Below are 70,937 nucleotides of genomic sequence, written 5' to 3'. Positions count from 1 at the left end.
CCAATTCGCACGTGAGCCCTATTTTCCAATTGAATATTACAGATGTCCTCCTAGATCAGACTATAAAAATGTTAATAGAATAAATGTATATTCCCACCTCCCTAAAAACATCAAACTATGCAGAATCGTTTTTTAAAAAATGTTGAAAAACTGTGCCAGGGTCAGGAGGAGTGGAGGGGTAGGTTAGTGATGTAATGGGTTTTGTACCACTGTGCACAGCCAGCTTCTGTTAGTGCTGCACAGAGCACCTTTCCTCTGAGCTTAGCCCATGCTAGAAAACGTAATGTCTGAATGAAATCTAGTAAGTGCTTCCATATCTGGTTCAGTGCTCAAATTGTGTATATCTGTAAAGTCCTAATTTTTTTGTCTGCTTCCAGCCTAATATGTATAGTGATTATTACCAATTTGATCCACTAAGTGAAAGTGCACGCACATTTGTTGGCTCTGTTACACAGACTGCAGAGAAGAATCAGTTTGGGGAGAGGCCGCTGTTCTGTTTGCAGACAAGACTTCCAGGTTATATTTAACATTTTGGCCGCCTCTGATTAGAGTTACAGTTACTCACAGGAGGCCATGCAGAAATCCACCGCAATGATATCATTACAATATTTGGCAGCATCCTATCTTCCTGTCCCACAAAAGTGAAGACAAGTTTATACTCTTTTAAACTCAGACCATCTTGCATAAAGGAATTTTTGAAAGTCCGCTCCCCCCTTTTTAAAGTTTTTAGAACATTAAAAATTTCTCTGCAACACTTTAATTTGAAATAACAGAAACAATCTCTTTGCAACTGGTCACTCAAGAGGGAAACCACCCTCCTTCCCTCATTCAAACAACTTGTGTCACGCTTTGGCTGCGAACACACAAGTCGCCAGAGCAAAGCGTTTCCATTGGCCACACTTGGAGGTGGAACGGGTTGATTCGCCAGTCAGTTGCAAAATCTCTGTGAAGCTGATTTTTTTTTTTAAAAAAGCACTCAAGCTGCTTCTATCAGGTATTACAATAAAAATGTAATTTCAGTGGGTCTGTTGCAAGGATGACTAACACCAAATACAACCCCATCTGTTCTGCAACCAACCAAGTCCCTTCTCCTCTCCCAGCTCCTAAAGTGCAGCATCCATACATGATACAAAGGCAAAAATGAGAAGAGAAATCGGATCCCTTTTGTGCTACCATAGTACAGCATGGCCTGTTCATTAAATCCATCTTTCTTCCAGAGCCAGTGGGCTTATGTTGCCTGGAGGATCCGCTCTTCCTCCAGTATCTGAATGAGAGCCCGGATGCCTTTCGTGACTTTGAAGTGCCACTGGAGGAGGTTGGTTATGGCATCCAGATATGTTCTCCTTGGAGAATGTTGGCGTTCAAGGCCACCAGTCCGTCCATGCAGCTGCATGATTTGAGAGCAGCATTTCAGTCTGTACGAGAAAAATATCTACTGCACTGTGAAACCCGGACAGATGTGCTAGAAGCCCTGCTTGAGCAGCAGACCCTTGTGACGAAGTTCAGATCCATCAGGATCTATATCCATGACCGAATGTGGTTTGTGGGCCTGTTTGATGAGATGGCCTCTTTCTTACAGTGCCTTCTCCAAGTGGCTTCTCAGAGGCAAGTAGTGAGTTGGGAGTTTTCAGCTGAACCGCTGGCCATATGCACTATTGCTAGAGACTCCGTGCTTCAAGAGATGCTCCCCTCCAACCCTCTCATAAGCATTGAAATCCTTACTAAAGCTCCAGCAACTATCAGATTTTGGGGCCGTCAGCAGAGAGTGGAGGAAGCGGAGAGGCGCTTCAAAGAGCTCCTCAATGGCTTCCAGGTGCTGCCAGTACCCCTGTCAAATCTACAGTCTCAGTTTATCAAGGTCCAGTGGGGTAAGTTCTTCCACAATGGTTTCTTCTTAGAGAAAAGCATCCCTGCCGTGCTAGAGATCTCTGAAGTTGTTCAGGTTGTTGGCCTAGACTCGGGTAAAATGAAGGAAGCAGAAGAGATCATTGTGAAGGAGGTGTGTGAGAGGACAGTGGAGATAGCAGAGGAACTGAAGTGGGCCACTGAGTGTGCAGAGTGGAAGGAGCTGCTGCACAGTTTGGGCTCCAATAAGGAAGTAGCCCTTCACCATATTGCACCTAGTCAGGTGACTTTAGTTGGCCTCTGTCCCCATATCACTCAAGCAGAGGGACTGATTAAGAAGTATCTGAGAGGCAATTCTGCCATGGAGGAAAGGATGAAGCTGGATACACCAGAGTTAGCATTAGCTGGAAATGATCTCCTTTGTATAATGGACTGGAAGCATCTCAAAGTGAAGGTCAGACTCCAGCGAAACCATCAGATTTTATTCCTGCAGGTGAGCGGTCTCCAAAAATATGTGACGAAAGCCATGCCAGCCATCAAGATGGACTTAGACTCTCTAGTGCTTGGTACAATGCCTTTGAGGAAGAAGGCTCTTGGAGAATACTTCTCCGGGGTTGGAGCAGGAGCGCTAAAGAAAATGGCCCAACAGATGTTCTGCATTGCTAAAATCAAGAATCGAGAAATCACCAATAGTGATGGCAGCTGGGAGCAGGTAAGTGTGATGTATGAGAAACGTATTGCTGGGCTATTGTTTGCTTTCGTTTTGTTTTTAAAGGCTTGTAATGAAATAGCTCATGGCTACAATTAAAACCCAGGGGTAAGAGCTATGGCTCCAGAAATGTGTCAGAGCCTGGTGTCCTGATGTTTGTCTTCTACTTGTGGAGGGGAGGAGATGGGAAGGAGATGGTCCAATAGATCTGAACAAGGCTAGGGGAGGCAAGGATGTGCATAAGAGTCAGTACTTGATGGTTCTCTTTTTACTGGGCCAGGGATCAGACAATTTGCTGATACAGTATTTTGCACTTTGCAGTCTGACAGTGGAACCTCAGTGTCCTCTGTGACATTAGAATAAATCCTGGGATGCATCTCTTGAATTGACCTCTGCTTCATTGGTGGCTTTGAAATATTACTGCCTCAGGCAATCGTTTGGTTGGCTGGTGCAGTTATGCTTGCCCTGTATTTTCCAACTATTTTGTACCAGTGGTGGTGATGTTTCACACATGGAGCTTCCTCGGTGATGGCTCTAAGTAGGTCAAATCAAGATGGGCCCAAGATAGCTTGATTAGAGACTTAGAGGTCAGGCAGAAAGAAAGATGTTTGCATCTTCCAGAGTTCTCACACCGATACGCATGACTAGAGTCTCCCTCATCAATCAGTATTGAAATTAGCAATACAAACTACAACTATTTGGTCTTGAATGCCTAAGCATTTGCTTTGCACATTTTCCCAGGCAAAATGGAGAGTCGAGGTGCTACAGGTGTACTTATTGTGCCACTCTGGCCTCCTTTGGGAGGAAGCATGGGGTGGAAATTTAATAAATAACATGACAGTAATGGTCTGGCCCTTTGATCCTCATATCCTAAGCCAATACTTGATTATCAGCCTGTCGCTAACCATATCTGCTTCTGAGTTTTGTCTGCCTGTGCTGAAAGCCTGTCCTGAACTCACTGAGCCTTAACACCAATGGGACTGTAGGATCCTGCTGAAAGATCCATCCTGGTAGAAACAATTATATGACATAATGTTTCCATGTGCACAAGGTCATGAGACCACATTAAAAAAAGAGTCCTCTGGACTGTGCCCTGTGTTTAGTAGCACTCAAGACAGTTAACTGTATGCTTAAATCCTGATGTAAGATCTAAGCATTCCTAACTCTTACTGGATTCACCCTTTATGGTGGAAGAGATCCTCAGTATTTCCGTCTGTAAGATAAGGGTCAAAATATGTACTGCATTAGGAAAATAACCTACACGGATGAATTGTGCTTTCTCCGTTAGATTTGTTGTGGAGTGATGAGCTACATGGAAGGTTATCAACAGAGGTTTTAGGGTTGTTTTTCCCCCGTTCTGAGGTGGCAATTGTATTTCAGATTCAACTTGGAATGTGGAATTCTTGCTGACATTATTACTTGCACTGTAGACCTGCTCTGTCCATGGCACACTGCAGACTGTGGCCGACTTTCTGCCACTCACTCGCTCACCTGGAACAAGCCCTTGGGCCAGTCCACTTCATCCCCTGCCCCAAACTGCAAATCAGAGTTCTGCCACAAGGGCATTTTCCTCAGGACCTAGTCCACCCAGGTTGGCAGAAAGGAGGCTTCCTCTCAGTTCACCCTCCCCATCTCCAGTGTGAACCATGGGCCCAAAGGGAAGCAGGTAACTCTCCCAGTGCCTGTTACCCTGGGTGACCCTATGCTGCTGGAGCTTGCTTAAGGGCTGTACCCACTATAAGGACCAGATCCCACCCTGTAAGGCCATCTCAGGGCACCCAACGGGCAAAGTCACTCAGGGATTTTATTTCGCCCATTTCTCCAGGCGCTGGCAGCTCCTCTCATGCATGCACAGAAGGCTCCAGCTTCTCCTTCTGCACTTTTTCATTCACAGCCCTTTCTCCAGGCGCGGGCAGGCCCTCTTGCTCATGTGCACTCACCTCCAACTTCTCCTTCTGCGCTTTTCCTTGCACAGCCATTTCTCCAGGCACTGGTGGCTCCTCTCTCTCATACACGCACAGCTCCACCACCTTCTCCTCCTGCACTTTTTCTTCCACAGCTGGCACACTTGGAGTGAAGAAATCTGCCAGCAGCAGCTCATCTCCAGCCTGTAGTTCACTCTTCTCTGAGGCACTTTCTTCCTCCTCCTCCAGCCTGCCCTCCAGTTCTTGGGGCTTAACTTCATCTTCCCTGTGACTTCCCCGCTGCCTGGCGCCTGGACAGTCAAAGCCTCCTCTTCCTCCTTCTCCACCACCACCACCTGCAACACTTTACAATCCAAGCCCTTCAGCTGCCCATCCACTTCCTGATCTCTTTAGCCACCCTAGTCTGGGTGCTCTGCAGCGGGCTTCTGGGTTCATTCGCAACCCCCTATAGTGGTTGATCAGGCAGGGCTCTCACTCTCTCGCATGGGTCTGCTTTTTCTCTTCAAGGCTGCTCTCAGGCTGCTTGTACATTTGCTGCTGGTCCTGCTGACACTCCCATTGCTTTAGCTGCTGGTCCTCCTGACGCTAGTATTGCCTTTGCTGCTAGTTCTCCTGGTTCTCTTTCTTAAGCTGTTATGCTTGCTGCTAGAACATCAATTTCATTTGTTCCAGAAGTGTTGCTATGTCTCTCTCCAAGCACACCTTGCTCCCAGTTCTTCCTCCAGGAAACTTGATCCCACTGCTAACACCAGGTTTGTCTGCAGCCCAATCTCCAAGCTGTAAGAGACTTCAAGGGTTTCTTCCCTTACCCAGGGCTTGTTTTCCTTGGAATGAAGGTCAGCAGAGACTGTGATGTCTTTAGGATACATGGTTTACATATACATATATGCAAACTAAGCGTAAGATGGAGAGGCTCTCAGCATTAACAGTCCAACAGATCTTGCTTCCCCCTTAGGTTTCTAGGAGACTCCCCAAAGCCATGGCTTGGGGTTCAGCACACAGAGCAGGGCAAGCTTCTGTGTTTCTCCAGTTTCCAGCTTCAGTTCAGACTAACTCACACACACAAAAAGACTTCCTTTGTGGATCGCTCTCCTGTAAGAGTTCCTATAGCACCTGGACTTCTGTGGACCAAATCTTTAGAGGTATAGATTAGGTCCATCAACAGAACAAAGAAACTGGCTTGACCAGAACAATTAAGTTATGAAAGGAAGTGGTTTGACCAGTTCAGCAGATCTCTCCAATACAAACTGCATCTCTGCATATTCAAAATCACAGGCTGGAAGGGGACCCAAAGACATCATCCAGACTAACTACTCAATCCTATAACAGTATGTCTCTAATTTCAGATATTGGCATTTTGTTGTTTCTCCAGAGATTTCATAAAAAACACCCGGGTGAAATCTATGCAGTCGGAAGACAGAATCACATAGTCTCTTTGAAGCAAGCTATGGCTGGTTTCATTATCAACTTCCAAGCAAAATCGATTTGCAATGAAGCAATAGCAACTTTCAGCGATAAGATTCTCAATGAACTCTGCCAGAACACCCTGTATCAGTTTCCCATAGGCCTCCGTCACTTGTGTGGTGGTGAGCTACAGATCTGTGGCTCCCGAGAAGATGTGGGGAACGTTCTTGAGGCCATTGATACAAAGATAGTAGAATACCAGGGTGAGTGGATAGAAGTCAATGCTCAATACAAGGCAGTCCCATGCATCATCGTAAAAGAATGTTTGGTTCAGGAGATACTCCCAGGCAACCATCTAGTAAGTACTGAAATTGTGGTTGAAAATCCAGCAACTGTCATATTCAGGGGTCCCCGACAGAAGGTGGTAGAACTGGAGAGGTGCTTTGAGGAGGTGCTCAGTGGCTTCCAGATTTTGCCAGCCCCTCTGTCAGATCTCCAGTCTCAGTTTGTCAAGGCACAGTGGGGCAAGCTCTTCCACAAGAACTTCTTTTTGGAGCAGGGCATTCTTGCTGTGCTTGAGATCTCTGAAGTTGTTCAAGTCGCTGGCCTAGACTTGGATAAAATGAAGGCAGCAGAAGAGATCCTTGTGAGGCATGTGTGTGAGAGGACAGTGGAGGTAGCTGAGGAACTGAAATGGGCCACTGAATGTGAAGAATGGGAAGAATTGCTGGACAGGCTGGGATCCCATAAAGAAGTAGCCCTTCATCACATTGGACCCAGTCGGGTGACTGTGGTTGGCATCTGTCCGTATATCATTCAGGTGGAGGAATCTATTAAGGAGTATCTGGAGAAAAATTCTTCAGTGGAGGAAAAAGTGAACATCAGCAGACCAGAACTAGCATTCGCTGGGGAAGGTCTCCTTTCTGTAATGGACTGGGATCATCTCAAAGTAGGCATACAGGTTCAGCCAAACAGTCAGCTTTTATCCTTGCAAGTAAGTGGTCTCCGAAAATTTGTGCACGAAGCCATCCAGGTTATCGAGGAAGACTTGGATTATCTTGTGCTTGGTACAATACCTTTGGAAAAGAAGTCACTAGGTGAATACTTCTCTGGGGCTGGAGCAGGTCTGCTGCAGGAAATGGCCCAAGAACAGAACTGTATTGCAAAGATGCAAATCCAGAACTCTGGTCCTTGTGATGGAGTCATCAGTAGCAATGGAAATAGAGGGCAGGTAAGCATGATGGTGATTGAAGTGACAGTTTGGTAGCTTCCCTGCTCTTTCTTTTTCCTCAAATGTATGCTTCGTCCCTGGCTTCTGTTAAAATCCAGGTCTCTGGCTATTGTCAAAGCCCAGAGTTAAGAGCGATCACTCCCAGATGGGTTTATTTGATTAAATATAAAGGGTCTTTCAGACCTGGGATTTTGTCCATCAGATTTGTTTTGGAGTAATGGGCTAGATGGAAAATGAAATCTGTTTTGATATGATGTAAACTGAAACGTAGAATAAAGCAAAAAACCCAAATTATAGGACCCTCATGACTGCTTGTGGCTAACCAATGCGATGTGTCTTTTTTTTAAAAAAAATGCATGTTTATTTTTCCTAGGAATTAGCTAAGGACCATTCCACAGTGATCCAAGCTGTGGGCAGAAAGAGTGATGTGGCCTCATTCAAGCAAGATTTGGAGGATTTCATTTCAAAATTCCATGAAGAAACCATATGTAATGCGGAGATATCCACATTCAGTGATGAGGTCCTCAAACAACTCTGTGAGAACACATCACAACAATTTCCGGTTACCCTCCACCGCCTGAGAGAAAAAGTTGTTTGGGTTTGTGGATCCCACAAAGATGTTGAAAAGGTTCTGGGGGCCATTTACACAAAGATAGAGGAAGCAGCCCTTGCAAAGATCCAGGAAGTCCAAGCTGGGTGGATAGAGTCCAAGCTTCTGTACGAGACTGTCCGGTGGCATCATATGACTGATGCTGGTTGGTCCTCATTTGACATGGACACCAACCGCCATCTGGAGATTGCATACAGCAAGAAGGGAATGGGGACACAGGTGCTGTGGGATGGACAGAAGATGGAGATCAACCTGCTCAAGGGTCAAGCATTCATGCCACGCAACAGGAGGATGTTCAGGATAAGAAGGGAGATCTGCTTATGGGGTAAGGACTCCCCTCTGTCCTCAAAGGCTGCATACATACCATATATTTAAAGCACATCTCTCCTCACAAACCCTGGGAACTGTGCTGAGAATTGTAGTTCTGTGAAGGTAACTACAATTCCCAGGATTTGGGGGGCTGGGGAAATTGCTTTAAATATATGGTGTGTACATAACCTGTGTTCAAAATCTCCTCTTTTTCATTTCCACTTCCTGTAGCAATTTCCATGGGGAGGAATTTATGCTTTGTTCTTTTACTAATCGCATCTATGTTCCTTGTATCACACTGTTCTTTAGGTAGTTGCTCCCTCGGTGCTTTTTAGTTGCTGCATCACAGGCAGAAATCAACAGCACTGCCAGGAAAAGCTTTGCACGAATTCCTATTTGTCAGGTAGCTATTAAAGGCTTGGAGTCTCTGTTCACAAATGGGAAATGGAAACTCTCCCTGTAGTTGTAATTGATTTCCCTCTAGGGGGAAAAATAGGACTCTGAACACACTAGTCGCCTACAGCAAAGCATTTCCATCAGCCACACCTGGAGTGGAAATGGGTTAATCTGCCGATCAGTTGCGAAATCTCTTTAAAACTTTATTTATTTATTTTTTAAAAAGAGCACTCAAGCTGATCCCACCAGGTTTTACAGTAAGGAGAGGTGGGGGTTGACTAGCATCGTGTGCCCCCGTTTTCAGAAGAGAGGGGTGGAGATGCACTGGAACCAGCAGAGCAGTGAATGTTTCTACCCCGATGTAGTACTTTAGCAGCCAGTGCTTAACAGCTTGAATTACCAGTTCTGGTTCTTATTCCTCATATACCTCAGGTGGGATGTTTGTTTTATCACCACCCCAATATTTTACAGTGGTGCTTATGCCTTTATATGTGTGTGTGTTCATCCATTAGCCTGCCAAACCAAAAATGACAGACATTCTTAAAATAGTTGTAAAACTAACGTTGGAGTTTTAGGGCAAAGGTATTTATTATTATTATTATTTATACCCCACCTTTCGGCCAAAGGTTGTCAAGGCGGCTTACAGAAAACACAAATATAAAAATACAATATAAGATACATCAGTAAAACAATACAATTTACAATCTTGAAGTAATAAATCCTGTCCCACGTGCATTTCTATCCTTCCTTTTCAATACTATGCTGTAGATTTCCAGCATCATGCTGCGTCAATGATGGTGCTACAATCAATGTAGAAAATCCACAGTATCGCCTCAGAGGTCTTCCTGTGTCATCCTTTTCTATGTGAAATTGCCACAGATATGTCTCCATGCTGGCTTCAGGGGCAGAGGTGGGAGGCTCATTCTGGGCTGCATCTGAGCTTGTGGTGACATTAACTTCCCAGCTCCTTTTCATAGCTCTGAAGGGGTCCATCAGAAGCCTGGATTTTATGTTCAGGCATTTTCAGGTTGACGAAGCATGACCATGTCAGCATCACTGAGGAAAGCACTGTCCTGTGAGGTATGGGTGATGCTATGAATATTCACCCACAAGACCACCCACTCCAGTCAGCTTTCTTTACATGCTAGAAACATGCATTACCATTTGTTTTTTTAAAAAAAGAACAGGGCATTTAAAATGTATGTGTTTTTATTAGGGCCGTGGAGGCACTTTCAAATCGCATTCGGTGGCAGGCATGCTCAAGATTATGCTACCCTTAGATGGATATAAATGGAATCCAAGGCTGGCCATTGCAGTCAGCGATATTTTCTCATTGCAGACAAGAATATTGCTCCGCATTGGGAAGCCATGGATGGGTGCTTGGTTAAGAAAGTGGAACTACAGACCAGTTCGGAGGAGTATCAGGACATTGTAAAGAATTTCAAGAGGACAACTGATGGCTGCACAGTACTCAGGGTGAGTTGTTATTAGCAAAGCAAAAAAGGCAAAGCGGAGCAATTGCTTAGGAAGCTGTGTTATGCCGAGTCAGACCATAGGTCCATACAGCTCAGTATTGTCTACACTGACAGGCAGCGGCTCTTTGGGATTCCGGGCAAGAGATTGGACTTGGGACCTTCTGTGTGCTCCATCATTGAGCTATGGTTCATCCCCAGAATATTTAAGCAAGGCAACTGAGCCATATGTTACAGGGACGCCCCCACTATTTTTGTAAGTTTATCTCCCCCCGCCCAGGTGCTTTTAAGTATGAGATGAACACTTTGGGCTCTGTCCAGATCTGCTTCAAGACAAAACAGGGAAAACAGCTGTCTTTGCTTAGTTACACTTATGGAAGTTTAACACTCTTTTAATTTTAATTTCCTGAGTTTAATGCTTCTCGCAGGGAAACAAAGAGCCTACTGTCATAAAAATAACAGGACTTTGGGTTGCTTCCTACTGTACTTCTTGCCAAACTGCATCTTCAGGTGTGCAATAAATCAACCTGTGAATCAGCTGACCTCCATTGGAATTCTCAAAATAAACATTTGGCAAACTGGCTTCTGCAGATTTGCCAGCTGCAATGCTGGGAGGATAAACTTAGGCAACAACCAGTTCCAGAGCTGCCTTTTTTTTTTTTAGTGTAACTTTGGGGACAAAGAAGGTGATGTGGAAAACTGTACTCAGGATTATTATGAGGCAAACCCTATTATGGTCATAAACACACATAGCTCTCTAAAATTACATGGCCCCTTCATCCCACACAGGTGGAGAGGATCCAGAATCGATACCTGTGGGTTTCATATTGCTGGAAACGGAGCTGGATGGAGAAGAAGAACCCAGAAGGGACACAGAACGAGCGCATCCTCTATCATGGGACATGGACCGAGAATTGGTATTCCATCCATGAGATTGGCTTCAAGAGTGCCTGCAGGAGTGGTAAGTGTCCAGTGATGGTACCAACATCCAAGAGCTATCTAATCCTACCTGTAGTCTGGAAAGAGTCTAAGATTGCAATACACACCATGCATTTAAAGTGTGTTTAAAGTGCATGTCTTTCCCACAAATAATCCTGGGAACTGTAGTTTACCCCTCACAGAACTACAGTTCCCAGCACCCTTAACAAACTATAGTACCCAGGATTCTTTGGGGGGGGGCGTGCTTTAAATATATGGTGTCTACGTAGCCTAAGACAGCCCTGCAAATGATTGGAGGAAACTGAGGTAAAAAGTAGGGATGGGATCTGTTGGCTGGTGCCAGTTCGAAAGCCTTCCATTGACCTAACAGGCTGGCATCGATTTGACTTTATTTGGTATCCTCTAGAAGCTGCTTTTACTGATCCGTGGTTTTTTTGCTCAGAAAAATATTGATAATAATAATGATATTTTTAAAGGAAATATTGATATTTTGAAGGAAATACTGATGTTTTAAAAGGAAATATTGATAAATTATCATTCTTACAATCGATGCTTTAGAGGCAATTTTTTAAAAAAAGGCCATTTTCAAAAACAGCCACGGAAATTTGCTACATTTAAAATCTGATCCTTGGCTATTGAAAATAAGTGAATTAATGGAAAATTCAGTACCAAATCTGAATTGGGCGGAATTCTAGCACATCCCTAATGAGAAGGGAGAAAACTAGTTATGTGTGCCTTTGTTTCTGCTACCTTAGCGTTCAAGGGTTACTAGATGAGGGGATGCTAAAGGGAAGAAGAATACCTTGTGTGGTGGGACTGGGATGGGGCAAATGGAGAGACGGGATAGGAGCAGTCTCAGAAGGGGAAAAGGGACAAAGACTCACAGGAAAAAGGCCTTGAGTTGTGTGTAGGGCTCTACAAACCTTTTTGTTTCTGAGCCTTTATCAAAAGCAGGATAGCCCACTTAAAGCACTTGCTTATTTAAAGTACAGAAAAGCAAATAGCTTGGGCTATAGTTTTGCAAGTTACTTTTCTATATTTTAAATAACAAAGTGCTTTAAGTGGGCTGTGAAATTGTTGGCATAATGCAGGGGGTGGGGTGGGGAGAGGTGTCACATGATCCTGATAACTCACTCTGGTCAACTTATAGCTGTTGCATTTTGGACCAGTGAAGGTTACAAACATTCTTCAGAATCAGTCCCATGTAAAGCACATTGCAAAAGTCAAATCTTGATGCAAGTAAGGCATGTTCTAGAAGAGAGAGAGAGAGATTGAGGCTGCTTCCAGACTGTTGCTGGTGGGATTCAATCTCATACTGGCAAATTCAGGTTCTGCAATTAAAATGGATTTTGGAACAAACGCACTTCCATATAAATAAATAAAATTGAACTTTTTGCAGTAAGGAAAGTGACACTGGGAAGTGAAGGCAACAATTGCTTGATACGACATTGTATAAGTTCCACTCAGACAAATGGGAATGAATGCTCAATAAACAGCAAACACCATATAGCCTTCCTGCAAACTTTGTAGAAATAAATTAAGGTGAATGTTCAGTAAATAAGTTACCTGAAAGTGACTTGATTGTGTAGGGAAATCTAGAACCCATAGTTTGACAGAGAGAGAAAGAAGTGTGCACACCTGTTTAAAGAGCTACCAAGTCCCAGAGTTCCTTAGTCCTTCATGGCATTTCCTATGCAGACGGAGAAGCCAAGAGTATGTGGCAGCAGCCTGGCAGCAGGAGAGAAAGGCAACTATAATAAATGGGAAAACTGAAATCCCAGGGACAGTGGAAGCCAGTTTTTATTCCTGATAGGATTTGCAGACCCCAGAACATATGTGTTCAATTAATTAGGCCTCTGGCCTCCAGAGCAGAGCTTGGAAAAGTTTCTTTTTTGAACTACAACTCCCATCAGCCCTAGGCAACATGGCCACTGGATTAGGCTGATGGGAGCTGTAGTTCAAAAAAGTAACTTTTCCAAGCTCTGCTCCAGAGTGCATTAAAAACTGTCTTCAGATCCCATGGACAAGGAGGAGTACCTAAAAGACATACACCACTTCTGTCTAATTATATAATTTACATGGTATACTGCCATGTCTGCTACAAATACAAATCAAAAAGCTTAAACAAAGTAACCCAAGAAAGCTAAATGATGCCAATAATTCCTCTGGTTTTTCATCAGATGGAGAGAAGGAGGCCATGACAACTAGTTCACTAGTGTGGTCATATATTGTGTTGTTGTTTCTTTACAGTGGGCATCTATGGACAAGGCATTTATTTTGCAGTGGAAGCTGGCCGTGCTGCCTTCTATGCCAAACCAGATCCCCAAGGGCACCGTTATATGTTTCAGGCTCGGGTTCTGACTGGGGAATTTGACCATGGGAATGACAAGATGGTGTTGCCACCTATAAAGCAAGGGGGGAAAGACCGGTATGACAGTCTGGTGGACGTTCTCATTAAGCCGACTATCTTTGTGACGTTTTTTGATGATCATGCTTACCCTGAATACCTGATCACCTTCTCTGGGCCAGCATCTTGATGGCAGCTCTAAAGGAGCAGAAGGGTACTGAACTAGGGGATTTGAAAAAGTGTGTGGACTCCAGGTGGGAGGGGGAGAGGTTCCTTTTGTGTTTTGTCCCAAAGGGAAAAATGAAACATACAATTTAATAATTTCATTTCCTGAATGGTTAGAACCAAAATACCCCTACTTATTTTCCATTAAACATGTGCATTTTTGTTTTGCAACTGGAAAAAAACCAAACATTCAATTTCTGTATTTGCCGTAGAAAGCAAAAATTGAAATAAACTAATTCTTCCATTAGTAGCTGTGGATAAGGATCTTTTCTTTCTTTCAGGTTTCAAACCAGGTTGATGGCTTGCAGGGGTTCTTTGAGGTCTTTATCAAGTTGCTTCAGGATGAGCTCCTTATTGACCATTCACTTTGAATTGTTTGCAGGGAGGCTAGATGACATTGTATCAAAGCAAGTGTTGTCCCAAGCTTTCTACTACATTTCCCCATCACGTTGGTTATTGCAAGAAAAGTCTCATTTTGGGGGGAAGCAGCCTTGTTGCACCAGACCTCCAACTCAGCTTTAATTGCACCAGCTGAATTTGCTGGTCTGTGATTGAATCCCACGTGAAAATAGTGACAACCTGGAAGCACCCTCTGCTTTGTTCCTTAAGATCATTTAATATGATTAGCTGAGGATTGAAGTTGGAAATGTAGGCTGTGTACACACTGTGTTTTCAGGTGCATTTAGTGCAGTAGCAGGTGGATTTTTGAGGTGCTGTACACACATCTCCGTGTTGTTCCTGTCCCATGCGGCTAATTGACCTAAAACACTTTTTTGGTGACATGTCATCCGTTTTGTTCCAAGAATGCACTTCTCAAGTGCTTGGTGTCGGAACACAGAGAGACCTTCCTCAGGCGACCTCCTACTAGGCAGGACCTTCTGACGTTTCCCGGTTCACCATTTTCCTTCCTTTTCTAGTAAAGGTGAGGGTTGTTGCTTTGCGATGGAGGACAATGGCATATTGGTAAATGGGAAGAGGCATTCATGGAAAACACAAGAAATTATTGATATTTATGGGAAGGAAAAGATTCAATAACAGCTTAGAAGCAGCCACTGCAATTATGGTGTGTTCAAGCATATCGGGGGGGGGGACATAGAAAAGCAGGGGGAAAACTCTATATCAGTGCACCAGTTTCCAGCCCCTCTCTTTCCATATTCTGTATTTATGAGATATATTTTTTTTAAAAGTTAATAGAACTGCACAAGCACAGCACCAGCAGGGCATTACCTCTTTTCTGGCAGCATTCGGGGCATGGAAATGCTACCTGACGCAGTAGAGAAGACCAATGCACTCTAGTTGGTAAACAGCCCACCAGGGTGTACAGAACACACAGGTAATAGCTGCCACTTTAACAATCATTATGGCAGGAAGTATGTACATTTATAAAGTGCTATGTACAAATGCATTCTAGAGAAAAACAACTCGCATGCATTTCAAAGGCCACATGTGCACACGCCCTTATACATGTAAAACGTACGCTCTACTACTAAGTCTGCTCCTCTCCGTAAGGTTAAGGAAAGCAGGTTTTCTCTCGGGGAAAGAGTGAAAATCTATGGCTTTCTTCCATGTTTATGAGATCATTAGTGCCTGCCAAAGATACTCTCTGAGCACTCGTGTAAAAGAAGAGGCACAGAACACAAGATTTCGGAATGGAAGATTAGTTTCCAAACTTCTTCCCCCTCCCCCATCCATTGACAAATATCCCCATTTTGCCTATCTTCCATTTCTACTTCAGGTTTCCCAACTTTTAAAGTGGTTCCTGATCGTGTGCCTTTAATACCAAACATAAGCTAAAAACAATTTGCTGATGACACTTAGCCATTCTGTGAAAAGCTGAACCTATGAAAAGCTGTACCTGTGGATCAAATAGTAAATGCACAGTGGGAAGGGCCATAGCTCTGTGCTAGAGCATGCAGAAGGCCCCAGGTTCAATCCCCGGCATCTCCAAGTAGGGCTGGGAGAGACTCTTGCCTGAAACCCTGGAGAGTTGCTGCCAGTCAGTGTAGACAATGCTGAGCTTGATGGACCCCTGGTCTGATCCAGGATAAGGCAGCTTCTTGTGTTCCTAAAGTGAAAGTATGCCAGGATTTGAAAAATGACAACTGCAGTGTTTGTACCTCTTTGGCTGCTCTACCTTAATATTGGTCTTGTTTTCAGTCCTTTGGGCAGAAGAATTTCAGTTTACCGACACAATAGTCTGTTATCGAAGTATTGCACCCCCGATGACTCCCAAATAAAGGCTTCATAATCATGCCCTGGGATCAGAGGTGTGGTTAGGGTAGAATTAGAATCGTACATGCATAAGGTGTGGGATTCAGCCCTTGAATGGTTATAGTTTACTCTTGTGTGTGTGTAACTTGTTGAAATTGTTTTGTAGAGGGTGGAGGGTTGCTCTGAAAATAGTTTAGGCACTGGTGGCCTCACAATGCAAAGGACTCTTGTCTCCAAGACCAATGGAATGAAACCATTTACCTGGAAGTATACAGGGTGGTATAGCAGTGGGGAGGAGAGCCTGGCTGGGAGTCCAGAGTCTGTGGCTTCAAATCTCCGCTCGTGTCCCCTGGGTGTAAAGGGCCAGCTAAATATCATCCCCACAGTGAGTGGCTCAGCTGTGGGCAAGCTGCATAGTCCCAAGGAGCCCAGTTGCCCCCCAGCTAGCAGTTGTGGACAAGGAAGGGGCTGGCTTGTGCAGCTGTGGCAAGCTGAGCAGGCCCTAGCCATCTGGGGAGGACTAGCCTCAGAGGGAGGCAATGGTAAACCCCCTCTGAATACCGCTTACCATGAAATCCCTATTCATAGTGTTGCCGTAAGTCGAGAGTGACTTGAAGGCAGTCCATTTCCATTTTCATACAGGTACAGTAGTGATGTGACATGTCCCTTGGAGAATAAAAGCCCAATATCCCCTTCCATCTTGCTTTAAAACATTCTACTTTGCTTGTATGCCTGGTGAATTGTGATAAGAGAAAAGGGAAATTGTTTCCAGTACCTCTAGGCCATGGTTGGTTCATCTTTTTTGGCCTAAGGGCACCATTCATCCCTAGACAACCATCTAGGGGCAGCTTGCTAGTGATGCGTGTGTTGACAATGGCCACCCACATTCTCGCACGTGCACACAAGTCACACAGAGGAGACATGCACAAACTTCTCTGCCTATCCCAGCATTGTGTCTAATGTTTTTTCTTTTTGCTACTGTTGCAAAATTGGTTGGAATGAGGGCGGGGTCTGGATCAGGTTACCCACCACTGCTGTAGGCCAACTGTCAAACCTGGCTTATGAATGAATGAGTGAATGATGTAGAAAAAGTGAGGGTCTCTGTACACCAGCATGAATTTATGCACTGAGCTCCCCACTCTTAAATATTCTCCAGACAAGTATTGTTGGGGAAGAAGAAGGTATTTGTGTCCTGAAAATGCAAAAGTAATGTCTGTGTTCTAAAAGAAAAAAGTGTATCATAAGTATAAAATGTAGATCAGCCCACTTAACTGATTAAATTTTATTTTTATACGAATGACAGATTCAGGAGTTCAGTAGCTATAGAGCAAACTAAAGACAGGGCTTTGTAAAAAAAGATGCATGGGCAATAGGAAATGACAGTTTAGCTAGACGGCATGCAAGGAATTCAGTTGGACCACCTGCACAGTACATAACTTTGAACAGGTATACTTCCATTGATGTAGCCTAGTGTAGCAAGCTGGATATTGTGTGTACAAACAGTAGAGTATATAACAATCCCAACAATCGTTAATCTCACTTTGTGTTGATCTTGGGCTTTTCTATACCCCTCAGCTAAATCCCCCCTAAGCCTGTGAAAGTTCTACAGATTCTAATTGTCTTTTTAACCCCAATGATATAAAATATCATAAAACACAGAAGAAGCCCTGGGGCATGCCTGTTGAGTGACCTCACATTTTTCATTGCTTATTAGAAGGGGGCAAAGGATTATCTGTAGGTGGAGTAGAATTATTGGTAAACTTCATGTCACGGCAGAACAAGACAGATTCATTGCCTAAGCCCAGTTGGTAGTGCCATATGTACATCTTCTCACCAGGCTGCAGGGTCACACTAATGGATTCTTCAACCTCTGTGGCTTCACTCCAGTCTTCCTGCTCAGTGCTGACACTCTTCCCACCATATTCGGCAGTGAGGGAGAATTGGTACTTGGCAATGGCTTCAGTTAGGGCTCCTGACTGATAGGAGGCACTCAGGCTTATCTTCCAGTTGTGCTCCACACTGCTCATCTTCTGCTTGGTGTATCCCACTTTCTTTGTGATCTTCTTGTCCCATACAATGGAAGTGTTGGAATCATTGGAGATGGTCTTGAGAGCCTCCCACTTACCAAAGGATGAGCCATGGGTAACAGCCAATCCTCCAGGAAGGATGTTCACTACATCACCATGGAAAGAATATGTAACAGCATCCAGATTTTCATGAAAGTTGGTGCACCTATAGTACTGGACGCCCCATTCATCATGAGGTTTCACAAAGTAGTAATAATCCTTGATGCCCCAGTAATACAGACCATCCCTGCAGGCTGGGTGAAGGGTATATTCAATTGCATCTTCATCTGTATTCATATTGGTGACCCGACGGTAAACACCTCTGCCCTGGAAAATGATATAGAAGTTTCCAAAGGCTGAGAGGTAATGGTCTCCCTCACGGCAGTTGGGATGGAGAGTGTATACTACAGCACCCTGGTCCTTATTCATGTTGGTGACACGGCGATAGTGGTCTCCTTTGATGATGTAGAACAGGTCATTCTCGTGGGCTATGTAGTGATCTCCTCCCCGGCAAGAATCATGCAGGGTAAACACCTCAAGGTCACTGCCCTCATTGAAATTGGTTGACCTCATGTAGCAGCCCAGGTCTGAGCGGACAATGTAATAATATTTATCTACTCCGCAGAAATCAATCCCTGGGGCTTTGTTCTTGGGGACTATTTGTGCCATGGTGCTTGATTCTAGGAAAAAAACCAAAATGTGTCTAATTAGATCAGAATATTTCATAAATTGACAAAATGAAAGGAAATGAATCTTTATTGCTCAGAGCCATGGGCTACCACAATTCATCACATGTAAAAGGAAAATACAATGTAAATATTAAAATACAAGTCATATTTCAGCAAACACAGTTCAACAACATACAGTAAAAGAACAACAGAAATAAATTTCAAATAAAATTTCCTCTCCTGAGTGAAAGATACGCTGACCCACCTCATCACTTAATGTGTACATACTACAGCCATAATAGCTCTGGGGCACTATGCCTTTATTTCTTTAATTTATCTTATGTATAGTAAATAAGAAATTAACTGAACTTGCTGACTTGTTGGAAAAGAATCTCAACGTTTTAAGAAAATAAATCTGTTTGTTCCTAATATAGTGCCAAATGTAAATGATTAATATTGGATTGTAAGGTGCTTGATAAAACAAACCTAAAGTGCTTTCTCAGAAGTATCTTCCTCTCTTTCCCTTTGATAGGAGCCCCCCCTCCCCCAAGCTATACAGAACAGTACTTGACACACCCATCAGTTTCAAAAGCAGTTTGCCCTGTGACTTTGGGGAATTGCTGTTTGAGAAACAAAAGCTCACAATACTGCTGGAACTAGATGTTTTCTTTCTGTGGATTCTGTACAATGCCTGTCCTATCTGAAGGCTTGGGGTGCGGGGGGGGGGGAGGTAGGTAGGTAAAGGAAGGACCAAAGAATCCCATTATAGCTGGCTAGAATTCAGACAGATAAAAACTACATTTTAAAATTCTGCTCTTCTGCTGGCATGACCCTAACCTCCATAGTAGACCTGGATTAATCACATCTTCCAGCACTTCTGAGGCTCAAAATCTGATTATTCTCCTAGGGGCATGAAAAAGGAGATGAAAAACTTGCCCCGTCAAGGATATGCTTGCTGTCTATGGATCTGTATTTAATATCAGACTGTAATTTTGAATGTAAGCTTGAGCTATTGCTGGTGTGAATTGAGGACAAGCTAGAGGTGGTATGTGGGAGATTGGGGAATAGGCTTTTCTGTAGTTATAAAAAATACTAAGCATCTAGGGAGGAGAGGCATTCCGATGGGAAAGGACATTTAAATATTTTCTCCAGAGCTATTATTCTGTCTGACCTCCTCCCGCCAAGCTATTTGCCCCATAGGACAAAAATATAGGTTCCCATCTGTATGTATGTTCTAAGACCCTCTGTGGCAAAGAGTAGTAAGTGGCGGTAATGCAGCCGAAGCTCTGCTCACGGCCGGAGTTTGATTCCAACGGAAGGAGGAAGTCGAATCTCTGGTAAAAGGGGTCGAGGTCCACTCAGCCTTCCATCCAATATGCTGGGGGGTAAAGAAAGGCCGGGGAAGGAACTGGCAATCCCACCCCATATATACGGTCTGCTTAGTAAACGTTGCAAGATGTCACCCTAAGAGTAGGAAACGACTCGCACTATGAGTGTATGTTCTGCATTATAGGACAAACAGCAGCTTTTACGGTGGGAGTTCAGTTGGGAATATGTGGGGAAATGGGTTAACTAGCCAGCTTGCTTCAGGAAAAGGGAAAAGACACTTTTTTGAATTACCCACATTCTGAAAAACTCCATCCCTGCCCTCTCTGCTATATAGAAATGAAGTGCTCATGTTTCAGGTTGGAAGCCTTTAGCCTTTCTCCATAGAGGACCAGGAGGAAGGATTCAGGAGTTTCATAAAGGGAAAAAAGTCATTTTTTTTCTTTTCCTCTTTCTGAAGCACACCATGTCTGGGCATCCAGAGAAGTGCTACAAGACTCCGGATGCTTTGCCTCTCTGGATTACACTGGAGCGTTTTGTTGTGGATCCCTCTACTTGTTCCTTCCAAAACTGAACATGGGTGGCCCAGGGCCTGTCAGTTTGACAGCAAAATGTGGCCACCCAAAAAGAAGGTAGTAGTTTCTGCATACCCTGGAGGCTCTGTGCCTATGCAAAACATTCCTACATTTAATTGGATGCCACCTTCCCATTTGTTCTGAACCCTGGTGAACTCATACCGGCGAAAAGGGTGGTGTAAGTTACTCTGTTTTACTGGCTTCTTTCCTTCTGCCAGGCTTGGGCCAGCTCAGTGACTCAGGTTTGTTCTCTTCAGGAGCAATCCTTACTATGGTAAACCAGTGTATCAACCCCTATTTAGGAGTGAGGCTGGCCCAAGCCTGACAGAGGGAAAACCAGCTTGTATAATAGAGTTTGCCTTGCACTACTCTTTTTGCTGGTGTAAGTTCAGCTGGGTCACGTCTTTGAGCTGAACAGAATTAGGATCCATCGTAAATTTAGTCTGCCCTCCCCCACCACTCCCCCAGAGTACCCATTTTGGGGGCTCATGCCAGCATAAATTATTCCAGTCTTGGCTCAGCAAGTTAAGCTGGCAGATCTCTGACTGAGAGTGTTACGGCAGCATAGCCCAGCTGAACCAGGAAGCAGACAGTTGAGCTGGAGATTTGTCCGATCCTACCTCAATCATTCCAGTGGTTATTGTGTTTGGATTGTTCCCCTTAGAGAGGAAGAGAAGGGGTATCCCCAAGAAAAGAGAATTTTGCTTCTTGGTCACACCATATTCTCTTCTTGCAAGGTGTTTTAAGAGATCCAGAGGGGAGTGAAGGAATTCTGGTTGCTGGAGGGACCAGACGTAGACCACGTCCACACTGTACTTTTAACACACTCTTAGTACGCTAAGAGTGGGTGGGGTATGACCTTAGTCTATAGATCCCCAGTGTCCAACCCCTAAAACTTTTGGGCAGGCCCCATGTCACTTCTGTATTGCACAGAGAATATAAATGTCACTAAATAATTATGAAGCAGTAACAGATTACAGGTCCAAAGAAATGCCCCAAATCCTAAACTACTCCCTCCCTTCTCCTGCCCAGTATCCCTCTAAGACTTACCAGTAGTCATGTAGACAGCTTTAGAAGAGATGGCAGCAAGTTCTGTCGGTGTAGAATCAGGAGAAGCAGTGCTTGGTTAAATAGTCCTCTCAGGTTAATGATAAGACAGAAAGGGCCCCTCCTACACTTAAAGGACCCTGTTCATTTCATGAGGCAGTACTCGTGATGATCTGATTCCACCACGAACATTTATTTTAACACAATTGTTACACACACCAAAATAATAAAGAAAATATACATAAACTGAGAATGGAATTGACCAGTGGAAACAGGCAAGAAATTATTGAAAGCCAGATGTGAACAGGCATTTTTTCACTCACTGCAATCAGCCAGTACTTTGGAGATTGTGTTTATGGGAAAGACTATCCCAGGGTGTATCTATAAATAATACAGTAAGGCCCCACTCATACGGCGGGTTATGTTTGGGACCTCCGCTGTAAAGTGAAAACCGCTGTCAAGCGGAACTCATTGAATAGAATGGTGCGCAATGCCTGAAAACCGCCGTAAAAGCGGAACAAGCGCTGTGTGAGTGGGGCTTTAGTCTAATTGAGACCGCTGTATTAGCGAAGCGCCGTAAAGCGGGGCCATACTGTACTCCCTCCTCCCCACTTCCACACTACTCCTTTAACAAAGGAATTTAAAGTGCATTTCCTTAATGTCATGCTTTCTTGTTCACTGTTGACATTTAAATTGTAAGCTTCTTGGGGCCAGGACCGGACCCTTTTCACTTATGATACTTTTTAATGCACCATTGTGGAAGTAGAAGAGAATGAAATAGCCTAAGTGCAGCCATCTTGGACGGCCTGTATACATGATGAGGAAAAAGAACTTGTTTTTGAGTTAAAGAAACCGCAGAATGTGCTGTTTAGGAAGATAGTGGGTAATGCCTGGTTAGGCACATATTTAACAGGTGATAATAGCTGACGCTGCAACGATGATAATCTAAATGTATAAATGCTTGCCTAGAAGTTACGCTGGCTGACGATCTGCTCAAGGACAGGGGACACTGTGTCCAGTTGCTGTCTTCCCTTGCAGTTGCTGGAATAAAGTGTCTCTGACTTTGTTGCAACCCAAAAGTAAAGAGTGAAGGCTTGTTTTCTTCCACACCATGTATACACTAAACATCAACAACAACAGTTTGGAAAGTCAAAAGGGCAAACAGTTCTGCTGGTCTCACACAGCAAAAAAGAAAAAGAAAGAAAGAAAGAACCCACTGAAATGTTAAGAGAGACTATTCATTTTTATATCATCAGGAAAGTATGGCAGGGAGAAGGCTAGATCCTTTCTCCTTTACGTGTTAGTTTTCTACATGCAAGGGCTTTATAATGAGAAGATATTTACAAACAGAACTCTATCATTTGATTTTCCTGAATGCGTAGTTTGGCTTTCAAGCAGACATATACTGATACTCATCATTTAGCTTGAGTTGGTAATTTAAGCTCTAGTGCTTGGCACGAAAGTAGTACACACCAATGACCAACACACAGAAAATGTAGTTGGCTAGCGTGCCTGCTTAAAATATACACTTGGAGTCTATAAAATAATAGCATATCAGCTATTTCAAAGCTCAAACATATCTGATCAGCCTATCCAAAGGAACTGGCATCTTCCCCCCACCCCACTCCCAGCAAGTAAAAATAGCACTCTACCTGGGTCCTGAAGAGACCTATTTTACATATATCAAAGGTTTGCATACATGTAGTGAAATGTTGACTGTTTTCTTTCAACAACCATCCCTGCGCTATTTCATTTATTCCCAACGATCAAAAGTTAGGACTGAGTTGTGAGGTGGCCAAGTTTGCAGTGATACTACATTATTGAGGATAACGAAAACATATGTTGACTTCAAGAGTTCCAAAAGGACTGCTTCAAACTGGGTGAAGTGGCAACAAAATAGCAACTGGGGAGTGGTGTAAGTAAAGTAATGCACCTTTGGGCAACACTCCTCCCTGCTACCATATAGAAAAAAATGGAGTCTGAATGGGCAGTGACTGACAAGGAAAAAGATGTTGCTGTCATGCTGGATAGCTTAATGAAACAGCAACTCAATGTACATGGTTAGGGACAAAAGCATTCTTCCTGCTAGGGATTATTAGGAAAGGGACTGAAAATAAAACTACCAGTATCAGAATGCCCTTATGCAAATCTATGGTGTGGTCACATTTAGAATACTGCGCATACTTCTGGTCACCTCATCTCACATAAAGGACATTGTAAAACTGGAAAAGATGCAGACTGGGGACAACTAAAATGATATTCAAATCACAGAGCTGGAAGGGACCCAGGAGGTCATCTAGTCCAATACCCTGTTCAGTGCAGGAATTGCTGCAGCGACAGCATCCCTGATGGGGAAGGGCCGTAGCTCAGTGGAAGAGCATCTGCTTTGCATGCAGAAACCCCAGGCTTAATCCCCAGCATCTGCAGGTACGGCTGGGAGAGACCCCTGCCTGAAACCAGGGAGAGTCACTGCCAGTCAGTGTAGACAACACTGAGCTAGACAGACCAATGGCCTGACTCAGAAAAAGGCAGCTTCCTGCGTTTGGCTTCAAGGTTGAACACCTTCCCCATGGGGAAAGTGTGAACTCTTTGGGTCTTCTTGGTTTAGGGATTTAAAAAGGGGGGCATTATGGAGATTTATAAAATTAGGTATAGCATTGAAGAAGTGGGTAGATGTATTTTCTCCCTGTGCCAGAACACTAGAACTCAGAGGATCCCATGAAATTGGCTAGCAGTGACAGTCGATTGAGGGGACAGACAAAATAATGTTTTTCTTCATACAATGCAAAATTCCTTTATCAAAGTTGTTATCACAAAGTATTGGGATGGTCACTGTCTCCTGGTGACTCCATGCAGGGATACATGTGTCTATTCAGAGTAAGTCACACTGAGTCTGCAGTCACAAAAGAGGGTTAAACAAATTCATGGGGGATAGTCCATCAGTATCTATTGGCCCGGCAGTGACAGCTAAATGCAACATCCCGATTCACATGCAGTGTACTACTGAATACCACTTGTGGGACAACAGTATGGTATGGTTATTTAAATTGTTTTGATCCAAGCTCCATTGTCCAGGAAGGTCCCCAACCACATTTTATCCCCACAACAATCCTGCAAGATAGTTAGGCTGAGGCACCAATGGGAACTTGTTTCCTAAGACAAATTGTGTGTGTGTGTGTGAGAGAGAGCGAGAGAGAGCGAGAGAATGGGAGGGAGGGAGGGAGGGAGGGAGGGAGAGAGAGAATTGACCTTCTGACTCTGGATCTGGCAGAACTCATCTTATGTTAACACCCCCAATGCCAAATTAGAAAATGCTTTGAAAACGCTCATGTCAAAATTCGTTTGTCATGTTAGCAGTCTGGGGTAGCTGTTTAAACACACAAGCCTCAATGCCCTTCGGGTTTGCGAAAATATTGTTGTTTGGGTATTGGCCGACATCACTACCCTAATCTCAAGAGAGCTTCAAGTAATCCGATTTTGAAAACTTCTGCAAACAGCATTTGGCCCCTCAGGACATCAGAATGCTTATTTTGCAATGTGCACAAATGCCAGAGCTGGAATAATGGGACATTTTTGTCTGAGATAGTAAAGATGTCATCAGGAAAACAGACAAAGCTAAGATTGACAGAAATAACTCGTGACTTGTTTGCAGTCCATGACTAGGCACTTGGTTCATAAGAAAACAGTAAATGAATGAATTCATATGAAGCAACATGTATAATGAATTTGATTTTCCAGAGCAGATCCACTTTCAAGACATTCTCAGTGCTTGAGTGAATCTTGGCAGCCACGGTTTTAAGTCAATCACGCAGTGAGAGTGTTGTAATGGCTACTGTCTGAGATGCAGATTCAAACTCTTGCTCACCCACAAACCTTGCTGGGTAGCTCTGGGCCAATCGCTATGGTTCTTTATGGCACCCGTGTAAGTATTCCTCCATGTGACAACTACTAGAGGGTTTTTTGGAAAAGGGGGATTGAGATTGGGAATATGATGTAAGAAAGGGAAGGTTAAACCCTCTCCCTCAGCGCCACAAACCCAGTCCAAATCCTCCATGACAACATATTTACCTCCCCCCCCCAAGTTCAGCCCCAGCTCTTAACCTGTTTTAGTATAAAGTAGGGAGGGGTGATCCTCTATGCTATGGTGAGCTCTTTAGAAGAAAGGCAGAATGGAAATGTAACAGTAAGTACAAAAACCCTTGTGGCTGTCATATGCTAAAGTGCACACTACTATAAGATTTTTTGTTGTTGCTTTTTATGAAAACTACTGCAAGCACAAAACAGCTATGATTCCAGCTTTGTACAAAAATCCACTCTAACTGTTCATTGCATCACTGTGCAAAGACCACCCTGCAGTCTCTGTTGCACTGTTGGAAATATCTGTGGATTACCTCAAAACCATACAAGGTGTTAAATGACAGCCAAGTCTCATCAGAGTATGTTTCTTTCATGCAATTAAAATTACAATGATTGAATCACAACTAAAGACCGGCCATCCTAGCATGACACAAAAATTGTAACAGACACATAGTCTCAGCATACAAATGCTTATTCACCACACAGCAACTCAATGAGGTATGGCAGTTTCAATCTACTAGTATTTGATCAAGAGCACTGAAGCAAATCTGTGAATTCTCTACAAACTGCATCCGTGCCTTGATGTAACAAAGAGAAATGATTGGCTTGTCTTCCCAGCCAATACCAAGAGAGGCTGCTGGTATTTCCTGGCCTGTCTAGCTTCTTCCCCTTTTGCTTTCCTTTTTTTCATTGGTTGTGGGTTAGCATTGGTCCTTTGTGCTATCAAATCCATTGGTAATCATGGGTTAGTTTCTGTCATCCATTCTTGTTATACCTTTGGAAAGAATTACAGTGCATTTAGGGAATGGGTAGTTAGATTTTTGGTCGTAATTGTTCCCCGCTGATTTCAGTGGGGCTTGCTTCCAAAACGGTATGTGTCAAGTGTCAAGTCTGATGCTACGCATGCAATTCATTAAAATAATCCAGCCTTGGAACAGAAAACAATCTGTCCATATTGTCATTCTTATTTATACTAAGCCCATACATATCTAGGAAGCAGATGGAATGTTTCGAAGTTTTAAGTTTGCTGCTGGAATAATGTTCCCAGCAAAGGCAAGAAAATGTTCAATTCCAACACAAGGGACATCGCAGTTTAGTTTCCCTAATGCTCTTGTAAGCAAACGGGTTTCGTGCTGATGTGAACGTGCTTGTGCACAGTGAATGAGGTGCAATGGTTCTTTTGAGAGTTTTATTGAGATTGGAGCAGTTTCTGTTTCCTGCATGTCTAAAATGCACCTTTTGAAATTTAGAATTTGAAAGGGTCCATGATTTCTCAAATCCAAGCCACGTGTGACTGTGCTAGACCCACTGTGTCCTAAAATCATTGAGGGTGTCTGTTCAGAGATGTTTTTCAGCCATATAATACTGCAAATGTATGGTTTTCCACCATGAGGCTTACACATAACAACATGGGACACACGAGTCTGTATAAAGCCTTCTGAATACTAAGAACATCCTTTAGCTAAACATGGCTGTAAAAGGAAGACACACAATTTTGTTTGCCTAGAATAAATAAGTGTCTAGTGTTCAGGGCAGGGTTCATGCATTCTGAGTTACAAAAATTACTATTGCAAAAAATGGTGCATCTTTGAATCATAGAATAGTAGAGTTGGAAGGGGCCTATAAGGCCATCAAGTCCAACCCCCTGCACAATGCACTTGTCTAGTTCTACAATGGAGTCAACAATTTTAAATTTGGGGGGAGGTGTTACTCTAAGGAAAATACTCTTAAGGAGAATTTACATTCTATACTAGATTGTTATTTTGTATACCATTTATTTATTTATGTTTTGTTTTTGAGTTCTGATTGGTGTATTGTTTTGATATATTTGTATTGTACTTGATTTCCAGTTTGTATATTGCTTTTGAGATTCCTTTACATGGTATCTGATTTTTATATATGTTATTGTATATTTATTTTCTTTCTTTGGTATTTGTATTTTTGAATATGGTTTTGTAATTGTTTTGAACCTTGACTTAGGGCATAGTGTCAGAGCATTGTACAATTTGATTTTTATTGTTCGCACATTGATCTGAAATTCTCTGAATGTAATTAACCATTTTTAAAAATAAATAAATAAAAATGAGCATATTCAGAGGTCATTTTGTGAACGTGACTGAGGCACACCTGTTTAAAATGGAATCTGAGGATAATTGTGAAATGATGGCTGTGGCTTCCATCATACTATGTATAATTGCATATTATGCTTCTGCCTCCCCACCCCCAGTTAACATGCAACCTAAAGGAGAATTCTGCTGAAGTTGAAAACTTGCACTTTACTTTGTCTGTTTTGTTATTTTGCTACCCTCTCTAGACAATAAATTTGGCTTTTCAAGTTCATACAATTGATTAAGTCTGTTGGGAGGAGAAGGTGAGTGCCAATGCCTTAGCAGCTTTTCTCTTCCTGACCAAATTGATTATAGTAGCTAAGGCCACATTCACACCATACATTTATTCCACTATTATTCCACTTTAAACAGTCATGGGTTCCCTCATGTAATCCTCAGAAGGGTAGTTTGTGAAGGGTGCTGAGGGTTATTAGGAGACTCCTATTCCCCTCATGGTTTAACAGACAGGCCCTCTTCCCAGAGAATTCTGGGAATTGTAGCTGTATCATGAGGAGAATAGGGGTCTAACAACTCTCAACACCCTTCACAAACTACAGTTCCTCCCAGGATTCTTTTGGGGGAAGCTATTGCTGTTTAAAGTGGAATAGTGGAATAAATGTATGGTGTGAATGTGGTCTAAAACTAATTGAGTAAGCAAGTACTGGGCTGGGATGTGTGTGAGGGGTTTGGGGGGGGTGGGGGAAGGGTAATAACTTTTGTGTTCTGGAGAATTTCCCCTTCAGCTCGTATGAGTCACTGAATGACATGTGAAGGGCAAAGTAATATATTTTATTCTTGTAAAGTGGCAGTAGGGATGTCTAATTTTAAAAACAACACCAGTATTTCCGTCTTTAACCCTGCTTTCTTTCAGCTGGTTGTATGTTCCCCCCCCCCAGCACTTTTCTTCTTTATCCACTTCTCTCCCCCCGACACACACACACATTTGTTTTGGGGCCTCAGGTAAAGCTTCAGCAAAAAGCCTGGAAAGCCTGAAAAGTTGGCTTGAAAGAGGAGTGACGCGAGACTCGGCGCTCTTCACATTTCCCCGCCTTTTCTTCCATGCTTAAAAAAAAAGAAATTAAAGGGGGACGTTTCAATCACAGCATTAGCTCTTCTTTCAACTCCTGTTGGTTAATGACTGCCTCACAAGGTTACATATGCGTGTCCATAATATCCCATTGTGTAAAAGGCTAAATTCGTATCACAGAGACTGGCCAGAAAGCGGATAGGCACGTTTTAAGAAATAGCCACGTCCTAACTTTAGTGATTAAAAAGAGTGCTACTTTTGTGTGCTCCTTGACAGTTGTACAACAGGCTGAAGCACAACAGGTGAATCTTTTTCCTATCTGTCACTGATATTTCTGTGAATGGAAAAGGTGCATCTGTTAGATTTCTAGTCTCCCACCAGAGGAAGAAAAGACAGTGGTTATTGTTTTTGTATTGAATTAATGTGTATTGTGATTGAAAAGGGGGCTCGACATGTTTTTAAAAGTTATATACATATTTTTTAAAACGCTTTAACAATCTACAGTTGGGCAAAGACCATCATGGGAACCAACTAAAATGTCACAAAAGAGTGGCAAGTTCTCCATGACATAGCAGGTATGATGTTACATACATGGGGGTGGGGAATAACAGTTCAAAATCAGGCTGATATTGTAGCCATGAGGTCAGCTTATAGACTCCATTCTAAGATGCATATTGAATAGGTCCCTCCCAAGTGTTACAGATATCAGGTTACACTTAGGATTCTGGAATAAAGAAGGAATGGCTGGCTGACCCCCACCTCTGAGAAATCACATATTTAGATGGGTTTAAAGGGGGCTTCAACAAATTCATTTGAGGATAGATCTATCAAAGGCAGTATTAGCCATGAAAGCCAAATGAAGCCTCCATGTTCAGAGGCTGTGTGCCATTGAATATAGATGGCTAGGTGTGAGCCACAGGGTGGCTTTGAAACTTAAAAACCTGGGTGAATACAAAGGTCTTCACCAGGTGCCACAAAGACCATAGAGAAAGCAACACACAAGCTTCTGGGGAGGTTCTCTCGTAGCTGACCTACCACTAATGAATAGGTCCTGTCCTTGGTAGGCACCCACCTCACTTTACTTGTGGGAATTTGACATATATAGTAATGGGAGGAGACAATCTTAGGTAATCTGGTACTAAATAAATAATGTTCTTAATATTTCTCTGCTGTGCATCCAAATCCTGTAAGCAATTTGAAAATCTTGGCATTAATACTTCTTTCATTTTATAGGTATACATTCCTATCTCATAGGAAGTACTTGTAATACATTTGCATTGGCTCCATCAACATGTCTGTCTGTGAGGATATACTTCTTTGCAATTACCGCAAGTGCCGAGTCAAGCTTTCAGGCTATGCATGGGTCACAGCCTGCTCACATATTTTCTGTGACCAACATGGCAGTGGAGAGTTTAGCCGTTCACCAGCGGTCTGCCCTGCTTGTACCAGTGCCCTCTCTGGCAAATTGGATATTGTTAGAACAGAACTCAATCCTTCTGAGGAATATAAGGCCATGGTCCTATCTGGACTGAGGCCAGAGATTATTCTAGACATCAGTTCCAGGGCTTTGGCTTTTTGGACATATCAGGTGAACATTGCTTGAATGGGTCTCCCAACAATCGTGTTTTAATATAGGAAAATTGCATATACATATATATGGGATGACTTTTTTTTACATGTCACACTTTTGTAAAATTGACAAACAATTCAAGTTGAGAATGCAAATTCAGTGACTAAGAAGACAATAAAAATTATACATTTGAGTTTATCAAAGAATCTCTGTCAGGAATGAAAACTAAACTTACTGTACAATCTTATGCATCTCTACTAAGAAATAAGCCCAATGAATTAAATGGGACTACTCCCAGATTTTTGGTATGTATAAGATTGCAGCCTTACTTTGACAGAAAACAAACACAGCATCTTATTCATAAAGTCATTAGTGAGTCTTCTCAGGCCACTATATTTAGGCCTCCTGTGCTTTGTGCTACAAAAATCCCACATTTTCTTATCACATAACCATAACATTGATGTAATAAATAGACCAAACTGAGAATACATTTATTTTTGCCACACAAAATCCAAATTTTATACAGTGTAGTAAGAATTTTAGTTCCTAAAACTCAGGATTTCTGAGCTTTGATGTTTGAGAACCACATTTTGCTACCAAATCTATGTATGTAAATTTCTGCTCAGAATTTATGGATTCAAAGGTAGTAGATTTGTAAATCTGTGTACAGCTACACCTGAGCACTCTGAATAGGACTTGTACGAGCAACCATGCTCTTCTAAAGCAGGAGGACAACAATAATGCTTTAAAAAAAAGCTGAAGTTCTCTGGTTTCTTGCTTCAGCAGCTGAATTGATGTCATAGATCCCTTTGTGATGTATTCACCGCTCAGCAGGTTTTAAGATTCTGACAGTTTAACTGTACTCATTATCTTTTCCCTGTCAAGAGGAGATGCAGCTCAGGATTTGTAGCAGAAAAAAAAAACCAGAGGCAAAATGGTTAAGACTCCCACTCCAGCTGTTTGACTTCTGCTGACAAAGAAAGGAAGAAAAAGAAAGAATAAAATAATTTATGAAGGGATGGGGTGGGGAATGACACATCTGAGCATCGCATATTCTTTGACCCTGATTTCCCATGGCTCTTATTCCTCCTGCTTACTCTCTTCTATCCTTGCAGGTTCACCAAGAGCGCTTGTACCAAGAATATACCTATAGCAAGGCAGAGGGCCACCTGAAACAGATGGAGAAAGTCTACACTCAGCAACTCCAGAGCAAAGATATGGAGCTGACATCCATGAAAAGTGAGGTCTCCTCCCTAAAGAAAGTACTGGAGGAATATAAAAAGAAATTCACCGAGCTTTCGGAGAAACTCATGGAGCGCAACCGGCAATATCAGAAACTGCAGGGCCTGTATGATAGCTTGCGCTTACGAAACATTGCTGTGGCCAGCCATGAGGCAGGCCAAGAGCCTCCTATGATGCCTCAGCCTGCTGTCTTTGGTTTCCCTTTGGGTAAGGACAGTGGTCCTTCAGTTTGGTAGCTCATATGTATTAGCATTTTCAGTGCAATTAACTTTTGCATATAGGGCAGTGTGAGGAGACATAGGAATGATGGGGAAATCCTATGTGCACTAGAAAAGTACAACTTTGCCCCAAATACTTCTTACATTATGCTCGTTACTAATTTTTTCTGTCTCTCCTAAAACAAAAGAACCTCTGTTTATCTGAATTTTGTTTTTAAACCTCTTGATTATCATATTCACTGAATATATCCTAATCATGTTACGCTTCTGTGTTTTTATCACAGTGTAACTAACATCCCCCCTTTCCTGATTATCTGTATATATTGAATGTTTTACTGTCTATTTGTGTACATTGTGCAGTACTGAATATAGGCGGAAGCCCTCAAACGATAGTTTCAGACTGCTTTTAGACTTTAATCCACCACCTATTCCTCCCAAGAAAGTAGCCCAGCTGAATTCAGTGGAACTGCTCAGGGGTAATGAATCTCCTACATCAGGTCTAGTATGGGCCTTATTGTAGATTGTATCCAAATAAATTCTACTCTGAGTAGACCAATTGACATTAATGGAATTAAGTTAGTTATATCCATTCGTTTCAACGGGTCTACTCTGAGGAAAACTTGGATGAATACCACATATTGACAGAGCAATCCAACTCATGGGAAGCCAGCGGAAGGGGTGCCGGCGGAGGAGCCAGCTGGAAGCTTTGCGGCATCCATTGCCGTTTGGGAGCCCTGGGCCGGCTAAATGTTGGCTCAGCTGGGAGCTGCGTGCACAAATGGAAAAGGAAAGCCGGCTCTCATGAATACCCCTACTGGTGAGTAAGCACTCCCTGTTGACTTCTATCGCAAGTATTTTCTTACACTGACCTGTGTAACTTTGGCCTGGATTGGGACCCACAGGAGTGCTCCAAATGGGAATTGGATATTGTGTAAGCCCCCCCTCAGCCCCTCAACATGCCCCCAGAACACCCCTTTTCTGGCTTTATGCCGACACTCCTTCCACTGGGCTGGACTTCCCTGGCAGACCCCCAGCTGAGCCGACAGGGGCTTCCGCTGGTGGAGCCCGGACCCTGCCAGCTCAGTGGGGAGTCCGCCATATCCAACTCCCCTCAGCCCAGCATGAATACAAGTTGGATTGTTCTCTGTCTGCGTTAACATACTACTGTGGCCAATAATGGCTTATTTATAGGAGATCAAAGCCCCCTAACTAATGCCATGTCTCTTGCTCACATGTTCTAGGTAATGCTGCCAGGCTCTCTGGGAAAACAACACCTATCCAGGGCCGGCATGGTGAGGGGGACTTCCATTTCAAACCCTTCTTTGCCTCCTCTCCACCACTGGACGAGCCTGGCAACAGCTTCTTTTCCTTTGCCTCTCCTGCCAATGATTTGGAACAGCACACAGGAGGCAACAGGGCCTATACAATTAAGAGAATGTAAACTGTAATTTATGTTGATACTTTAGGCCTTTTTGAAAATCCAGATTAGGCATGAAGCTTTGCTGCGCTGGACAGAAATGCTTGTTGCAGAGCTGAGGTTTTCAAAAGAACCCACAGGCTAGAACTCATTGAAGTCCTGTGGGTGTTAAATTTCCTGAAAATCCCAGACTTTGCAAACCTTAAAAGGGGGGTGGGGAAGCCTACAGTTGGGACTAAGAGTAAATGCTCCAGTTACAACCAGTTCCTTTCGAAGTCATTTTCTCTCTCAACAAGAGAGTTTTTGCTGTTGTTAACGGTTACTATACCTACCCACTTGAGATTATTACATATGTTACCATTGTTCTGTCACACAGCAACACCCCCTTCATACATGTTGTTATGGCTCTGGCTGTGACATTAACAAACTTGTACATAGTTACCTGGGAGATAAGGTCTGAGATGTATAGGACTGGAATTCAAATGCTTGTTATCTTGTTTTAACTGTAATGTGTTGTAATACTCTCTCCTTCTGATGATCACTCTGAACTATCACATCCATGTTGTAATGATATTTTCCTCCAATTATGTGCATAAACATGTTTATAAGGCTGTGTTTGTTTTGTTCATTGTTGCTTATCTGTAGAGGTGTTTTTGGGCTCAGGGGGTGGCAGGAATCTTATCTGTCTTACATGTTTGCCCCTGATTAGTATGTGTACATTTCCATTGCTACACACCACTGTGAACATTTTTTGCTAGTGGCTCAGGTCTGATAGCTTTTTCAAGTTAGTCATTTCAAAATTTTAATTCATTTAAAATTTCACTAGACTTGGTTTATGAGGAAATCCGTATTGCTCTGCAGAGTGAATTAGATAAGTGGATCCTTCCAACCCCTATGACTCTATGCATTTTACCTGCATTAATTACCATCTGATTTTGTACTTGCACCTCTGAGATCACCTTCACCATATATAAAAAGGAGTGATTAAGAGATGTGATGGGTAACTAGTCTATATTAAGAATAAGCAGCCGTTTATTGGGAAAGAAAATACTGGAGGAATACAAAAAGAAATAACCGAGTTGTTAAGAGAAACTCATGGAGCACAGTGATGGTATGTCTGTGTGGATGTGGAAGTTAAGCCCATATTAGGAGAAACAAGATTTTCAACAAAAGGGTGTGGTATATTCTCATTTAATAGGAATACTCCTGTTCAGGATTCCAGCCAATCATGTCTTCCTTTAGTAGAAAATTCCTCCCCTTTCCAATTTTCTTTACCAATTGACAGTCAGTATTCCTTGGGTACTGACATGCTCAGTCATCTGTGGTTTTGTGTGCATGCTTGTTTTAGAAGGAACTGTCCTTTATGTGTACACCTGAAAAGCTAATGAGTTCCCCTGAACAGGTAGATCTCCTTTTTTCTCAGTAACCTTGTTCCAGTTGGCACTTGACATCTGAGTTTACTAACAGAACGAACCATGCCCCAGGAGGGACTTAATACTGGGAACGATCTATCGTCCCCCTGATCAAAATGCTCAGGGAGACCTGGAGATGAGATATGAAATTGAGGAAGCATCCAAACTAGCAAATGTGGTAGTAATGGGTGACTTCAACTACCTGGACATAGACTGGCTGCATATGTGTTCCAGTCATGACAAAGAAGCAAAGTTTCTAGATATTCTAAATGACTATTCCCTAGACCAGTTGGTCATGGAACCGACCAGAGGGACGGCAACCCTGGACTTAATCCTCAGTGGGGACCGGGACCTGGTGCGAGATGTAAGTGTTGTTGAACCGATTGGGAGCAGTGACCACAGTGCTATTAAATTAAACATACGTGTAACTGGCCAATTGCCAAGAAAATCCAACACGGTCACATTTGACTTCAAAAGAGGAAACTTCACAAAAATGAGGGGATTGGTAAAAAGAAAGCTGAAAAACAAAGTCCAGAGGGTCACATCACTCGAAAATGCTTGGAAGTTGTTTAAAAACACTCTATTAGAAGCTCAACTGGAGTGCATACCGCAGACCAGAAAAGGTACCGCCAGGGCAAAGAAGATGCCAGCATGGTTAACGAGCAAAGTCAAGGAAGCTCTTAGAGGCAAAAAGTCTTCCTTCAAAAAATGGAAGTCTTGTCCAAATGAAGAAAATAAAAAAGAACACAAACTCTGGCAAAAGAAATGCAAGAAGACAATAAGGGATGCTAAAAAAGAATTTGAGGAGCACATTGCTAAGAACATAAAAACCAACAACAAAAAATTCTATAAATACATTCAAAGCAGGAGACCATCTAGGGAGACAATTGGACCCTTGGATGATAAGGGAGTCAAAGGTGTACTAAAGAACGATAAGGAGATTGCAGAGAAGCTAAATGAATTCTTTGCATCTGTCTTCACAGTGGAAGATATAGGGCAGATCCCTGAACCTGAACTAACATTTGCAGGAAGGGATTCTGAGGAACTGAGACAAATAGTGGTAACGAGAGAGGAAGTTCTAAGCTTAATGGACAATATAAAAACTGACAAATCACCGGGCCCGGATGGCATCCACCCGAGAGTTCTCAAAGAACTCAAAGGTGAAATTGCTGATCTGCTAACTAAAATATGTAACTTGTCCCTCGGGTCCTCCTCCATGCCTGAGGACTGGAAAGTGGCAAATGTAACGCCAATCTTCAAAAAGGGATCCAGAGGGGATCCCGGAAATTACAGGCCAGTTAGCTTAACTTCTGTCCCTGGAAAACTGGTAGAAAGTATTATTAAAGCTAGATTAACTAAGCACATAGAAGAACAAGCCTTGCTGAAGCAGAGCCAGCATGGCTTCTGCAAGGGAAAGTCCTGTCTCAGTAACCTATTAGAATTCTTTGAGAGTGTCAACAAGCGGGACTTCCGGGAAGTGGTGCTGGCTGGTGGTTGTCTCTGAGGGAGCTCTGCCTCAGAGGAAGCTTTTTCCAGGTTAAAAGCCAGCCAAGAGAAATCTTGGACTGGCCCAAATGTTCTCCAAGGTATAGGAGAACCGATCAGATCTCCCACAAGACTTCGTTGAGCTGTCGGCGGCTGGAATTGATCAGGAAATTCCTGAGATAAGAAGGCAAGCCGATCGGCTGAAGACGGAGTCTGGACTTCCACGCAAGCTGCACTGGGATAAAGCGAAGCGTTTTTTCTTTTTAAAACGTTCTTAACCAGCGAGCCCACTTCTACCTAAATCTTATCATTCGGCTTACATTACTGCAATAAAAGGGATTTGTTTATGAATCAGCAACTGAGAAACCTGGGTGAGTCATACCTTTTCTCTTTTAAATATAATTAAGGAAGAAAGAAAATATAAACAACTTATATACTTTTTTTACGACAAAAAGCTGGCTTGAATATGGAGTTATAAAGTTTAAAAACGGATGAGAGGCAATTATTATATTTTGGACTAATTTTCTCTTTGGACTATTTCTTTTTGGATAAATCCGCTGCTCGTATATGCTAATAACTGTTTAGTCTTGGCAACAGAATTGTTTTGCATTCTTGGATGCAGATAAGAACTGCTGGCTGGATTTCAATAATAGGCCTGGAATATTAACTCTTTTTTCGGTGGAGAGAAAAAAGAAAAGAAATAGATTGCCTCTAAGTTCTGAAATAGTGATTAATATTAGAAATTAAAGGCTTCTTTTTGAAAATGGCAACTAAAAAAACAACCAAGGGGCGAAGAGGTTCTATTGATACACAGGAAGAGGATATACCCCCAGAAATGTTTAAAAAAATAATGGAAGGGATCAATGCTATGAAACAGGAAATGAATGAAATGAAAACTGAATTGACAGATATAAGAGACTATATTAAAACACAAGTGGATGAGATTAAAGGGACAATTGGGCAAATAAAGGAGGATGCAAAAAATACTAAAGAAAAGGTACAAACCTTGGAGAATAGAACAGATATACTAAATCTGGAATTAGAAAAAAATTTGGACTATTTAGCTATGACTGAAATGAGAAATAAAGAGCATTGTTTGAGATTCCGTGCAATCCCAGAGGAAACAGGTGAAGACATTAGAGACAAAATTGTTAATGCTTTAGTAAAATTTCTGGACTTGAATGAAGATAGGATGGAATTTGAAATAGACAAAGTTTATAGAATTAACTCCAGATATGCAACAATGAAAAAAATTCCAAGAGATGTGCTTGTTCACTTCGTAAAGAAAACGACCAGAGATATGGTTTTACAGCAACACTTTAAATATACCTTTAAAATTGATGGTAAGGAAATACTGGTGATGAAGGAAATTCCTATTAGACTTTTACGTAAGAGAAAATAATATGCTTTCCTTACAGAAAAACTTAAGCAATGCAAAATTCAATTTAGGTGGGACGTTCCAGAAGGAGTGATTTTTACATTCAGACAACAGAAATATAGATTGAATACGGTTCAAAAAGCAAGGGACTTCTTGAGAAAAGCTTCAAAAGATATGGAAGAAGATAAACTCAAAGATATGGATACAGTTCCTGGGAAACAAAGTCAACAAGGATACGCAGAGGAGGGGAAGGAAGATGATGGATCAAAAGGAGCATCAGGCAAATTTTAAAATACACGCTTAACGATGGATTACAAATACCTAACTTGGAATATAAATGGAGCCAACACGGCGCAGAAGAGAAAGAAAGTGTTTCATTATTTGAAAAAATTAAAATTGGATATAATTTGTCTACAAGAAACTCATATTCAGAAGAAAGATTCTAAATATTTGATTTGTAAAAATTTGGGTGAAGAATTTATTTCAGCTGGACCAAAAAAAAAAAATGGAGTTGTTCTCTATATTAACCCACAATTGCTTCCTAAATTGGTATTATTGGACGATAGTGGTAGATTTGTGGGGGTTGAAATTACTTTACAAGGTACAAACATTTTGATAGTGGGTATTTATGCCCCCAATGAAGATAAAACAAGGTTTTATACAGGACTTATGGAAAAATTGTCAGAGTTTTCATATGAGCATTGGTGTGTCATGGGTGACTGGAATGGGGTAATCTCACCAAAAATTGATAGGCTTTCTGAAAAAAATATCAAAGAGACACAAGGTAAATTACCGAAGATTTGTTTTGAACTCATGGAACATCTAGAATTGGTGGATACCTGGAGATATATAAATGATAATGCAAAGGAATTTACTTATTTTTCAGAAAGACATAAAACATTTTCGAGGATTGATATGATTTGGATGTCAAAAATTTTAGCGAAGGATATTTTTAAAATGGATATATTACCAAAAACTTTTTCGGACCATAATCCTGTGATATTAACTTTAAAAAAAAAAAATCTTGGATTTAGATGGAGACTAAATGAATCTTTATTACAGAATGATAAAGTAGTACAAGAATGTAAGAAGAAATTAAAGGAGTTCTTTGAATATAATTTACATAAAGGAACAAGTGAAAATATTGTTTGGGATACAAGTAAGGCATTTATGAGGGGATACTTTATTAAATGTAATTCTGAATTAAAAAAAAAGAAACAACAGAAAATGCAATTAATTTTGGAAGAAATAAAACAAAAAGAGGAAGAATTGAAAAAGAATCCAGCTAAAGTTTCTATTGTAAATCAAATTAAAATGTTACAGAAGCAAGTATCAATGTTGACAGTTAGAGAAATTGAAAGGAAATTAAATTTTGCTAAACAAAGGACTTTTGAATTTGCAAATAAACCTGGGAAATGGTTAGCATATAAATTAAGAAAAGAACGTCAAAAAAATATTATTTTAAAGATACAAGAAGGAGATGAGACGCTGACAGACAATGTAAAAATCAAAAAGATTTTTCATCAATATTACTCAACATTGTATAAGTGTCAAGAAATTCCATCTGAAAAAATAGAAGAGTATTTATTTAAACAGAATTTGCCTAAAATTACAGATTTTCAGAGACAAGTTATTAATGGCCCTATTACGTCAAGAGAGATATCTGAAGCTATAAATAAAATTAAATTAGGAAAGGCACCAGGACCAGATGGGCTATCTGCAATGTATTATAAATGTTTGGAGGAAGAACTCCTGCTACCTTTACAGTCTACAATGAATTCTATTTTGCAAGAGGGAAAGATACCGGATAGTTGGAAAAATGCTAATATAACATTAATACCTAAAGAGGACCAAGATTTAACTAAAACAAAAAATTATCGGCCAATATCTCTACTGAACAATGACTATAAAATTTTTACAATGATTTTGGCTGAAAGATTGAAAATAATATTGCAACAATTTATTCAGGAAGATCAATCAGGGTTTTTACCTAAAAGACAATTACGTGACAACGTCAGGAATGTTTTGAATGTGTTGGAATATTTAGAACAACGAAATGATAAACAAGCAGCTCTGATTTTTTTAGATGCTGAAAAAGCATTTGATAATTTGAATTGGAAATTTATGTTCCAGGTTTTGGAGCAAATGGACTTTGGAGACAACTTTATAAAATGGATCAGATCGATTTATACATCACAGAAGGCCCAGATAATTGTTAATGGAGACTTAACGGATTCATGTGAAATACAAAAGGGTACAAGACAGGGATGTCCATTATCTCCCCTTTTATTTATTCTGGTTTTAGAAGTGCTGCTTAGAGATATAAGGCAAGATAAAAGGATTTCGGGATTAAAAATAAAAAAAGAAGAATATAAATTGAGAGCATTTGCTGATGATTTGATAATTGTACTAGAAAACCCTTTGGAAGGAATTCATATACTGATGGACAAATTAAAAGAATTTGGACCTTTAGCAGGATTTAAGATCAACAATCAAAAAACAAAGATGTTGGTGAAAAATTTAACTTTAAGGGAACAGAAAGAGTTAATGGACAAGACAGATTTTACAATAGAAAAAAAGTTGAAATATCTAGGCATCATCATGACAAATAAAAACTCAAAGTTGTTTCACAATAATTACGAAAAATTATGGACAGAGATTAAGAAAGATTTGCTAAGATGGGATAAACTACAACTGTCATTAATGGGTAGAATATCTGTGATAAAAATGAATGTATTACCGAGAATGATGTTTTTGTTTCAAACAATACCTGTAATATCCTCTGATTTACCTTTTAAACAATGGCAAAAAGATATTTCTAAATTTGTATGGCAAGGAAAAAAACCAAGAGTTAAATTTAAATTACTTCAAGACGCTAAAGAAAGAGGAGGACTGGGATTACCAAATTTGAGACTTTATTTTGCTGCCTGCTGTTTAGTCTGGATAAAGGAATGGATCTTATTGAGGAATAAAAGACTATTGGATTTGGAGGGCCACAATTTGAAGTGGGGATGGCATGGATATCTATGGTATGACAAAGTAAAAGTAAATGTAGACTTTAATAATCATTTTATAAGACGTCCTCTGTTGAAAATATGGAATAGATATAAACCAAGGTTTTATTCGAAAATACCATTATGTGTCTCAAGTCAAGAAGCGTTTTATAGAAGAGAAATGTCTGGAAAAGAGAAATGGTTAACTTATCAAGAACTATTAGAAAATGTACATGGAGAACACATAATGAAAGAGAGAGAACAATTGATAAAGGAAGGATATAGTTTTCATTGGTTTGCCTATTTACAATTGTTAGAAAGATATAAAATGGACAAGAAAATGTATGGGTTTGAAATAAATAAATCTGATTTTGAAATAGGTTTGTGTACAAATGATGAAAACATAATTGCAAAAATGTATAAACTTTTATTGAAAATGGATATGGAGGAAGAACAAGTAAAAGAGTGCATGGTAAAGTGGGCAAAAAATTTTGGTCATAACATACAAATGGATCAATGGGAAAATATGTGGAAAAAAGGTTTGAAATTTACATTATGTTATAATCTTAAAGAAAACTTTTATAAAATGATGTACCGTTGGTACATGACTCCAGAAAAGCTGTCAAAAATGTATAGTAATGTCTCTAATGTTTGTTGGAAATGTAAACAACAAGAAGGATCTTTTTATCATATGTGGTGGTCATGTAAAAAGGCAAAATTATTCTGGGCACAGATAGGCAGGAAGATGCAAAAAATTTTAAAAATAAATATTCAGTCAAAACCAGAATTTTTTTTATTGGGCTTTATGGATAAACAAATAGAAAAGAAATATGGAAGAATAATATTATATATGATTACGGCAGCAAGATTATTATATGCACAAAAGTGGAAAATGGATTCAATACCAACAATGGAAGAATGGCTATTGAAATTAATGGACTTAGTAGAAATGGATAAATTGACGTGTTTACTTAGAGAAAAATCGACAGATACATTCCTTAAGGATTGGAAGCCTCTCTTAGACTTTTTGTCGAAAGATCAAAATAAAATGATGATACTGGGATTTGATGATTAATTAAGACAGCTTATGGAGAAAAGGGATTTTGTATGTATATATATTAAGGGACAGGTTTGATGTATATTATATACTTATAGCTGATCTGTGACAAATCGGAAGTCAACCATTTTATTTTCATTTTTTGTTGTAATATTGTTATGTTTTTTCTTACTTTGTTTTGTTTGTTTTTGGAAAAATTTGAATAAAAATTATATAAAAAAAAAAAAAGAGAGTGTCAACAAGCATATAGATAGAGGTGATCCAGTGGACATAGTGTACTTAGACTTTCAAAAAGCGTTTGACAAGGTACCTCACCAAAGGCTTCTGAGGAAGCTTAGCAGTCATGGAATAAGAGGAGAGGTCCTCTTGTGGATAAGGAATTGGTTAAGAAGCAGAAAGCAGAGAGTAGGAATAAACGGACAGTTCTCCCAATGGAGGGCTGTAGAAAGTGGAGTCCCTCAAGGATCGGTATTGGGACCTGTACTTTTCAACTTGTTCATTAATGACCTAGAATTAGGAGTCAGCAGTGAAGTGGCCAAGTTTGCTGATGACACTAAATTGTTCAGGGTTGTTAAAACAAAAAGGGATTGCGAAGAGCTCCAAAAAGACCTCTCCAAACTGAGTGAATGGGCAGAAAAATGGCAAATGCAATTCAATATAACAAGTGTAAAATTATGCATATGGGAGCAAAAAATCTTAATTTCACATATACGCTCATGGGGTCTGAACTGGCGGTGACTGACCAGGAGAGAGACCTCGGGGTTGTAGTGGACAGCACTATGAAAATGTCGACCCAGTGTGCGGCAGCTGTGAAAAAGGCAAATTCCATGCTAGCGATAATTAGGAAAGGTATTGAAAATAAAACAGCCGATATCATAATGCCATTGTATAAATCTATGGTGCGGCCGCATTTGGAATACTGTGTACAGTTCTGGTCGCCTCATCTCAAAAAGGATATTATAGAGTTGGAAAAGGTTCAGAAGAGGGCAACCAGAATGATCAAGGGGATGGAGCGACTCCCTTACGAGGAAAGGTTGCAGCATTTGGGGCTTTTTAGTTTAGAGAAAAGGCGGGTCAGAGGAGACATGATAGAAGTATATAAAATTATGCATGGCATTGAGAAAGTGGATAGAGAAAAGTTCTTCTCCCTCTCTCATAATACTAGAACTCGTGGACATTCAAAGAAGCTGAATGTTGGAAGATTCAGGACAGACAAAAGGAAGTACTTCTTTACTCAGCGCATAGTTAAACTATGGAATTTGCTCCCACAAGATGCAGTAATGGCCACCAGCTTGGACGGCTTTAAAAGAAGATTAGACAAATTCATGGAGGACAGGGCTATCAATGGCTACTAGCCATGATGGCTGTGCTCTGCCACCCTAGTCAGAGGCAGCATGCTTCTGAAAACCAGTTGCCAGAAGCCTCAGGAGGGGAGAGTGTTCTTGCACTCGGGTCCTGCTTGCGGGCTTCCCCCAGGCACCTGGTTGGCCACTGTGAGAACAGGATGGTGGACTAGATGGGCCACTGGCCTGATCCAGCAGGCTCTTCTTATGTTCTTATGTTCTTAATAGTGATGGCTTGTGGAGACCATGGGCACTTCCAGGCTGCCACTGTTTTGGGGTGAGATTCAATCACCAGCAAGTTCAGCTTACATAATTACAATGAATTGGAAGGTTTTGCACAATAAACCCGCTTCCTCTAAAGACTGGACTTTTTGCAATAAGGAAAAGCACTGGACAAGCACAGGAAACCACTTGCTTGATGCAATGCCATCTAGCCTCCCCACAAACAAATCCAAATGAATGGTCAATAAACAGGTTGTCTTGAAGCAATCCATGATATTGATAGGATGCTAGCTGTAGGGAATGTATGGCTGAAGATAAATAGCTAAATCTGCAAACAAACTGGATTAATTTTTGTAACTCCATCTGAGAAGGTTCTCAGCACCTTCCCCAAAGTATAATTCAAGGAAAAGCCTAGACACTTCAAACCTGTTTTTTAAAAATAATTAATAAAAACCCCAAACTTTAAGATGCTTTCACCTATGAAGTGAAAGCTTATGCTTAAATTGATATATAATACAAATGGAAAACTTAAGGCAGATGGAATGCACATATATTTTCTCTCCCATGGTCTATCCTTCATTAACAAAAGACACACATCGTACACATAACTTGAAAGAGACTCAAAATTTATCTCTTAACAGCCTGATCCTGTCAGGTTAGGCATGCATAAGACCAAGGGTGGGAAACCTCAGGCCTAGAGGCTGAATTTCCCCTCTCCCAGGGAGCCTCACAAAGCCACATGGCCCTGCTCCACACTCTCTTCAAGGGCTTTTGCCTGGCTGCAGCGTGTTCTTGAAATGTGCTGAGGGCTCTTGCTAGTCTAATCCCTGCTTGTGTCTCCTGGGTATCAAGGGACAGCTAAAGATCACCCCCACAGTGAGTGGCTCAGGGGTTATGTGCCCTGCCACCTGTGCAGCCGTGGGCAAGCTGCATAATCCCAAGGAGCCCAGTTGCCCCCCAGCTGGCAGTTGTGGACAGGCTGGCTTGTGCACGCTGAGCAGGCCCTAGCCAGCTTGGGAGGACTAGCCCCAGAGGGAGACAATGGTAAACCCCATCTGAATACTGCTTACCATGAAATCCCTATTCATAGGGTAGCCATAAATTGGGATTGACTTCATGGCAGTCCACAAGAGTCACATCGTGAGCTCCACCCACTTGTTGCCTCTGGCCCACCCACTATTGGCACGCACAGACAGCCCCCTCCCTTGGCCAGGAGGGAAGGCGGTCCTTGAGGGTCCCCAACCCAGCATAAGGTGGTATGTTCATCAATGATCTCCAAATGTACTTGTGACTCCTTACAGGGTTTAGAAGCTTTCCAAATTTAATTTGTTTAGGATTGCCATCTGTAGATTTAAAAAAACTGTGGCACCTTAGCCAAACCACCATTGAGCATGTCCAGAGTATTATTTTTTCCTTCTGAACGGTAGCAAGCCTTTCTTTTCAAACACAAGCGAACAGTGCCTCCCGAACATGTAGGGAATGCTTTTGCATTGTGCAGGGAGGATCTGAGAAATAGTTGTTAACTTTCAAAACGCCGTCCTCATGAAAGCTTATATGGAAAGTAGAGGATTATGCCACGTATCATTCGAATCATTTCTTAAAAGAGCAGGACTCCTGTTGCCTCGAGGAAGAATGACCTTTTCTATTTTTGCAGCTGGGTTGCAATTTGGCCTCCAGACCTTTAGATGCCTCTGTAGCAGGCGCCTCTGTGGTTGTAAGTAAGAGAACAACAGGAAACGGAGGAGGGTCAGGCGCGATCATGGCTGAGGAAGAAGAAGAAAATCTTCAAGCTCCGCAAGGTTTGCAGGTAGGGCGACCAGAGCATCTTGCCGTGTCGCACGCCTTGTTTCACCTTGTTTCATCCTCACGTTGTTTTGCTCCCTGACCTTGCAGAGCAGCGAAGCAATGGAGCTCTTTGCTTGCTCCGTGCAGGTGTTTCCCTTGACTGTGTCAGGAGGATTCGCCCGCACAAACATAGCAACGTGAAGAAACTGAGGAGTCAACAAAGCCGGATGGCAGTTCGCATTTTACTGGAAGGTGCAGGATAACAGCTGCAAGCTGCTCCCTGGCTTCCTCTGGCAAATTTCTTCTCAGACAGGCTCCTTTCACACTCCGATCGCAGTAGAGTTTGTTCTAAGCTCCCCCGCCTACTGCACAAGCAGTCAGCACACTACCCGCCCCCAAACTAGTCAAGTAATTTGTCCCGTAATATACTATTAGCAGGGCTTTTTTTCTGATAGTACTCAGACCTGAACTTACAAGATCTGAACAGGGTGGTTCATGACAGATGCTATTGGAGGTCGCTGATTCATAGGGCCGCAAGGCACATAACTCACCAGTATGAAGTATCTTCATCCTTTTTATCTTTTTGCTGCCTATGCTCACATTTTCTGCTGGCATCCACATAATAATAATAATAATAAATTTATTAAATTTATATTCCACCCTCTCAGGAGGAGCCCAAGGGGCAAAGAAGAAAGCTAACAACATTCTATAACAAACAGAGTTTAAAATGTATTAAAACATCTTAAAAAAAACCTTTAAAAACATATTGAAAAGCAATTCCAACACAGATGCAGGCTACTGGCACCTCATATTTTTACCGAAAAAGCATTGACTAGTTGTATAAGGCTATGGAGATTTGAAAGGAACCAGTATTTCATTTTCTGTTTCTTTTTATCTTTTCTCATCTATTTCGTTTTTAGAAATTAAATCTCAAATGCTCAGTTGCACAAAAACTTATTTCACATTGCACAATTCTTTTTGAATCCACATAAAATGTGTCTAGTTGCACATTAGAATAAACCTTGGATCACAGTACGTCAGTCAACGCAGGAGGAGATATAGCGATAGGGGAGTGGAGCAATGTGGATTTGGAAATCACGTGGAGGGCACTGGAATCTATGCAGCATGTCCGTTCTTTTGATTGCAGGAAATTTTGCTCATTCTTGCCCATACTCAAGTTTTCCTTGTCCCCTAAGTTGCTGAGAACTAGAAGCAAAATTGAGGTTCACAGCAACTTAGGGTATCTGAGAAGCTGCCTCTTCTCCTTATTCCACTCTGGTTACTTAGATCTGTGGATGAAGATCTGTTGATGGTGCCACATGACCCTGTGGTAAACCATGCTGTGACACAAGCTCCTACTTTTAGTGTTGTTGCACCAGTTCTGTGTAATTTTCTTCCCTTAGAAGTGGAGCAAGCCCCAACATTGTTATGCTTTTGACGTTGGTTGAAAACTTTTGTCCCAGGCCTTCCCAAATCAGTGTATTTTATTTCTGCAGTTTTTACTTATTGTTGATGTTTTAATACTGTTTTATTATATATACTGAATGAATGAATGAATCTTTATTTTTACCCCACCCTTTTCCCCAAAACTGGAACTCAGGGCGGCTTACAAATAAAAACTACACATAGGTAAAAAAACATACAAAAATATACAATTAAAATAGAATTAAACTATTCGCGACATTAAAACCATGAAACATACACTTAAGATACTAAGGCAATTTAAAACATTAAGAATAGGACCATAGAACAATACAACAGACCTTATGAGGCCCTATCTTAAACATCTTCTAGTCCAAAAGCCTGTCGGAATAAAAAAGTCTTATTATGTTTTATACTTTATGTATACTGCTTAGGTATTCTCTGAATGTAGAGTGGTTTATAAATTCTGAAATTAAAAAACTTTCCGTTTCTCTGCCTGAGGTTATATTTTGTTCTATGTACTAGGTTTACAAGCCATGCAAATTTCTGAGTTACAGGCCAGTGTTGAAGCTATTATTTAAGTCCAGACCAGGCGGTCTTACTCCAGAATCAGAAATGTGTGGGTTAAGCTGTGGTTCTAATCTTGGTGAGAGAAAAGCACTCCACACATGTTCAGGTGCATTGTTGTGTTATTACTTAACAAATTTCAGAGCTTAGCTATTGAAATCCAGGGTTTCCAGGGCTGAGCCCTGTCTTTAAAAGTTTTTTTTTTTGTATGCCTGGGTCATCCTACACTACTAAAAACTGGGAATGAACAAATGGAGAACTAAAATACCTGATTATGCTCTAGTTTCTTGTATGTACTTCCTTTGGTATCTGTTGACCCCCACCACATACCGCCAGAGTGACAGACAAGTGATTTGACCCAGCGAAGTGGTATTCCTAGCAAAACAGAGAGTTTATCTTTCAATATCAGTATATATTGTGTATTTGCAAGACTTCATTGCCCTGGTTTGATGACAGTCATCTCTGTTTGGCGACTTCCTGATAGGAACTGGTTGACCAGCTATATCATTTCCGGGACCATTATTTTGAGAGCCGCAAGGTGGAGGATGCTGGGAAAAAGCAGCAGGATGTCCGGGAGGAGCTGGAGAAGACTCTTCAGCGAATAGAAGCGATAGGAGGTAAATTCCCAACAACACCAGCATTCCCTTTTCACCCAGCATCCTCCTCTCTCTCACACCTTGGACCTCTCCAGAATCCTATTTTTACTGTGCATTCATGATGATTTCTGTTTATGACAGTATCAGGGTGGCTGTATGTGATCGCCCTTTCAATACTGTTAGCACCTGCCAAAGTTGCAGGGTGGACATACTGCTTTGTTTCCAATATGCCCCATAGCTTCCTGCTGAAATGCCGTAACTCTTTATACCACAATTTGTTTTTTTGGGGGGGGTTGGTTGGTCCCACTTTTGTTGGGCTATAGCACAAGAGTGCTCCTGCAGATGAGAGTAATGCAGTAACAGTCAGGAAACATTGCAGAGTAACTAACAAAGTGGAATGAAGTGTGGACCGTCCAGTTTAAGTCTCCCACTAATCTGCTGTTGTGTCAATGACGTGTTGCAGAATATACCTGCAAAAACACCAGTCTGGAGGAGCCCTGTGTAAAATGTACCATGACATTTCTCTGAACCATTTGGTATATTTGACATTGGAACATAGACTAAGCGCCTATCCAGTCCAGCGTCTTGTTCGTGGCCAACCAGATGCCTATGGCTGGGGTAGGGAACCTGTGATCCTCCGATTATTGTTGAACTACAACTCCCATCATCCCTGACCGTTGGTCATTCTCACTGGGTCTGATGGGAATCGGAGTCTGATGACATCTGGAGGGCCACATGTTCCCCATCTCTGGCCTATGGGAAGCCCACGAGTGGAACATGATGGCAATGGCCATCTCCTGCTGCTGTTCCTCATCAAGTGATATTTGGAGGCTTCCTGCCTCTGATCCTAGAGGTAGCATATAGGCATTCTGATCGTCATTGATAGCTTTATTCTCCCTGAAAACACTTTACTGTTAACTGGAATAAAGTCTGATGTTTTTGGGGCAACACAGCACCTGAATTTCCAACACAGTGTTAGGTGGATTTCATAGACCCGTGGTTCACTTATTGCATGTCTCTCTCTCTTCCTCCCACCCTCCGCTAGGCCTGTCTGAAGGGCGAGCTCACACACTGATGCTGAAGGGGAAAGCTTTGAATGTGTCCCCAGATTATAATGCCCAAGCTGAAGAGCTGCTCTCCAAAGCTGTCAAGCTGGACCCAGAACTGGTAGAGGCCTGGAATCAGTTAGGGGAGGTTTACTGGAAAAAGGGCGATGTCTCTGCTGCCCATACCTGCTTCTCTGGAGCACTTAGTCATGTAAGTCTCCCCTTAATCCCTGCTTGGAACTTTTTTTTTTTATTAAATGACAATTTTATCACATCCATAGAATAACAATAATAAGAAGAAGAATTTTATTTGTGGGTCGCCTATCTGTCCGAGTGGACGGACACTCTAGGCGACGTACAACAATATAAAATACAATATAATATAAAATACAATACATATAATAAAAACAATCATAGTCCATCTAAAAACAACCATCAATTAACACTTTAAAACTAATCCACCCTAATCTTATAGGCCTGTCTGAATAGCCAGGTCTTTAGGGCTTGGCGAAAACCTGGCAGGGAGGGGGTAAGTCGCAGATCCAGAGGCCAGGAATACCAGAGGGTGGGGGCCACAACTGAAAATAGAAGATCAAATGAGTCCTTTTCACCCAAAGGGTGTGGGGAAGGGAAAGTCATGCTTTGACTTAGTAGGTAGGATATGAGTTCTTCCTAAATGCAAATGTCTCATCTTCTCTCCCCCCGCTTCAGTGCAAGAACAAGGCCTCCCTGCAGAATCTCTCTATGGTGCTTAGGCAGCTACGCACAAACTCTGCCGACGAGCATGCGCACAATGTGATGGACAGCGTGCGGCAGGCTAAGCTGGCCGTGCAGATGGATGTGCGTGACGGCCGCTCCTGGTGTGAGTGTGTCATTCTGCTCCTTTTAGTTGGGCCTGAGGTGGGATGGGATAGAGCAAGAGAGGGAACAGGATGTGCAACCTCCTAATTGTGCTCTCTGTATTCCACAGATGTTCTGGGCAATGCCTACCTCTCCTTGTTCTTCAATTCAGGGCAGAATCCCAAGATCTCCCAGCAGGCGCTGAGTGCCTATGCTCAAGCAGTAGGTGCTGGAGGGGACTCTAGAGAAGGCTGTGGTGTGGGGAGGAGGGTGCTGGTGGTCCAGGTTAAGCCTCTGTAGGAGCTTCTGTATGGAACGGGAGATGAGCTGAAAATTGCTGGTGCTATGTAGTTGACAAGAGGGCTGCTTTGGATGTTGGGATACCCAGCTTCAAGTTCTTACTTGGCTGGTTTGCCTGAACGAGTTGCACTCTGAAGGGATGTAATGGGCTGAGTCACTTCTTACTCCATGTAGGATGATCACGTTTTTTAAATGTTCTACATAAAATAAAATAAAATAATAACAAACCCTTCCTGTAAGTGGGAAACTTCTACAGCAGGAGTTAATGTGGGCTAAAATCTCCTCTTGGCTCTCTGCTAGTTTTGCCATTTGATGGATTTATTTATTTATTAGATTTGCACCTCACCTTTCCTCCAGGAAGCTCAAGGCGGTATACATGGTTCTCCCCCAACCCCCTGCTCCCATTTTATCCTTGTTGTATTCCTACGAGTTAGGTTAGATAGCGACTAGCCCAAGGTCACCCAGTGAACCTCATTGCTGTGCGGAGATTTGAACCTGAGTCTTCCCAGCCCTAGTGCGACACTCCAACCACTACACCGCTGTTCTTCAACCTTGGGTCCCCAGATGTTTTCGGAGTACAATTCCCATCAATTCCAGCCAGTTTAGCCAGTGGCCAAGGATGATGGGAGTTGTAGTCCAACAACATCTGGGCACCCAAGGCTGAAAAACAGTGCACTACACCATACCGGCTGCCTAAAGGGCAAGGATTTTTAAAAAAGGCACCCCCCTGCCTGCAGGTGGAAGTGGCACCTCATTTTGCTGCATTTTTATACCTAACCTCAGTCTAACCTGCCTCACCAACTCGTGAGGTTAAAATGAAATACACATGTTGTCCTTGAGGATTCCCACCGCCACCACCTTTCTGTAACTCACTTTGGTGTTTCTAATATAAAGCTATCAATAAATTCTGCAAAACAAAAGGGATATGCTGCAGTCGTCCCTAACATAAGTTTGCCATATTCTTGGCAAGTTCCCAAATGGAGTGTGAAGAGCATATTCATCTCCTGTTGTTCTGTATCATCTGATGAAAGAGCTGATTTGGAGATTAGAGCATTGCTGGATTAAACTACCGAATCCAGCATTTTGTTCTCATAGTGGCCAGTTAGCTGCCTATGGGAAGCCCGTAAGCAGGATATCAGCACTGTAGTACTTTCCTGCTCCAGATTCCCCAAAACTGGCATTCAGAGATATACTGCCTCTGATGCTGGAGATAAGGTATAGCCCTCATGACAAAGACCCATTGATATCCTTATGCTCTGTGAATTTCTCTAATCCCCTTTTAAAACTGCCCAAGTTGGTGTCCATCACTGCCTCTTCTAGTAATGCGTCCCATAACTGCACTGTGCACTGTGTGAAAAAGTTTTTCTCTGTCCCAAATGTACCAACATTCAGCTTCATTGGATGACCCTGTGTTTGAGGATTATGAGAGAGGGAGAAAAACTATATCCACTTTCACAACACCTTGCATAATGTTTATTATTATTTATGAATTACTTTCGATGAGGTGTGCTGAAGCAATTTACAATAACATACATAAAATAGTTCTATATATGAAAGCAGTTGGAACAATTGCATGTATAAAAACAATTTTAAAAAACAATTATAAATATGAAAAACATTTTTTAAAAAAAAAATATGTAAAATCAACTCTAATCTGAGAGAGAGACCAGCTGGGATAAGGATTTTAGAGGGCTTGTTGAAATTAAGCACTTCTACGTTGAACCGGAGAGAGGCAGATGGTAGCTGGCATTCTGCATGTAGGTCGAGATTTCTGAACGGTGCCTTGTGGGTGTATCTCTAAAGCAGTTTTCACTCAGTTCAACTGCTTTCCCCAGCCAGACACACCAACATAGCGGAAATCTGCAACAGACCAAAACGAAGGCTGCAGTTACCTGATACTATAGTTAGGGTCAACCTTGATGTGAAGTTTGGTACACGTGCAGTAACTTTATAGAGTGATCCTGTGAGCGTATAGACACTCTGAACAGTACATGTAGGAATGGGTTACTTCTCTGGGGATCTTGGGAAAAAGGGGAAAAAGGAGGTAGTAAAAAGTGTGATTGCCACTGGGTCGCTTATAAAAATGCACCTTTAGATTGTGAGTGGGTGGGAAGGCTGGGTTGTGTCTGGTTAAAGAAAAAAGGAGTGTGTGCTCTGGAGGAAGTGCTCGGGGCAGGGAAAGGGTGCGCATTGCCATGCGCAGATGAAGCGAAGGCAGATGTTCATGTTTTCTCTTGGTCTTCTTTCTGCAGGAGAAGGTGGACCCCACCGCATCTTGTAATCCAGATCTGCATCTTAATCGGGCCACGGTGAGCTGAAAGGAAAGGGAGTTTCAGGTTGCAAGAGATGATTGACCGGTGTCTGTTTGACCCGTCAGGGAGTACTCTGAAAACTGTAGGGTGGATTAGTGAATGGGCAGCTGGTGGTTCTGAGTGAAATATGTCTAAGGCTGCCAGCCAGCTAAGCAGTCATCTGGTAAACCCACTTTCCACCTTCCTTTTTTTTTTTTTTGCCTCTGTTCTGACTCAGTTGCTCAGTTTCTGCCTATCGCTGCAGTCTATTTCCATAGTAGCATATGGCCCGCTGAGGAACGGAAGGGGAATCGCTTACACATTAAGAGAAAAAGATCCCTGTGAACAAGGAGACCTGCAATTCTGTGGGGTATGGTAGGTGAGGAGAATAGCAAATGCAGTTCCAGGAAGATGGCAAGATGTGCTTGAGTCAAGGAGGAATAGCTTGAAGGTGGCCAAGGGCATGTGGCTGTTACTCTAGTTCTGCCTCCTAACCCTAATGCGTTAGACCAGGAGTAGGGAACCTCTGTCGCAGGGGCTGAATGTGGCCCTCCAGTTCTCTCTGTCTGGCCCTCGGGATTGTCCCTAGGCAACACTCCCTTTTCCCATGCCGCATCCATGCTTTATTGATGTATTTTATGTTTGTGTTTACTTTTTGAAAGCTGCCTTCAGGGCCTTTGGCCGAAAGGTGGGGTATAAATAAACTTTAACATAACATAACAACACAACATAACACAACATAGCATTCCTCACCAGCCTTGCTCCAACACCACCTCAAGTATTTCTCCTGGTGTGTCCTCCAGTTGTGATGATTGCCTGACTGGAGAATTAAAGGGTGTGTGTGTGTAAATCTCTGATTGCTGTGTGAGTAGATTGTAGCCTATTGTACAAAGGTAAGAGTCACATCCATTGCTCCACCCACTTTTTGCCCTGGCTCTGCCCACCACTATTATGTGGCCAGGGTTACTCATGAGGGAATGTGGCCTTCTACCTGAAATTTTTTTCCCATCCCTGCATTAGACCGTGCAGCCCTCCCAGGAATAGAAATCTAAACCAGCATTTTTGCTCCATGCCAAGTTCTCCCTTCCTCTTCCTGCCTTTTTTCAAATACCAGAGCTCAGACCTTTTGGTTCCCAGGGGATTTGGTTCTCTGCTCCATCTGGCCCTAACCTCCGTCCTCTGCCTTTTTGTTCATCCTCTGCTTTGTTCTTTTGGGGGCAGCTGTATAAGTATGAAGAAAACTATGTGGAAGCTGTGGAGGGTTTTGCACAGGCAGCTGCCCTTGATCCAGCTTGGCCAGAACCACTCCAACGGGAGCAGCAACTCATCGATTTCCTAGGGCGACTAAACAGCCTCCTTGAAAACAAGGTATTATTATTATGGCAACAAGACTTGGCTCTGAGCTCTTCTGTTGCCTTCTACCCATGCAAAACAACATCGTCTTCATCGCAGAGACTCACTCTGTTGCTTTCTGCCTTGCAGGGAAAGGTGAAAGGCAAGAAGCTGCAGAGCATGCTGGGAAGCTTGCGTGCCTCCCAACTGGGCCCATGTGGTGATGGCCGCTACCAAGGACCCTCGGGTCAGAAGGTGGAGCTGCAGCAGCGGCCCTTGAGTGCCTTGCGGCCTGGTGTTAACTCTGGCACAGTGGTGCTGGGGAAGGTGCTGTTTAGCCTGACCACCGAGGAAAAGGTGCCCTTGTGAGTTTCTGCCCCATCCTTCCTGGGAATCTTTTCATATCTCTCATCATGTCCATTTTGGTCTGCCTGCTTAACTTCATTCCTCTCTCTTCGTTATTTGTTAGGACTTACATCCTGCCCTAAGCTTGGAGGCCTTGGATAGGTTTCAATAATTATTTAAAAGTAGCAAAAAAAAAAAAAGACATTTACAAATCAAAGTGACAATTCCCCGCACTCCTCCTTCTCACAGACGTTCTTCACTCCAGTGGAGGCCACCAAATGCTTAAGCAGGAGGAAAGATCTTGATGATGATTCTGAAAAGTGTTGGTACTTCTCTAGAGCAGGCATGAGAAACCTTTGGCCCCTCCAGATGTTGCTGAACTACAACACCCATTATTCCTGGCCATTGGCCATGCTGGCTGGGGCTGATGGGTGTTGTCGTTAAGCAACATCTGGAGGGCCAAAGGTTCCCCACAGCCATTCTAGAGGAAGGCAGTCCACATAAGGAGAAACTACCAATATGTGCCCTTGATATGGTAACAGGGCACCCTCAGTTGAGCCTAGAGACCATGACACCTGCAAGGTTCTTAGTGACTAGTCTGCCCTAGAGCTTTTGTACACCATGACCAGCTACTTAAACTGTGCTATCTGTGTTGCTCATCTTTTGACTTTACACTTAGGAAAAAGAAACCAAATGCACAGTTATATGATGGTGGATATTTGGCTCAACAATACGACATGTGAGATGGATCTTGGAATTGTCGTTGATCACAAGCTGAATATGAGCCAACAGTGCAACGTGGCTGCAGAAAAGGCAAATGCTATATTAGGCTGCATTAACAGAAGTATAGTTTCCAAATCGTGTGAAGCATTAGTTCCCCTCTATTCAGCACTGGTTAGGCCTCATCTTGAGTACCGCGTCCAGTTCTGGTCTCCGCACTTCAAGAGGGATGCAGAGAAACTGGAACAGGTTCAGAGGAGGGCAACAAGGATGATCAGGAGACTGGAAACAAAGCCCTATGAGGAGAGACTAAAAGAACTGGGCATGTTTAGCCTGGAGAAGAGAAGACTGTGGGGAGACATGATAGCACTCTCCAAGCACTTGAAAGGTTGTCACATAGAGGAGGGCCGGGATCTCTTCTCAATCGTCCCAGAGTGCGGGACACAGAATAATGGGCTCAAGTTGCAGGAAGCCAGATTTCGACTAAACATCAGAAAAAACTTCCTAACTATTAGAGCCATACGACAATGGAACCAATGACCTAGAGAGGTAGTGGGCCATCCGACACTGGAAGCATTCAAGAGGCAGCTGGACAGCCATCTGTTGGGAATGCTTTGATTTGGATTCCTGCATTGAGCAGGGGGTTGGACTTGATGGCCTTATACTATTCTATGATTCTATGATCTTTCCTGCCCATCCATCAACCTAACTGATGCTGCTGCTTCCTCTTTTCTGTGCCCAAACAGCACTTTTGGCCTGACTGACTCCACCGAGGGCCCCTGTTTTGCTGTTACGGTTTACAACATGGCACAAAGCTGGGGGGTGCTGATTGGGGACTCGGTGGCCATCCCCGAGCCTCACCTTCGGCACCATCACATCCAGCATCAAGGCAAGGTGAGTCCAGCCCATGCTCCCTGTTTGGCCCTTCCGAGTTCTGTTATGTCCCCTCTCTCGTGAATGTAGCTTCTGATGTAGTCAGAGCCCCAAAGAGGTAGTCTAAAGATTGCAGTGGGCAGTACAGAATTACTTGAAAGCAAAAGTGTTAAAAAGAACTTAAAGCTGAGGTGACAACTCAAGACTTACTATCTTCATCCAGTCTTTCTCCCCCTTGCCCCTATGCCTGTGTATTTTTTTCCTGAGTTGCTGCTGTGACACCCTCTGTCCCTCCCCGTGAGAAAGATTTTTAGGGGAGAAAAACCTTTGCAGACCGGCAGTAGAGGCCTGTAAATCTTGCTTTTAATGGCACTTTTAACACTATTTCAGTTGCAGGTAAGTAAAGGGCATTTCAAGACGACTTGTGTATTGAGCATTCATTCCGATTTGTTTCCAGGAAAGCTAGATGATGTTGCATCTAGTCAAGGGCTCTCTTACACTTTCCAGTGCATTTCCATGTCATTTTCCTTATCTCAAAAAGTCCAATCTTTTTGGGAAGACCTCCCAATCAACTATAATTGTGCAACCTGAATTTGCCAGGGTTTTTTTTTTGGTCATTTGTTCTATATTTTATTTTAAATTTTATTATAAAAATATAACCAAAGTAGTATTGCAAGATAAGGAACTGTACAAAACATCACAATTGACAGGAGTTGTTGGGGTCGAATAATGCAGATAACAGTTTATCATATAAGTAGTACAAAATGTTACATGTTGAGGGATTCAAGTCTTCCAAATGGATTTAGCAGCATTAGATATATGATCTTGTAAATCATTTTGTGCAACACAGTCACAAGTAGCATTAAAGGCTTGAGGGTTCATCAATCCCTGTAGTAATCATGCTTCATAAGAAATCGTTTCCATAACTACAGTATGCCATATATTCCTATATCATGCTGATTTATCAAGTCCACCCAGTTGCTTCCGCCTTTGAACTGTCATCTATCTAGCAGCAAGTAGTAACAAGGAGATAAGAGTGTTGAACTTCAGATCTAAATTGATAATCCTTAAATAATAAAAGCATATTTGGGAGTGAGTCCAGTGCCCTCTTTTGTAATCTTACAAAGTTCCTGATGAATTATAGCACAAAACGTATTCACCTGAGGGCATACCCACCAAAGATGAAAATATGTACCCTTGATGGGGCAGCCCCACCAACAATGGGCACTTATAAAAATGTAAATGTACTGCCTTCAAGTCGATTCCGACTTATGGCGACCCTATGAATAAGGTTTTTGTGAGGCTGAGAGGCAGTGACTGGCCCAAGGTCACCCCGTGAGCTTCATGGCTATGTGGGGATTCAAACCCTGGTCTCCCAGGTCATAGTCCAACACCTTAACCACTACACCACACTTATAGAAGATATATGCGAAAACTGAACCAGCCACTATGTGATTGAATCCCACCTGAAAATAATGGCAATCTGGAAGTGCACCCAGTCCCTGTTACACAGTGAGTAAAGTTTGGAGTGAGGAGATCTCACTTTGACTGAATGCTCTCCCCCCCCCCCCCTTAACCTTTCTCTTTCTCTTCTTTTCAGAGTTTTACTTTCTCTAGCATCCGGGTGGAGACACCTCTCCTACTAGTGGTGAATGGGAAGGTGCAAGGATCCCAGAGCCAGGCTGCAGCCACCATTGCCTATCAGGCACAAAGTGAATGAAGTAGGGGAGGAGGCGGCAAGGTGTGGGGACTGCTCCCTCCTTCAGTGGTGCTTGGCCCTTGGATGGAACTGGCTACCTCTTGGAGTATCTAGAAATTCAATGGCCTAGGGCAGCCTGTGTAGTGTCCTCCAGATGTTGCTGAGCTGCAGTTCCCATCCTGCCATTGGCTGTACTAACTGGGGGCTGATGGGAGTTGTAGTCCAACATCACCTGGAAGGCATCACATTGGCTGTCTATGGCCTAGAGAGGTTAGACTCGTTTTTTATAATATGTTCAGGCATTAAGTGATGGAGTGGGAGAGACAGAGAGGGAATCACAGCCCTCGTTATTTTTCTTTCTCAGTTCTACATCCACAGGTGCCAGCCCAATGCATTAAACCACTGCTATAATAAAATTAGGATTCCTGAGTCAGTCTGAAAAAATCAGGGGCTGCTCAGTTCGCTCCATTGTCTTTTGTCAGACTCCTCCCACTTTTCCAACACCAGGCCTGCTATGTCTCAACAGTTAGGGAGGGTGACCCTTTCGCCTGTTGTTCACCTCAACTTCCATTTCACTTCAGTTTGGGCACTTGAGCCTCCTTTGGCTCATCCGTCTTTCGTAGATCCCAGTTGGCTAAGTGCTAGCCCATTTGTTTGTATGTGTATATAGCAGATAATAACGTCAGTATTTATTTGGCAGTGTTTTGACTTTGTTTTTGTAATTTTTATACATTCCCCCCCCCGGCAGACTTCTGGTCTCTCTGTTCCCCTACCCCCCCCCCCCAACCAATAAAGTGTGCGTTCTTTGCTGTTTGGGCAATGCCTTTTGTTTGGTTCCCATAACAAAGGAACAGTTAAAAAAAATAATTTTAATTAGCAAGGCTCAAACCAGGTGTCGGGAGCAGCTGGTGCAGCAGCTCACACTGTCAGCTCAACAGTCAGCTGCAGAGGTGCGTCAGACAGATCAAAAGAGACTGGCCAGGGTGGCCCTGCTGGAAAAGGAGAGATGCTCCACCAGCTGGAGGCTAAAGGTGTGGTGGGTGGCACGTTTGGAGAAGGGGACCAAGCAGGGAAGGAAGAAGGATGGGAAAGAAGTAGCAGAAAGATAAAAAAAGAGGCTGTGGACGTCTTGCCAAAGGGAGGGCCACATTTCTGGGGCTGGCTACCACAGTGGCGAACCAAGGAGGAAAAAGGTTAAATGAAGGGAGGGGCTAGTTACACACCTGATGATTAGTGGGGAAGCAACACTCAGGGCTGTGGAGTCGGTACATCCAACCTTCGACTCCGACTCCTTCATAAATGGGAAGTGTATATTTATTAATATTAATAAATTGATATTATTAATATTAAAATATTAATTTTATTTTGAAGCTGGAGTTGTAGTCGGTACATTTCTTCCGACTCCACCCAAAATTGCTCACGACTCTGACTCCACAGCCCTGGCAACACTGCTTTGATAAACAGACCTCAGAAGGGCTCTGAGGATGAGAAGGGCTCACCAGTTTTTTTTGAAGGCAAGAGAACCTCTGCGGCTTGAGACCCTTGGCATCCATAGTGGATAAAAACGCACCACCCAGTTGTATCCTCATAGCAACAGGCAAGGTAGGCTGAGAGAGAGCCGCTTACCCAATACCACCCACTGAGCTTCATGGCTGAGCAGGGCTGACCAGTCTCATACATTTGGGAATGTAGCCAGGTGTTTTGTGTCAGTATTTTGCCATAGAATAGATATGGGCAAAAGGTGGCCTAGTCATCCACCCTGCCTGGGAGGATCATCACCCAGACCCTGATGGCCCTATCGAGTCATGAGTGAGGCATGGCTCAGAGGTTTGCCCACACTTGCACTCGGAAGGAAAAGAAAAACATTTCCAAGAATTGGAGAGATTTCCCACACATGAAATATTAACTGTCTCTTAGATTTTTGTATGTTACATGAGTCGAGCAGTGTTACAAGAGTAATGTGCATATGTACCTATTTGTGTGGTGCTCCACAGCTTGCATGGTACCATAGCTGGTAGCAGCTTTGACGTAAAATACACTAGAATTATAGAATAGTAGAGCTAGAAGGGGCCTATAAGGCCATTGAGTCTAACCCTCTGCTCAATGCAGGAATCCAACTTAAACCACACCTGACAGGTGGCTGTCCATCTGCCTCTTGAATGCCTCCAGTGTTGGAGCTCCTGAACTACTGTCTGGAGAACAGATTGAATCTACAGTAAAGATGTTGACATTCACTTTTATAAAATACAGCCAAGGGATTCGGGAGCATTGCTGGAGGAACACTCTTACGCTCTATCACCTGCACTAATTCGCACAGTTCATCATTCAGACTCTTGGTGGACATCACTACAGGCTTACGTGATGGTGTGGCTTGCAGAACTGAATCTATGAGAGGAAAAAAATATCTGCAGATATCCCAAGTGTTACTGATGCTCAGTTTTCTTTTATATCTCTCATCCCTTACATTCTGGTGCCCCCTAGTGCCTACATAAAGTTTTGTTTTAAAATCTGCCTTATACAGTGCCATGAAAAAGGATTTGCCCCCTGTCTGATTTTCTGTGTTGCATATTTTTGGCACTGAATGTTGTCAGATATTGAACCAAAACCTAATACAGTATTAGAGAAAAGGGAAGCTGAGTGAACAAACAACACAAAATTGTGATTCTTATTTATTTATTAAAGAAAGGCAACACCCAATGCCCCTGTGTGAAAAAGTAATTTATTAACCCAATGAAAGGGATTATTAGGGTCAGAAGTTTGTATATCTTGGTATACAGTCAGGTCTGCTTTGGACCAGCCCTGCCCAATATAAATCTGACTAACTTTGACCCTTGACATCAGATTGAAGATGCCAGCACACAGGTTCCAAAGCCACATCATGCCATGATCAAAAGGAATTCCTGAACACCTCCGGAAAACAGTTGTTGATGCATATCAGTTTGGAAAGGGTTACAAAGCCATTCCTAAGGCTCTACGGCTCCACTGAACCACAGTCAGAGCCATATTGACCAAACGGAGAAGGTTTGGGACTGTAGGGAATCTTCCCAGGAGTGGCCGTCCTGCCAAAGTCCCTCCAACAGCAAGGAGTAAAATCATCCAGGAAGTCACGAAGGACCCCAGAACAACATCCAGGGATCTGCAGGCCTCTCTCACCTCAGCCAAGGTCAGTGTTTATGACTGCACCATCAGAAAGACACTGTGCAAACATGGGATTCATGGCAGAGAAGCAAGGTGGAAACCACTACTCAGTAAGAAGAACATGAATGCTCATCTAGTTTGCCAAAAAGCACCTGAATGATCATCAAGAGTTCTGGAACAATGTTCTATGGACAGATGAGTCAAAGATGGAACGTTCTGGGCAACGTGGGCCCCGTTATGTCTGGCGAAAACCAAACACTGCATCCCACATGAAGAACCTCATACCAACAGTCAAGCATGGTGGTGGCAGAGTCATGGTTTGGGGGTGCTTTGCTGCATCAGAACCTGGACGACTTGCCATCATTGAAGGAACCATGAATTCTGCTTTGAGAGAATTCTACAGGAGAATGTCAGGCCATCTGTCCATCAGCTGAAGCGCGGCTGGGTCATGCAGCAAGACAATGATCCGAAACACACAAGCAAGTCTACATCAGAATGGTTGAGGAACCAGAAATGTAAAGTTTTGGAATGGCCTAGTCAAAGTCCAGACCAAAACCCCATTGAGATGTTGTGGCAGGACCTGAAAGGAGCAGTTCATGCTCAAAAACCCACAAATGTCACTGAGTTAAAGCAGTTCTGCATGGAGGAGTGGGCCAAAAGTCCACCACAGAGCTGTGAGAGACTGATCAGGAACTACAGGAAGCCTTCAGTTGCAGTCGTTGCTGCTAAAGGTGGTGTAACCAGGTTTTGAGTCTAAGAGGGCAATTACTTTTTTCACATGGGGACATTGGATGCTGCTTCATTTTCTTTAATAAATAAATGAAATAAGTATCAAAATTTTGTGTTTGTTCACTCAGCTTCCCTTTTCTCTAACATTGGGTTTTGGTTCAAGATCTGACAACATTCAGTGCCAAAAATATGCAACAACGCAGAAAATCAGACGGGGCAAATACTTTTTCATGGCACTGTGAATGGGTATGGACTGCTTTCAAGTTGCTCCCGACTTATGGCGACCCTACGAATAGGGTTTTCATGGTAAGCTGTATTCAGAGGTGGCTTACCATTGCCTTTCTCTGAGGCTGAGAGGCAGTGACTGGCCCAAGGTCACCCAGTGAGCTTCATGGCTGTGTGGGGATTCGAACCCTGGGCTCCTAGGTCGTAGTCCAACACCTTAACCACTACACCACACTGTCTCAGTTTCCTAGAAATAATAATATAGGTCATTTTTAACCCATAACACTCAGGGCCAAGCTTTACTTTTTAAAAGCCTTCTAAGTAGCTGGGGAAAGGAGAGGATTTCATTTGGGGATATGATGGCTGGCAGAGGAGAGGTATAACGCTTTCCCCCTGGACATTTCCTTAATGGAAACTATCCCATTTTATTAATAAATATGCATCAGCATCTTCCCTCTAAATACTAGCTTGCCTCTTCTCTAACTTTGTTCTCTGTGCAGAACAAAACACTGGTTGTATAGAGGAGAATTTTAGCAGGATCAGTTTCTTCCATCACCTAAACTCTGCTGGGAAAAGCTGTTGCTGCTGAATTTCTCTCAGCTTAAAATGGTTCCCGCTGATTCATTTGAGCCAGAATAACTCTGCCCAATAATCACTTTCCCCCAACTGACATGATCACTTATTGATCCAGATAACTTTTCTTTTAACCTCTGGCGATTTGCAACTGCAAGGAAGGCCTGATTGCTGCTGCTTAATTGCTTGGCTTTGGCACTTCAGGAGAGAAATGGTGCTCCTGCACACAGATCATCATGTTAATTGGCTCCCGCAGGGTAGCCTGCGAAAGATTGCCAGAAAAGTTCAAATGCAGGCATCAGCTAATTAGGCCAAGGTGGTTTTCTCTCTTCCTGGTCTCACACTGGTAGAGAATGTCTAGAGCTGTGTCCTCTTGAGGAGGTGGCAGCCTCTTCTAAATTGGGAATTGGAGCAATGTGCTTAGTAGAAGAAGGTGAAAGGAAAGGGGTAGATTGAAGCCAAGATATCTCTGCCTCTTCTGGGATGAGTCCAGACCGTGGTGGCCTGAATGAGAAGGCCAAGACACCTGGATCACCCTTTCAAAAAGGGTTAATGGCCTTGGGGAACCTGACTAAGATTGGGGCCATGGTACTCCTGGAGGAAAGTAGGATTTTTAACCCTTTCCACGTACACTTTTCCTTGTTAAAATCACCCCCAACTATTTGTCCCACAGGGGAAAACATAGGCTTTACACCAAGTCGGACCGCTGGCCAATGTCACTCATTTTTGTCATCAACTGGTGGTGGCTCTCCAGAGTTGCAGACAGGGAGTCTCTCCCAGTCCTGCCTGGAGATGCTGGGCATTGAACCTAGCAACTTTTGCATGTAAAGCAGATGCTGCAGCCTTTCCCAACCTCTGGGTCCCCAGATGTTGCTGGACTACAATTCCCATCGTTCCTGACTGTTGGCCATGCTGGCTGGGGCTGATGGGAGTTGTAGTCCAACAACATCCAGGGACACAAAGGTTGGGAAAGGCTGCCCTACAGCATGTGTGGGGAACCTTTGGTGCCTCAGATGTTGCTGAACTATAACATCCAACATCCTTACCCATTGGCCATGCTGGCTGGGGCTGATGGGAGTTGCAGTTGAGCAGGTACCTATCCCCTCCTTTAGTACCGTGTTCCTAATCCAATTTGAATTCCCTCATAGCTGCTTTCAAATTTTATAAAAAACTGTGGAACACCTGATCGTGAATCCTTCTCTAATGTCATGTTCAGTTGAGCTCTTATACCTCCTCTCTAGTGATGACATGGTAACTATTAAATGTATAAATAAGTTAAATGTGTCTGGTTTCTGCTTTTTAAATAGCCAGATTTGGGGTAGGGTTACCAGGTCTCTGTTTTTCGGCCGGAGGCTCTGGTTTCTGGGGAGCCCCTCCGGCTCTCCGGCTAGCAGCCCTTAATCTCCAGACTCTCAGCTTCAATTTAAAAAAAAAAGTTTCTAGGTGGTCTGGTTCCTGAGATATACACCAAAATGTCAACCGCCCCCACACGACTGTTAAATCTGTTTTACAGATCTTTAGAACAGCTCCTAGCTCTAACTACAACTCCCATCAGCCCAATCCAGTGGCCATGCTGGCTGGGGCTGATGGGAGTTGTAGTTTTAAAAAGTAACTTTGTCAAGCTCTGGCTCTAACCCTGCCCTTTCAGGATTGTAGCCAATAAATGAAGCCAGGTTGTGACTTGTTGATCCAGGCATGCCTAGGCTTAATTTCAACATCAGAAAATGGGGGCTTTGAGATTTTGCAGTTTGCGTAAGTAATATGGCTTAAAGTTTTTTTTCCTCTTGACCCTGGGCTATGAAATATGAAAGTATTTAATCCAATACTTGCTTTCCATGTACCTGGAGTAAACTCCATTGAACTCCATTAGGATCTACTTTTGAGTAGACATGGTTAGGATTGTGCTGTAAATTAATGGGACTTTTGAGTAAACATAGCACAGACTTGTGTTTGTGTTGTAAATCTTTCTCTTCCTCTCCAATGCTATTTTAAAGCAATTAGGCAGGGTTTACCTAGGTATCACAGTTTTTATTATGTAGGAAACTAATACTGATTTTTTAAAAAAATGTTCCTCAATGACCAACTGGTTTGACAATAAACTATTATATGGGGTGTATTTTTACACCTGCAAGTAAGAGAAAGAGAGAGAGAGAGAGAGAGAGAGAGTGTATGGAGCCTTTCTAACAACCCTGTGAGGTAGGGTTGGTGATTGGAAACCAAGACAGCTCACAATAAGAAATAAATCCCTTTAAAAACCAATAACCATAAAAAGTATAAACAGCTGCAAAACAGCTTAAAGTGGCATGATTCTGAATTTTGGGTTGGGTGAATGAAGTTTATTTATTTATTTTTATTTATTTTTATTTATTTTTTAATTTATATCCCGCTCTTCCTCTCAGTAGGAGCCCAAGGTGGCAAACAAAAGCACTAAAAACACTTTAAAAATCATAAAAACAGACTTTAAAATATTTTAAAACAAAACATTTTAAAAAACATTTATAAAAGCTGTGACTCCAAAATTTATTTATGTATTTTATTTACAACAGTTATAGACTGCTTTATTGTAAAAAATCTCAAAGCGGTTTACAGAAAGAATTAAAACAATAACATTATTGGCAAAGACAGTTAAAGACATGGACTGAAAAACATTCAAATTAATAAAACCAATAATGAGTTAAAAACAGATTTAAAAACACAATAGCTTCTACATGTGTGGATAGACGTGCCTAAAAAAAATGATTTTAGTAGGTGCTGAAAAGAGGCATCTGCCATTTAATGTCAATAGGCAAGGAGTTCCAAAGCGTAGGTGCTGCCACTTCGTCGTTATTATGTGCCTTCAAGTCAATTTTGACTTATGGCGACCCTATGAATCAGTGACCTCTAATAGCATCTGTCATGAACCACCCTGCTCAGATCTTGTAAGTTCAGGTCTGTGGCTTCCTTTATGGAATCAATCCATCTCTTGTTTGGTCTTCCTCTTTTTCTACTTCCTTCTGTTTTCCCCAGCATTGTTGTCTTTTCTAGTGAATCATGTCTTCTCATTATGTGTCCAAAGTATGATATGTGTCCAAAGTCAGAGGAAGGCAATGGTAAACCACCTCTGAATACCTCTTACCACAAAAACCCTATGAACAGAGTATGCAAAATGCTGCCACTTTACAGGACTGATTTCTTACAAGAGCAGAACAAGTACTATGTGGCACCCATAACATGGAAAGCACAGCTTGAACTTGGCCTGGTAGCAAATCAGCAACCAATGCAGATTTCAGAGCAGTGGTATTATATGCTGATAGGATCTCACTCATGTCAGCAATCATGCCGCAGCATTCTGCATTAACTGACTGGCTGCAAGGATTCTTTTAGTTTTGGTTTTCGGTTATGAATCCTGAATGGTTGTGGGATGCTAAGTTGTCTGCTTTACTCATAGGAATCTTGTTGTGTTTGGTATGGTATTGCATTTAGGAAAGCATCAGTATTATTACTCACTGGAATTGGGATGGCTGTCAAAGTGAGTTTGTAGCAGCCCACAGGGTAGACAGAAAGGGTAGAGAATCTTCTTACTCTTACTCATTTCTCAGACCTCTTTCTGAAGTGAAGGGTCAAATCTGTAAAGAAGTTTGGAGCAGCAGGGCATTTCAGGCAGGGGGTTGTCAACCCTGCTTGGATATGGATGTCTTTGCAGAGGATCCCTAGTCAAGCTTTACCAACAGCACAATCCAAACTATATCTACTCAGAAGTAAGTCCTGTTGAGTTCTATGGTGCTTAGTCCCTTAGTACGTGTGTTTAGAATTGCAGCCTTCAGAGGCATCCATCTTTACTCCCGAATGCTCCCATCTAACATCTCCACAACACTAGGCTCCTTTCTTCCTACAGTGGCCTTCTGGTGACTGGCTTGGCCTGAAGGCACTTAAACCCTTCTTGCTGAAAGCAAGTAGGCTAGATTAAATGTTTCCTACCCAGGCTCCATCTTTTAGCTAAGATGTCTAGCTTAATTTCCAGTCAGATATTTTTTTTAATTGTACGCTCTAAGCAACTGTGATTGATGCTTAATGTATCATGCTTAATGACATTATTCGGGCCCGCCCCATGACATCACTCGGGCCCACCCCTAAAATCTCAGGTTTTGGGATGCTTCTGACCTGGCAACCCTAGATTGGGGAGGGCGTGCACGTATGCGTGTGCTGATCAGAACCAACTCTGTGATGCATGAAAAGGGATGTGGCTTAATATTTTTGCCACGTGCTGTGGAATCCCCTTTCCTGGAAGCTATTTTCAAAGGAATGAAGGTCCCATTGTCACCAACAGCAGCCTTCTCTTGTTTATGTTGTTTTTTTTTAGGCCTTGCCCACAAAGATGCAGAATATGTTCTTTTTCTTCTTATTATTATTATTTAGGAATTGTTCCAAGTTAAGGTTCTAGTGGTAAAAGTTGCTTGAGAGGTAAAGGCGGTCTTCACATGGAGATGGGGGACATTTCACCTACGGCAGTGGGTCTAGGGATGGGATCTGTTGGCCAGTGCTGGTTCGAAAGCATTCCATCGACCGAACAGGATGGTGGCATTGATTCCAGTTTGTTCTTGGTCCACTAGCTGCTGCTTTTACCAATCTGTTTTTTCCCCTCACAAAAATGTTGATATTAATATCAATATTATTAAAGGAAATATCGATAGTATGAAAGAAAATATTTTGAAAGGAAATATCAATAAATGAAATATTGATAAAATTACTGTTCTTAATATTGATATTTTAAAGGCGGATTTTTTTTTTAAAAAAAATCTCTTTTCAAAAACAGCCGCAGAAAATCTCTACATAAAAATTCATTTGCAATGATAGAGAGTAAGTGAATTAATTGGAAACTCAGACTAAATCCAAATTGAGTGGAATTCGAGCACATCCCTTAAGTGGTTCCCAAACTTTTTTCTCCATGAACCACTTGAAAATTGCTGAGGATCTTGGCGGAATACTTAATGAATTTTCTGCCTGTAGTAGCCATTGTGCTGTGCTGTGCTAGATGCTGCATGATTTTTAATTGTGTCTTTATAGCTTCTTTTCTTATTTATTGTATTTTATTGTATTACAACTTGAATTCCATAGAATCAATATGAATATTCAATGCAGCGGATTTGCCATCTCCTGTCTTCAACGCGAATCCACAGAATGAAATCCTGAATGAAGCTCATTGACCATTGGTGGACACCGAACTATTGAATTTCTGCCTGTCACAAAACTACTCAAGCCACAGGAACCTTTTCTGAAAAAACAAACCCTTAAATGTTTAAAGAAGCAGTTGGAGCATTGTTGCAGAGCGGCCAGAAGTTGCTTCTCAGCCCTCAGGAAACAAAATGAATGAAGGCAGGGGGGGGGAGGGAGTGGACGTGGAGAGGGAAACCTTTGACACACCCACCTAACAGCATCGGACCAAAGCGCCTGCAAGGAGGAGCGCAGTGCAGTTGAGACTTTTTTTCATCCCTTTTCATATCAGAGGATTGGGTTAGTACGTTGCTGTGGCCATTCCAATCACACATTCACATTGGTGAAATGGGGCAGAATTTTTCACCCTCCAGTGAAGACTGATGGGAAGGATGCATAACTAGAACAGTACATCATGGAGAGACATAGCGGGCAGCCTCATCAGTAGTACTTCTGGGGATGTTTGTGAGCTGCTCACAGATGCCTTTCATTCTTTAATATACTTATTCGTAGCACTCTCTGGCAGCTCTAGAAATGATGTGGGACTGAGTGTTCATCATAACTCGGCCAGTATTATTTAGTTATTTGATAGATTTATATCCCATCCTTCCTTCAAAATGGAGCACAGGGTGACCTACAACAATGTTAATAAAAGACCACCATCATAATAAAACCATGTTAAAAAAAACCCGACGTGAAGTAAAATACAATGAACAAGAGTGATAAAAATCTCTATATAACTACAAATCTTATCATGTGGAGAAGCTTAACCTACGCTGGGGAAATTGTCAGAAGTTCATGTCTGGTTATGAGAGAACATCATTCACATCAGTGTGCTGCGATGAGCCGATGTGCCCTGTTAGGCTTCCAAATTGCATGATTCAACATGTACTTTATTCACAGAGCTGATTCACATATTGCATTGATTCACCCCCCACCCACCCCAGTATTGCAAGCAAATCATGACAGCTTACGATGGCATGCTTGGAAATGATAAATAATACAATAGCAAATGATCATGGATAAGATACAGCACCATTTTTTCTTTTATATGTGGATTTGTTGTGATATAATTTGTATTCCTTTCTGAAAATTAATAAAAATTGCTACCCCCCCAAAAAAAAGATACAGCACCATACAAATATTACCATAGTACACAGCACCTCAAATTCATCACCCTCAGCTGGGGATGGATGGCTTCTTGAGTTTCCCATTTTTCCAGTCTGATGTTTAGTTCACCACATTGCATTTTTTTTCTGTTTTAAAAAATTCATGGAAATTCATCAGCATTGTGGTGTGCATTTCTCTAAACAGAGGCATTTTTGCCATCGATTTCCCCTAACATAATGCATTTTTGTATGTTCTTTTCATTCATATATAGGCATGCATTTTATGCACACTTTCCCCTAATATATACACTTTTATGCATATTGTTTGGTTGGAGAGCTGCATTGCAAAATTCAGAGAAGTGAGAATTTCAAAGGCTAGCTGCGTTCAGGTGCACATGTCATTTCGGGAAAAAGGAATGAGGTAAGTCTGCATGAAAATGCAAACTGAAGCAAACTTCTCCCCCATCCCCGGTCAGCCAGCAGTGATGGCCCTACAGAGGGAAAGGCCCTGATCTCCTGGCCAAAGTCCAAACCAACCACCCCCGGATCAGAGCACCTATTTTCCCTGTAACAGCGTCCTCCTTAACGCGTCTTTCATTTCCTTGTTCCTCAGGCTGTAGATAAGTGGGTTGAGCAAGGGGGTCACTACAGCATAGAAGAGGGTCACCACCTTGTTGCTGCCCCCCGAAGCTTCGGGGGCAACGTAAGTGACCATGATGGAGCCATAGAAAAGGCCCACTACCGCCATGTGGGAGGTGCACGTGGAAAAGGCCTTCTGCCTCCCGGCAGCGGAAGGCAGCCGCGTGACTGCCTTCAGGACTGCGATGTAGGAGCACACAATGAAGAGGAAGGGGCCAAAAATGGCAACTGAGCTGAGGCTGTAGAAGGCCATCTCTGTGCCAAGGGCTGGGGTGCAGGAAGAGGCCAGCAGCGGGCCCGGATCGCAGATAAAATGATCGAGGAGGTTTGAGCCACAGAAACGGAGCTGGGAAATCAAGGCGATGGGTGCCAGGAACCACAGGAAACCAGAGACCCAGCAGAAAGCTGCCAGAGTACAGCAGAACCGTGGGGACATGAGCATCGGGTAATGCAGTGGGTGGCAGATGGCCAGGTACCGGTCCAAGGCCATGGCAGCGAGGAGGAAACTCTCGGTGGTTCCCATAGAGAAGAAAAAGTAGAACTGGAGGAAGCAGCCATGGAAGGAGATGATGCCTGGCAGTGGGGATGCCAGATCCGACAGCATCCTGGGTGCTGTGGTGGTTACATAGCACATTTCGAGCCCGGAGAAGTTCCCCAGGAGGATGTACATGGGCAGGCGGGCAAGGCGAGTGTCCCAGAGAACGGCCCACACAATGCACAGGTTCCCCACCAAGGTGAAGGCATAGCAAATGGACAGCAGAGAGCACAGGAGGAGGCGGAAGGGGGGCGAGAGGGACGGGAAGCCCAAGAGGACAAACCCTGTCACCACGTCGGTATGGTTGGATTGGTCCACATGGTGGTGCCCCTGTTGCTGCAGTGGTCACAGAGAGGGAAATGGTTAACTTCTAAAAGAAAAATTATTTTTAGCCTGGCTGGAAGGCACACTGAGGTCACATTCACACCATGCATTTCAAGCACATTTAACACATATTTAAAGCACATGGCTTCCCCCAAAGAATCCTGGAACATGTCGCTTATCCCTCACAGAGCTACAATTCCTGGCACCCATAATAAACTACAGTTCCAAGGATTATTTGGGGGATGCCATGTGCTGTAAATGTGTGTTAAATGCAGGGGTGTAGTCATTTGGAGTTGCAAGGAGGGGGTGTAGACTCAATTCTTTTTTGGGAGCAGAGTCCCAGCCAGGTCCCTATGCACAAGCCAATCAATATGAAAGAGAATTGTGTTAGCCATTGAGAAAAGTTGTTTCATGCTGATTGGAGCCAATCAGAGTGAAAGGAGCTGAGTCAGCCACTGAGAAGATGCTTCTCAGGAGCTAACACACAGCCTCCCGGTTCATGCTGATTGGCTGTTAGGGATGTTGTTATTGTGGAGCGTGGACTCAGAGACAACGTTGGTCTGTTGTTGAGAGCAACTGAGATGAGGGAAAGTGGAAGGGGGGCGTGGCTGTGACTATCATGAAGGGACTATCATGAATTTGCCACTACACTACGGGTTAAATATGCATTAAATGTATGGTGTGGATGTGGTGTCACTGACCTCAAAGCCCTCTTCCGCCTCCCCCCCTCGTTCTAGATGTGTATTGGTAAGATGATGTTACTTGCCCTGATCTTGTGCCTTTTAACAACATCCTGACATGCAGAAATTAGAAGGTAACGCTCACCCCGCCCCCAGCATGAAGATCAAGTACAGTTTCACTTGCCTAAAATCTGTTTGACAGGCTGCCATTAAAGGAACAGGTGAAGAGCTGGCAATTGTATAAGGAGAACAAAAAGGGATAGGGTTTGCCTAGTAGTTGTGACGATGGGCTGAGGGTTGGCAAATTTAGTAATTTGAGGGTCAAGGAGTGTGTGGAATAAGCATCATTATTATATATGTTCTTTTATTCTTACTTCACTTTTTATTTTATCTCTAATGGATATTGTACCTTGTAGATTATATATTTGTATAACAAAAACTATTATTACTATTACTATTACTATAATAATAATAATAGTTAATAAAAATCAGAAAGCATTTGAAGTGGTATGGAGGGTTGAAATTACATTTTTAAATTTTATTTTTATTTATAAGGACATTTTACTACCACATTTTAGCTCTAAAAAGGGCCCTAATTGTGAGAAGAATTCATGTCTCAGTTGCTGTGACACAAATCTGAGATTGCTTTTGTCCCTGTTGATGTTGTCAACCTGCCCTGTGATGTCAGAACAGGGTTAGCTGGCGTACTTAATTTATAAAGTTATAAATTGTTTTTGACAACAGAATGTCCTGCAGCGATTTACAAGAGTCATTTACAATAAATAAATACAGTAATATTTTAAAAATACATAAACACATTACAAAGACAATCAGAAGAAAAACAGGTCTATTTTACTTATGAAATCTGAGCCAAGTGAATCTGCCCTTGGAAATCAGGTAAATAGTGAAAATATTTTAATGTCCAACCTAATTTCACCCACCCACCAACACACCCACTGTATTTTCAGCATTTCCAGAAATCTTAGTTCTTTGTTTGGAAACACACTATTATCACCCTGCCCTTCCTCCAAGTGGTGGAAGGGAAGATTTGTGGTTTCCATTCCTTTTATTCTCACATCAACCCTGTGAGGGAGTTTGAGGCAGTGGCTGTTCTAGGAGTCATTC

General features: G+C 42.4%; 5 protein-coding genes across 7 annotated transcripts in view; 3 read left to right on the top strand and 2 right to left on the bottom strand.

The window, feature by feature from the left end:
• LOC133367184 (uncharacterized) overlaps nucleotides 1–13,659 on the top strand; it is a 23,513-nt gene extending 9,854 nt beyond the window's left edge. For both annotated transcript variants that reach the window (XM_061591095.1, XM_061591094.1), the window contains exons 6-11: nucleotides 1,218–2,557; nucleotides 5,852–7,114; nucleotides 7,488–8,049; nucleotides 9,769–9,905; nucleotides 10,691–10,862; nucleotides 13,091–13,659. In XM_061591095.1, coding sequence (XP_061447079.1) covers nucleotides 1,218–2,557; nucleotides 5,852–7,114; nucleotides 7,488–8,049; nucleotides 9,769–9,905; nucleotides 10,691–10,862; nucleotides 13,091–13,377 — 3,761 coding nt within the window. In that variant the 3' untranslated portion in view covers nucleotides 13,378–13,659. The remainder of the gene's footprint in view (nucleotides 1–1,217; nucleotides 2,558–5,851; nucleotides 7,115–7,487; nucleotides 8,050–9,768; nucleotides 9,906–10,690; nucleotides 10,863–13,090) is intronic.
• A 3,212-nt stretch (nucleotides 13,660–16,871) lies between these two features.
• On the bottom strand, nucleotides 16,872–21,390 carry LOC133366258 (uncharacterized). The gene is made up of 2 exons (XM_061589152.1): nucleotides 21,309–21,390; nucleotides 16,872–18,369 (listed from the first exon to the last, which is right to left on the bottom strand). Exons 1-2 carry the CDS (start codon nucleotides 21,316–21,318, stop codon nucleotides 17,324–17,326), a joined length of 1,056 nt encoding a protein of 351 aa, XP_061445136.1. The 5' UTR covers nucleotides 21,319–21,390; the 3' UTR covers nucleotides 16,872–17,323.
• Nucleotides 21,391–29,808: 8,418 nt separating this feature from the next.
• CCNB1IP1 (cyclin B1 interacting protein 1) lies at nucleotides 29,809–33,569 on the top strand. 2 transcript variants are annotated; one of them, XM_061591098.1, is made up of 3 exons: nucleotides 29,809–30,105; nucleotides 31,203–31,536; nucleotides 32,789–33,569. In XM_061591098.1, exons 1-3 carry the CDS (start codon nucleotides 29,809–29,811, stop codon nucleotides 32,986–32,988), a joined length of 831 nt encoding a protein of 276 aa, XP_061447082.1. In that variant the 3' UTR covers nucleotides 32,989–33,569. The 2 variants fall into 2 exon arrangements, 1 of the variants encoding a protein (XP_061447082.1); XR_009758535.1 differs by lacking the exon at nucleotides 29,809–30,105 and having other exon boundaries at nucleotides 31,444–32,364; nucleotides 32,789–32,874.
• Nucleotides 33,570–44,508: 10,939 nt separating this feature from the next.
• On the top strand, nucleotides 44,509–57,477 carry TTC5 (tetratricopeptide repeat domain 5). The gene is made up of 10 exons (XM_061591096.1): nucleotides 44,509–44,661; nucleotides 47,113–47,245; nucleotides 48,270–48,481; nucleotides 48,982–49,132; nucleotides 49,241–49,332; nucleotides 51,663–51,719; nucleotides 52,923–53,069; nucleotides 53,184–53,398; nucleotides 54,845–54,992; nucleotides 56,572–57,477. The coding sequence occupies exons 1-10, from the start codon at nucleotides 44,614–44,616 to the stop codon at nucleotides 56,689–56,691; spliced, it is 1,323 nt and encodes a 440-aa protein (XP_061447080.1). The 5' UTR covers nucleotides 44,509–44,613; the 3' UTR covers nucleotides 56,692–57,477.
• A 10,713-nt stretch (nucleotides 57,478–68,190) lies between these two features.
• The window catches only part of LOC133367429 (olfactory receptor 11G2-like), a 3,370-nt gene continuing 623 nt past the window's right edge, over nucleotides 68,191–70,937 (bottom strand). Inside the window, exon 2 of the mRNA XM_061591533.1 lies at nucleotides 68,191–69,144. Within this exon, the coding sequence (XP_061447517.1) occupies nucleotides 68,191–69,144 (954 nt within the window). The remainder of the gene's footprint in view (nucleotides 69,145–70,937) is intronic.

Source organism: Rhineura floridana, chromosome 11 (assembly GCF_030035675.1).
Source record: "Rhineura floridana isolate rRhiFlo1 chromosome 11, rRhiFlo1.hap2, whole genome shotgun sequence".
NCBI lineage: Eukaryota > Metazoa > Chordata > Lepidosauria > Squamata > Rhineuridae > Rhineura > Rhineura floridana.
Note: the sequence above shows the minus strand (reverse complement) of the source record. Positions and strands in the feature narration are given on the sequence as shown.

Bases quoted from the DNA above. Each gene is read 5' to 3' on its own strand.
- CCNB1IP1 (XM_061591098.1), top strand. From the start codon at position 29,809: ATGTCTGTCTGTGAGGATATACTTCTTTGCAATTACCGCAAGTGCCGA. The intron at 30,106-31,202 runs GTGAACATTGCT...CTATCCTTGCAG, and splicing joins TGGCTTTTTGGACATATCAG to GTTCACCAAGAGCGCTTGTA. The intron at 31,537-32,788 runs GTAAGGACAGTG...CACATGTTCTAG, and splicing joins TGTCTTTGGTTTCCCTTTGG to GTAATGCTGCCAGGCTCTCT.
- TTC5 (XM_061591096.1), top strand. From the start codon at position 44,614: ATGGCTGAGGAAGAAGAAGAAAATCTTCAAGCTCCGCAAGGTTTGCAG. The intron at 53,070-53,183 runs GTATTATTATTA...TCTGCCTTGCAG, and splicing joins ACAGCCTCCTTGAAAACAAG to GGAAAGGTGAAAGGCAAGAA. The intron at 53,399-54,844 runs GTGAGTTTCTGC...GTGCCCAAACAG, and splicing joins ACCGAGGAAAAGGTGCCCTT to CACTTTTGGCCTGACTGACT.